The sequence below is a fragment of the Metopolophium dirhodum genome, chromosome 1, assembly GCF_019925205.1.
Source record: "Metopolophium dirhodum isolate CAU chromosome 1, ASM1992520v1, whole genome shotgun sequence".
Classification (NCBI taxonomy): domain Eukaryota; kingdom Metazoa; phylum Arthropoda; class Insecta; order Hemiptera; family Aphididae; genus Metopolophium; species Metopolophium dirhodum.
The window spans coordinates 29,986,994-30,045,083 of NC_083560.1; the positions used below are offsets into that span (position 1 = coordinate 29,986,994).

The 58,090-nt window shown below is 28.2% G+C and overlaps 5 protein-coding genes, 1 long non-coding RNA gene and 1 pseudogene across 6 annotated transcripts; 3 read left to right on the forward strand and 4 right to left on the reverse strand.

The window, feature by feature from the left end:
- Positions 1–4,508: 4,508 nt before the first annotated feature.
- LOC132936347 (transcription initiation factor TFIID subunit 9-like) lies at positions 4,509–6,394 on the reverse strand. The gene is made up of 4 exons (XM_061003061.1): positions 6,248–6,394; positions 6,040–6,176; positions 5,666–5,794; positions 4,509–5,096 (listed from the first exon to the last, which is right to left on the reverse strand). Exons 1-4 carry the CDS (start codon positions 6,369–6,371, stop codon positions 4,989–4,991), a joined length of 498 nt encoding a protein of 165 aa, XP_060859044.1. The 5' UTR covers positions 6,372–6,394; the 3' UTR covers positions 4,509–4,988.
- A 12,114-nt stretch (positions 6,395–18,508) lies between these two features.
- LOC132934383 (CIMIP2 protein GA14893) lies at positions 18,509–19,881 on the reverse strand. Its single transcript, XM_061000696.1, has 3 exons — positions 19,559–19,881; positions 19,218–19,395; positions 18,509–18,736 (listed from the first exon to the last, which is right to left on the reverse strand). The coding sequence occupies exons 1-3, from the start codon at positions 19,879–19,881 to the stop codon at positions 18,509–18,511; spliced, it is 729 nt and encodes a 242-aa protein (XP_060856679.1).
- Positions 19,882–24,414: 4,533 nt separating this feature from the next.
- Positions 24,415–28,360, forward strand: LOC132953616 (deformed epidermal autoregulatory factor 1 homolog). The gene is given in 8 exon segments (XM_061026022.1): positions 24,415–24,885; positions 26,291–26,404; positions 26,474–26,632; positions 26,710–26,955; positions 27,029–27,298; positions 27,864–27,997; positions 28,067–28,148; positions 28,208–28,360. Coding segments are annotated over 8 exon segments (1,629 nt in total).
- Positions 28,361–35,521: 7,161 nt separating this feature from the next.
- On the reverse strand, positions 35,522–39,148 carry LOC132937292 (lipoma-preferred partner homolog; annotated as a pseudogene).
- Positions 39,149–41,492: 2,344 nt separating this feature from the next.
- Positions 41,493–42,607, reverse strand: LOC132935426 (uncharacterized). The gene is made up of 3 exons (XR_009663248.1): positions 42,500–42,607; positions 42,076–42,418; positions 41,493–41,629 (listed from the first exon to the last, which is right to left on the reverse strand). It is a non-coding gene; the product is annotated as an uncharacterized LOC132935426 (long non-coding RNA).
- A 1,580-nt stretch (positions 42,608–44,187) lies between these two features.
- LOC132935425 (uncharacterized) lies at positions 44,188–51,436 on the forward strand. Its single transcript, XM_061001969.1, has 10 exons — positions 44,188–44,655; positions 44,728–44,858; positions 44,983–45,140; positions 45,653–45,805; positions 45,874–46,051; positions 50,363–50,491; positions 50,665–50,838; positions 50,929–51,009; positions 51,096–51,308; positions 51,366–51,436. Exons 5-9 carry the CDS (start codon positions 45,916–45,918, stop codon positions 51,293–51,295), a joined length of 720 nt encoding a protein of 239 aa, XP_060857952.1. The 5' UTR covers positions 44,188–44,655; positions 44,728–44,858; positions 44,983–45,140; positions 45,653–45,805; positions 45,874–45,915; the 3' UTR covers positions 51,296–51,308; positions 51,366–51,436.
- A 2,092-nt stretch (positions 51,437–53,528) lies between these two features.
- LOC132935424 (zinc finger MYM-type protein 1-like) lies at positions 53,529–57,140 on the forward strand. Its single transcript, XM_061001968.1, has 8 exons — positions 53,529–53,650; positions 54,069–54,312; positions 54,530–54,725; positions 54,784–55,111; positions 55,201–55,456; positions 55,535–55,795; positions 55,964–56,232; positions 56,985–57,140. Exons 3-8 carry the CDS (start codon positions 54,709–54,711, stop codon positions 57,000–57,002), a joined length of 1,149 nt encoding a protein of 382 aa, XP_060857951.1. The 5' UTR covers positions 53,529–53,650; positions 54,069–54,312; positions 54,530–54,708; the 3' UTR covers positions 57,003–57,140.
- Positions 57,141–58,090: the final 950 nt, after the last annotated feature.

Genomic DNA, 58,090 nt, shown 5'->3' on the forward strand with positions numbered 1-58,090 from the left:
TTTTTAAAAATTAATTCAATAAGTGACTGGTTGTTTTTACAAGACAAATTTATTAATGAACTGATGGTCGTGGGTTGGAGCTTAATATTTAAAGATGCCATTTGATATCTGTCTATTGAATTCATGAACATACTGATAATTTGTATTATTTTTTTTACAAATATTTATTACTACTCCACCTGTATCACTTTATTTATAAAGCAAAGAAATGAATATGATTCAAGCATATACAATGGTAATACATCTATTAGTATTCTAAGTGAAGAATCCAAATTTTTTGATCAATTAGTACCTTATAGCAAGTAATACAAATTAATTTATTGATTGGGCTTATAATGAATTTATTAAAAACAATGTCCAGACTGGACATCTGGAATTTTGAAACCTATAACTAGTAAAAAATGATATCTTTAAAGTTAGGTGTTTAATATTAAAAATTATAATAATCATTAAAGGGGGAAAAATTAACATATTATAATAGTGATAAGTACTTTAATTTCTAATGATTCTCTATTAAATAATAATTTATAATATATAGGTTAACAAAAAATATTCTTTTTGGCTTATATAATCCATGTACTAATGCAAAAAAATTGATCAATATTTTTAAACTTAGTTTATATTAGTATTTTTTTCCATACTAACTCTAAACTTCACTTGCAAATACTATAAATTAGCTCACTTTTGCAAATATTATAAATTATAGTTGGTGTTTTCAACTTCATATCATATAATAATATTTTGTTCTATAAAGCTATTGCTTAAATACTAGAACCAGCAGGAAAAGGAAAATTGATTTATAGTATAAACTATATGTAAATATATAACATTTATAAATAATAACTCTTGTCTCTCTAACAAACTTGGCTTTCTTGATATTCTTTAATAAGTCCTGATACTCTCCTATTCTAAAAGAATACATTATACTGGCTATACTATCGCTAGTTACTGAGTACCTATATACAGTATCATATTTATTAGTATATAAAATATATTGACAGTGTCAGCCTGGCTATAGCCCCTGGGCCAGGGTTGTGGCCGAGGCCTCTCTAAGGTTAGGTTAGTAACCGGTCGCTGTCACCGTTCGGTCGCTCCACGTTCTTTTACGACGAATGCAAGTACACGTCGTTGATACAGATTGGAAGAGTTCTGGATTTAAGTAATAAGAATTGACACAATTTAATAAAGTTATTAACTGTTTGTTACACTTATAAAAACAAATAAGAAAATGTATAATATTTAAGTTTGTTGACAGAATTTATGTATTCTGCCGGAGCGTATAGTATTCGCACTATTACTGGGATTGTACTTGATGACTGATGTGAACAGCGATGCGGCTGTTACAAATCCGCGACCCACACGAGTACTATAAACATGGGATAACTACTTCTGAAATTCTTTGGGAAAAGGGCCTCTATTTATATGGGACATGTAGAGGATGATTGACTTCATAGGATGTGTGTTAGTGCTGACGTGCTGTGTTCAACACTAATCCAATACGGTGGCAGCATCAGTGCCCTAGATGTACGGACAATTTACAGTTGCCTACATCAAACCCCTTAAACAGCGAGTGTGCGCGCCGACGACTTCCCGTCCGTTCTCGTTGGCCAAGTGGGTACGACGAAGTGGTAGTCGAGGTATAGCGGAGTGATTTTGATGGTACAGTGGAGCGGTAGTAGCGGTACAGTGGAGTGGAAGTGGCGCTACTAGAGAGGGCTTAGCCCCCTGACTACGATTTAGCCCTCCCAAAAATATTCCTTATTGAAATAGATGTGAGTCACCTATGGGTTATTTTAAATGAATAGTTTTGTTCGGTGGGCTGTAGTCCCCCCCTTTCCGAATTTTCACCTCAGTTTCACCTATGCGGAGAGGTGCTCGCGATACAACCGGGCGTTCGTTTGGGCGTCGTGGTGGAGAGGAAACGCGGTGTTGTACTTCGAATATTATAATGTTTGTAGAGAAGCGCTGTAAGTAAAATATAATTAAGTACGGAAATAATATTTTTCTATACATTTAGGAATTATAACCGTCGCCACTGCAAGAAGTCATTGGGTATCAATTACTAATAAATAGATAAACAAACAAACGTTCTTATCCATATTAAGTACACAATTATATTAATATTAATTAGGTGCAATATAGGCACCTAAATAATTTCAAAAATTTATGAGAGTTAAATTTATTATAATTGTATTCGACAATCAGTTTTTTCTCATCGGTCACGCCTTACAGAAAATAAAGTCAAGCCTCATGCTCTATAAAACAGGACCTAGGTACCTAATTACGATAATACCCTATGTATTTAACAGGGCTTGAAACCGATTGAAAAAAATGTTGATTTCGACTTCGGTTTTATGTACCGGTTTTTATGATTTTGGTTTCAATTTTCCAATACCGGTGTTAGGAAATTTCGATTTGGTTTCGATTTTGTATACCGGTTTCCTATTTTTTCGGTTTCGGTTTCAGATTTAATACTGGTATCCAATTTTTTTTGGTTTCGGTTTTGGTTATTAAACGGTTTATACCAGTTTTGAAACCATTTTCAAGCCCTGATATTTAATCGAGAAAAGGTCACTAAATAGTAAATATGTAACTAATTATAATAAAATTATACTTAGTTCAACTAAAATTATTCATCATAAAATTAGAATTGATTTTAACACAAAGTGAAATAAATGATAAGAATGAATCTTAATTTCTTGGGATTTTTTAATCCATCAACACAAACACTTGGATAGTTAAATCATTAAAAAATGATAACATACTATATAAATTATTTCAAAATGATTATTTATTCGGAAAATACTTGTTCGTGTTGGCTGAGCCAAATCATGTTGGAGGTTCATCAAGCAGTTTAAGGCCCATAGGACCCTATTCAGCGATTTGCGTCGTAATGATACAATGAACATACGCGACACCAAACTAGAAAGAAGCTTATTTTAAATAAAATATCAATTTTTGTTAATTTTCTATTTTGCATGTACCACACATATTCTCTTAATTCCAATAATTAACATTTTTATATTATGTCACTATTTTCAGCATCCTCGAAAACGTAATCAATGGTACTCATCGTTTACATACCAACATATCGTATTGTTATTTTATATTATTAATATTCTATGATCTTTCTGAAAAAATATGAAAAAACTAGAAGCCTTTTATAAGCATTATACTAATTAGTGTATATTAAATAAGCGGATTATGTAATCAATTATGTTGAACGTATGAATTTAGATCAATCTTTAAATAACATGTATTGGTGTTAATTGTTTTTTTTTTATAAATACAGTGAAATCTCCATTAACAGTCTCGTGAATACACTATTGAAAATATTTAAGAAAAAAATTGTGATATATTTACTTTAAATTTTAGAAATATTAATATAGAAGGTATTTTAATTTAAATATTATAATTAGTATAATGTATTTTAATAATTATAAACAAATGAAAAACAATTAATAATAATGTTGAAAGTCCATATAATATCTGAATATTTTTTTGGGTGTTTCTTGATTCTAATTTCTTAGCAGATATGATGTTCTGGCATACTCAAACACAAAATCATCAGTCATCACTGTCTGTGATATAATTAATATTAGTTCAGTTAGTCAGTTCATGACCCTTCAAACTGATTTTTTTGGTAGATACAATATTATGCACAGTCCTCATAATTTTATTGTTTAAGTCTTAAGTATTTTTTTGTGATAACTGTAACATTTGTATTAAATGTTGTCTATAAATAGAGATTTCAGATTTGTATAAAATATATTAAAGAAAACAATTTAAGTTATTTGTTATTATTGATTTAAATGTCATATTTTTTACATATTGTATAGGCCAGAGATGGATAACTTGCAATAATTACCTATCATTTAAGTGTTCTATTAAATAAAATAATGTATGTGAAATTATTTTTAATTTCTTAAACCAGATGGATCATTAATATAGAACCAAAATGGCAAAATAGATAAAAATTTTAAGTTCAATTATATCAATTAGATCTTGATTTATCAAGAAATTAAAATTTACGACAAAAAAGTCTACATAAATTATTGCATATAGTATTAAACAATTACAGATGTAATTACGATGAATTTAGAAAAAAAATATACTATATTCGGTTCCACAAGAGAAGATACACGTTTAACGCATCCCACTGATGCTAGCAATACCACAAATGCCAAATTTCTCCCACTCCTTATCGCCTGAGAGTGAGCGAGTAGTTGCCAACTGCTGAACATTTGATGATTGTAACCGGTCTTTTTGATGAGCATTATCGACAAAAAGAAACGTGTATTTTCTGTCCTAGAAAGGATTATATAATATTGTTGCTATTTAGAAACAGACATATTTAAAAATGTAAACTATAAAATTATCATTTTTAAAGTTATAAATTAATTTATTCGATTCACAGTAATAAAAATATAATGTAACTAGACAGATGAGTTTGCTCTTAATAGATAAAATAGATAAGAACATTTCTTTTAGATATATACAGGCAATTATTAAGATGCTATTTTAAATTGTTAAAGAAGATAATATAGTATGTTAGGGAATACAAATGTTATTATATACATTATTATTAAATGCATGAACAATATTGTAAATTACCTTTCTCATATCATTTTTATATGTGGTATGAAATGCACGCTTAGCAGATCATGTTTAGCTCCGTTACTTTATACATTAGAGTGAATTGACGTCTTATAAAAAATGAATTATGAGTATTTTAACATGTACAAACAATTTCCAATTTTAAAATACTTATAACTCGCTTTAAAATTAAATTATAATAAAATATATATATTATAATTTAATAAATTTATAGAACATAAAACCCCTATGGATGTTCCCTAAATAATAATCTGACCTTTAAATTTTATTAACGGAGCTAAACGTGATCTGCTAAGCGTAACATTTGCATGTAAGGCAGAGACAACAAATATCTGTGTAATTTCCTCTTAAATAAAATTAATTAGATAAATTTAATTACACTGCTGGAAAGGATTATCTTCGGTTTGTAATTTTCTAGACGCTTCCAACATTTCTGCAACTGTTGTTTTAGTGTCCTTACGCATATTTCCTCCAGAATACTAGACATAAAAACATTGAAAATATTAATTCAAGTATAAATAATATTGCACTAACCACTCATAGTGTACAAAAATCAGGTCTATTAGTATGACCATTGATTATAAATACCTACATTTTAATTAATGGTATTACCATAGGGCTTAGATCATATAGAATGATTAGAGCTACATGTGGGTTGCTCATATAACCGAGCTGGTTCCAACATAACCACCCATTCAATTTCCGGGAGCAACGAATTATTGCGCCAACAATCACTACAAAATAACTAATAAGTAAGGGATTATGTTGGACACAGAAATTATTAAAGTAGCTACTTCCATTGTATATTATGATGTAAGGATTTTACAAATGTATACTATCATCCTACAAATGAATAACTGATATCCTAATAAAAACACTCATTAAGATTGTATTAGAAATCGTTAGGTTAAATACACAACACTTTTTGCCAACTAGATTATGTGATGTAAAAGAAACTACTAGCAAATTACTAATGAATAAGATTGAAAAACGTATAGAATACACAATTAATAAAGGAATGTTTTAGGATATACTATTGAACTATTACCAAATCATTCCTAAGCCTGTAGTTTGTTTGTAAGAAAGTTGAACGATCCTGAGGAACTCGCAGTCCACTGGCAGGCCTTACTGGAGGAAATAGGATTTTTTTTACTTCACGACTTGCTGTCATTAACATCTAAAAAATAAAACAGTAGGTATAAACTCTTAGTTCTTATCTTTAGTTGTAATTATTAGGTACTAATAAATATATAACATTGAGTAAAGTTACACATTCATTTTTGTAAATAATGGTCAGTTCTTTTGTCATCATTCAACATCTTTTGTTGCATGATGTTAAAATCTAATATACCTACATAATAAAATAAAAAAAATAATTATGGCAATTGGTAGTGCAATTGATTTTAGCCAAAATAATCTTACATCGCGTGGTGGAGGTCGACGAAATGTTCCGTCTTGTGCCAATTGTATTGCTATTTTCACATCGTCAGCATCAACATTCTTCTTTTTCGCAAAGTTTGAAAATGTCTTAGCATCGTCTAACAGTAGCGTTGTGTATCCTAACAAATAAAACAAACACTTTTTATAACAGTGAAAAGCAACACATTAGTTTCATTGCATTAATAATTACTGTGGTTAAACTCCAAGAGATGATTTAAAACTTGTGGTTCGTATTCAACAATACCTAAATCTTTCATAATCGACACAATGATTTGAGTGTCTTTGGGCATATGTTTTCCTTGTGAAGACGCCATTTTACCAAGTCAGATTTCTAAAAATTTTTATAAATTATAACAACAGGAAGCTAATCACGGATGTCTGATAAATATATTAAAATGGCTAAAATCAATAATCATAATATAAATGGGCAGTTCCATATCATGGATCACAGTTACTTTCTCCATACGACACAAACACCAACTGGCAACGATGGCCACACGATCATAAATAATATTATAATATTATATAATATATTATCTATGCACACGATTGGTAACACAGAATTTTCCAAATGTACCTATGCATTGATTTTACAATAATATATTATAATTTATTACTACATTTTTAATAATATCAGATCAATTGTTACCGTTTTCTTTATGACAATATAATATTATGATTATATCGTTTTCGGAATTTAATTGACACATTATTAATGTTATTAGAGACACCAAGGTTGTTTCCGATTTGAAATGTCAAATGAGTAATGACTTTGGAAACATCACTTTTAATAACAGGTGCATTACGCATGCGCAGCACTGTTTTACACACAAACGTAAATATTTACATACCAGCTCCTGAGTGCGAATTAATCATTATTATTATATTTTGGGAGTCTAATGAGTCGTGAGGTGACTATTATGTCAACAGTCGTCAGTCGATATCGGATTCGACCGTTTCTAGAACCGACTCGCGATTTAATATATTTTAAATTTTAGATTCTGAGCGGAGCGAGGAAGCTAGTGGTTTTACAATGTTGTTTTTTTTTAAAATAGTAAATTTTCTTAAGAATATATTTCAATTTGTATGCGTTAATATATATACGAATTTGTTTCAATACAATTTAAATACAACAAGCGGTTACTAATGTAACAAATACATTAGCATGCAAAATACAACCAAAAAATATTTGCTAAAAATATTAAATATGCATTAAATTGTTCAAATATGAATGAAAATTACCAAAAAAGGCATTTATTATCTGAATATTTAAATAAAATTATTGAACAGTACTAAAAATACTTTTCTTTAAAATATTTGTGTTTTGTAGGTAGTTTTAACACTTTCAACTTAGGTATAAGAAAAAATCAGGAATCAATTTATATCAAAAATGTATCCTAATTCTTAAAAGCAACTTACTTAGGTATAATATAGGTACTTAAATTATTTGTGTTTTGTTGATACATAGATTTAATCTTTAAAAAAAAACGAATTCTCAAATATATTTGGGAAAACCTTTTGTATACGTAATGTATTATCAATCGAAACTAAAAAAATATTATATTTTTTTCCATATTACAAAAGTAGATAATAACTTCAAGAATTTAAAAAAAAAATACCTAAATCTGTTTAAAATAATGAAATATGCAAATAAAATCGTAGGATAAAAAAAAATTGAGTAAAAGTCAATATACGCAAAATATGCACTATAAGAATCGTCATATTGTATATGAGAAACAAATTCCGAGCCCATGTTAGCATACGACCAACGAGAATAAAATGTATGCAAATTCATACAAATCCACGCACCAGATTAATAACTGTAAGAGTAATTATATGTGCCTACTTACAATTTTTGTATGAGAATAAATTGAGAAGTCTAACTCTTTTTTCGATTAAACTATTACAGCTATGGTGAGTACATATATGTATAGATTGTTTGTATCACGCCTCTAAAACAGCTGTTAAGCACTGTTGCTACGCAGTGTCACGATTACAATTTTCACGTCTTAAAAATGTATTTCTAGTTAATATTGTAACTGTTCGTACCAAAATGATTAGGTACCGTCCGATGGAAATGAATCGCCCCAAATGGCCACATCGATAATATTCCCTACCGTTTGAGTTAGAGTAGTTTTCATAATCCAAAGCAGAATATTTTTCTAAGTATTTTGATTCATAAGAATCGAATTTAGGACGAGTAGCTTGTGAGTAATAAGTATTTAAAGTTTTGTGGGGCGGAGTGGAGTGGTACGAAGTTACCCCGCGTAATATACACGTTGTGTTATAGATTGTTATTATTTTTAGTTGCAAAATTAAAGCCAAATGTAACGAACCCAATAATAAACTTACTATATTATTGTGATCCGTTTCGTCTTAAGGTATATTAGATAAAGACTAGCATAGAATTTAAACTATATAAATCAATGTCATAAATCTTATTAAAATACGCTGTAGGTATACAACGAGAAATCAAGGCAACCTTGGGATCGCATTCCAATGGGGATGAACAACCTTACCTAAACAGGTTAAGAAAGTAATCAAGGATTGTCATATACGAGCAGGTTCACATACTATAAGAAAGGGGGCGGTGACCAGATGGCCGAGCACTCATAATTAATATTTAGAATACACTAATCCTCAGTCGCGGACTACGCGGATGATAAAGTGATTATCTCGATTAATGATGACCCATATTTGGCCTCCGCATATTTGCAAACCCATCTAGGTATGATGGAAAGATGGTATACCAAATGGAAATTTAAAGTAAATCAAAATAAATCAATACACACTACTTTTACACTCTAAATATTAATACTCACAAATATATCAACTATGTTCTATTATACTATGTAACTGTATCGTAGTCATACGGAATCCGGTAATCGTAGTGTGTATTGAGGTCTAAGGTGCACAGCGAAGTAACTTGCTAATACATTGTGTGTGTTGGCCATAGGCCTTACAATTATGTGTGTGTTTTAAATTCAGGGCTTGCAAACGATATAATAACGTTATGATTATAACGTTATATTTGACAAATAACGATTGAAATTTGTAAACGTAATTATAACGGAAAATGATAATCAAAAATAATTAAATACCGCAAAACAAAACATAACGATTAACGATTAACAATATATATAATATATCATTAAACAAAAAATATCGCAAAACGTAATTTATAGAATATCATTACGAAAAATAACGCAAAACAAAATTATTTGAAAATTTAAAATCCATTTATTTAAAGGTATTTAAGGTATATTGGTTTCGTAGAAATATATTTTATTTCATGCTATTTATTTTTGTCTTAGAAAAAAATCTAAGAATTGATTATATTATATTCCGTATCTGGGACATAACCTACCCGCATTTTTTTGGAGTTATTGATAACTTTTAAACTGAATTGTCAATAGCTAATACCTGGTATAATAATAATAATAATTATTATTATTATTATTAATAATGATTAATAATGCCCCGATAATTGCGCTGTAGATGTATAGAGTATAGACTTATTTTGTATTCACTATTCACTCTGTACTTTGTCTACTCTGTAGTGTGTACTACTGCGATCCTCTTAGTATACTGTTATTAAAACATCCGTTTTATTTATATTACCTAGCTAAATATTAAAACAAAAACGCTATCATGGGTAGTATCATATATATACTTGAATACATTACTATTTACTTACATATTGGTGTTAGTATTTATTCCATTATTTGTGTATATAGTAATAGGAATACAATAATATTATAGTCTATACTCAATATTTCTATAATTTATTAGGCAATTGTAGCAAGGTATAAATACATTTCAGGTAATGTATTTCATGTACATTTCAGTTATATGTCAAACTAATCAGTGCAAATGTGTAAAACATAAATTACTGTCTAATTTTAAATGATATTTACATAATATGAAATGTTGTAAAAATGACTATATAATTCTAACACTTATAAAACTATAAATAAATAATAATGATTGATGATCAACTAGGTATAAATGTATAATACATTTAAAACAATAATAATTAATGGTTTTATATTTGCTATTATAGGTAATATAATGTGTAGTGATTTTATATAATTCCTAGATAATTTATTAAATTAAAATATTAAATAATAATTGGTATAGTATAGGTACCAACGTAATTATATAAAATACCTAGGTGTTTGGTATATAGAATACCATTTATACCAATATTGAATATTAATAAAATAATAAATTATAATTTTCTGGTAACGATGTTGAAAAAAATTAAGTAGTAAATTATTTACTGGATTGTTGGAAAATGTTGGGTAAAATAACGTTTTTATTCTTAATAATGATAAATTCAAAACTTGGATAACGTTTTAATTCTGAATAACAATAAACGCAAAAATTGTGTAACGTTTTAATTCTGAATAACGATAAACGCAAAAATTGTGTAACGTTTTAATTCTGAATAACGATAAACGAAAAAATTGTGTAACGTTTTAATTGTAAATAACGTAAAACGGAATTTTTTTTCAAATGCAAGCCCTGGTTTTAATATTAATAATAAATCGGTCAGCAGTTAATCGTACATACGGTAGAGTTCGTATTATATACATATAGGTGTCATGTAACATATTTATATTTATAATTATTGCACTATATAAGGGAATATCGGAACCGGCCTATACAAGAAGATGAGAAAGCCATATAAACTAAAAACCAGCTAATTCAACCCAAAGATAAAATTAAAATCAATAATCAAAATATAAGCGTAGATTCAGATACGGAACGAAAACAAAGAGTGCTCTCCATTAAAATAAAACTAGACGGCAACAAAAAAAATGCAATTATAGACACAGGCTCAAATATATCATGTATAGATTATTCCCTAATAAAATATAAACAAGTATTAAACCCAAAGAACAAATAACTATAACAGGCGCTGGCAACAACGAACTGATACAAATAGGAACAACATAATTAATAATTACAATCAACACACGCCAATATCAAATCAAAGTATACGTCGACGAAGGACTAAATTGTAAATTACTATTCGGAAACAATTTTAATATTAGATACTACCTAATAGTCGATTTTAAAATTAAATGATGTGTGAAACGCCGATCGTAGTACGGGCTAGACGATCTGAATTTGCTAAGAGTTTTATTTATGTTTGTTTTAATATAATAAAAGTGTTTCCGACCGAAAACCCGGGTTAAACATTCTTTTAGTCATTCTTACGTTCTTACCTTTTATATAAGCAGCGTCGGGATATACGTACTATGTGTCAATGAAGTCTTATTAAACTGAATAGTGCCAAGGTATATGTAATCTTTGAGACATTTCAACTAGATAGGAACGAACTAAGAATTGACAAGCGCATACCATCGTACCTCAACGAGTTGACAGTGACATTCTAATTAACTTTAGAGAGTGTCATTAACTAGAGAATACGAGGATAAGGCATATAATTGGTTTACCGCGTATTGTCCAATACGGGATATACCACAAACTGACGAACTAAATTTCTCCAGCCCTCCCCCTAAAATTTCAACAATTTGCATCAAAACATAACTGAAAGTTTGTAAGCAGTGTGTAAAGGTTTTTAAAAATAAAATTTTTGTTTAGAAATATTAAAAAAAAATGAAATAAAATTATATTATATGAATAAAAAATCGACTATTGATAAAAATCTAAATTTGTAAAAATTTAAAATTAAAAAAAATCTAAAATTAAAAAATAAAAATTGATAAAGAAATGAAGTTTAAAAATCTAAATTGATAAAAAATTAACTATGAATAAAAATCTAAATCGATTTATACTGATTTATACACCATTGATAGATTTTAATATATTATTTTTATTTTTATTTTGTCCTGGTGAGTCACTTTTTTATATTTTACCTAGTTATAAACTTTTTGAAATATCCTTTTTAAATAATAATAAGCGTAATGGGGAAAAGTTACCCACTAATAGATTTTGAATTACAGTTATACAAATTTGAACTTTGTCTAAAAAAAATATGCTCAAACGATATTTGCGGACTCGTACACAAGTTTTTAGAATGAAAAAAATAAAAAATTTGTTTTTATGTTACAAATGGTTGCAATTGATTTAGAAAGAGAATATAGATAATATTATGATATTATCTATATTATAATATATGAAAATTTTAGGGTGCAAACTTTACGCACGTCAATTTTATATCGAAAAAAAAATTTATCAGGTAGTTAATCATTTTAAGAAGAATAATTATTATCATTTGTAGTCAGGGGCGTATATAGGATTTTCTTGAGGAGGGGGATATCAAAATTTTTTAGTGTTGATGCAACCTTTTGTTAGTTACTCCATGTAAGGCTAACAATAAAAACAATAATATTGATTTTAATTTTACTCTGTTTTATTAATTTATAAAATAAACTCTAGTTTTCTGTTTTTTAAGCACAACTCATCAATTACTTCATCTGTTGTAATTTCGACCTCTCTGTGACAAGAAAGCATAGCCAACCCATTAAGTCTAGTCTATAATCACAAAACACATACATTTTTTAATATTTATTTTAAAATTTACGAATTCCTTATCGTTTTCTGTTCGCTGTCGCAATTAGTTTCGTGTTCTACGTATATAACAGTATAATAGGTTAGGTACTAGCGGGTTTTACCCGACTTCTCTCGAATATAGTCCTATTTTAATTTTGTTGTTATTGTTGGGTAATATCACTCGCAGCCCACAGGATAACAAAATTATAAAATATAAATAGCAACAGTACCTACTGCAGCTTAAACTTTATACCTAAACTAAAAAAAAAAGGTCAAGGGAGGGGATCTATCCCCCATATCCCCCCCCATAAATACGTCACTGTTTGTAGTTAACATTTCTATTTGAGTAGTACTTACTATAGTTATACACTTATACGAACACATTCTGTATGGTGCTTTTTTACTTTACCTAATAAATGTATATAATACATTCAATCATTCAACTAAAAGTTTTTATTAAATGTCCTTATCTGGTATGACATTGGGTATAGAATATAATAATTATAAAAATATTTTATTGATATTGGATATAAGTACTTAAGTTTCATTGATTGAGTCTAAATAATTTTTTTAACGTTCGACAATCATGCACTTATAATAAAAACTATTTTCATATCGGTTTGATTTTCTAAAATACATAGAATGTATTCAAAGTACCACCTGCAGTATCATAATTATATCTTTAGTATTAGGTTGTAAGTCCATTTGTTGGGTCGCAAGTATTTTTTTCCGGAAATAGCACAAATTTAAAAAAAAAAAATTCTAATCCACAAGTGTATGGGTTTTTCTGGTAAACCAAATGTTTTACGTCTAAACACTATAGATGTAAAAATGATTATGTGGACAGTTTTGATCAGATTCTCAAGACAAATGGGAGTACCTGGGATTACACTTTAACCCCCAACTCTCAGAGTTGGATAACTTTGGAAGGGGTTGAGCACAAACGACGGGGTTAAAAGCACAAACTAGCACAAATGAATGGAGTCTATTTTGTTTTAAAATAATTTCAAAGTGGAAGGGCCGGGAACATGGAGCTTAATAGGTCTCTTAAGATCATTGATCTTTGTAAATAGTAATGCCCGCGAGTCGTGACCCCGTCAGGTGTTATGAAGCGGGACGTTGGCAATACTTACTAGATATGATCGTGAAGACAAAATGCAGCTAATAATTTATAATATAATAATTATTCTACAACTACTACTACTACCTTTATGCCGTAAACACGGCGAGTAATATAAGCGACGGGTCTATTATTGAGACGTGCTTTTTTCACATGCACTCATCGCATATTTATGCTAATAACTACGAATGGATCTTCGCAGGAAAGAATTTTTTAGATCCATATATAAAATTGCCTATATTAGTCCCTTATCTGCAATTGACTAAATATGATAATAATGATGACAATATTATTATTATCATTCATTTTAAGGGGATTTCAAACAGACAATATTTCAGGGGTTCAGTACAAGCAATATTATAGGTTTGTTTTGTGTGAATCGTACAAGTGTGTGCGTAATAAATTATCGTTAGTGTGTGTATACTTTCCAACCATCACACACAACAAAGTCCAGTTTATTATATAACCCAATAACAAAAACAATAACATTGACGAGGTTGTCAGCGACGCAAGCACACGCATGCACATGTCACTATATTAGATCAAAATATTCAATACCAATTTATGAACGTAAAATAGCTGTACACTTGACAAAAATTAAGGTACTTCTAGTTGTTTGATTCATAGGTGGACATCTGGGTGGGGTCTTAGCCCCTCAAAATCAAAACTTTACACTGGATCACTTCACACTGTTCCGCCTATGGTTTGATTATAAAAAAAGTAAAGATATTTGAATTAGTATACAAGGTTATTTTGCATCGGTCGAAGCATTTTTTCAATTGCAGCAATATTTTTATGAGAATAAATATTTTAAATTTTATAAATTTGTAAATATTTTTAGTATTAAATATATTGAAAAAAATATTAAAAATATGCTTCGGCCGATGCAAAGTAAACTTGTGTACCAATTCAAACATTTTAACATTTTTTGAATCAAACAATTAGAAGTACCTTAATTTTTGTCGTTTTGATGAAAAATGTATGGGATTTGCAATCCCCTTAATACATTCTATTTTGTTATACATGGTATTATGATAATGAGGAGTTAAGAATTTAACTAGGTCTTAAAGACTTGCGTGAACCGGAACAGGCTTTAAAAAAAAGGGCTAGATCGAGATTTTTTGGTAGAACTTTTCGGCCAACATGTGAAATAATAAAACAAAGGTTGGATCGGTCTTTATTGTTTCGACTTATAATTACTTAGTTAAGCATTTAATACAAAAGTTATTCTATGATTTTTATAAATGACTATTTTTTAAACCGAAGTGTGTATTGAAATTAAAAATGAACCAAAATAATTAGCTAATTATTATGAGTAGTATATATATACCATTCCTGACGCAGTGCATTTTATAACAGTAAAAGATCACAAAGAAAACAATGTGTAAAAAGATCAGAAAATCGAAATGTAATAATAATTAAAATATTTTTCGCAAAACTTATGAAATGCAAAATCCCCCAATATATTTTTCTCAAAACTTATGTTATTAATAATTAAAATCGAAATGCAAAAACCCCCCAAAATATTTTTCACAAAATTAATGTTATTGATAATTTAAAAATTGTAATGCAATATTTCTTAAAATATTTTTCAAAATACTTATGTACCATTTCTGGCGCAGTGCCTTATATAACAATAAAATATCACAAAAATGTTTATACAATTAGATAAGTCTGCAATGAATTCAATAAATAATAATTTGGAAACTAATCAAGTTAAAACATCATCTAGCCAAGATTTGTGTGATGGATTTGTGAGTAATTTTAACAATATATTTCCATATGACAATAATAATATAGAAGTAATAGGAACAGTAGATAAACCTTGGTTCAAGGCTAAAGATGTTCTAAAGATTTTAGGTTATAGTGATCAGAGAACAACAATTAATAAAACTATTCATTCGTAGATTCCAGGAAAATATAAGAAAAACAGAGGTGATGTAGTCAAACTACATCAACCCTTATCTCCTACTAAAAAAACAAAAAAAGATAAGGAAATATTTATTTCAGAAGGAGGTCTATACAGACTCATCACCTCTGTTTTTCTTATATTTTCCTATTTTTATTTTTTACGCAAAACTAGTTTTTGATTAAATTGATTTTGTTTTTTCGTGTAACTCTAAAAAAACACAAATATAATTGAATTTTTCACTGAATATATTAGCAATTTCTATGCACCATAACATCGTCGTAATATTGCGACTATTTTTGATTATTTAATTAGTTTTTTTTTAAGTATTGACGATATAACATTTTTTGGTTCGTCAAAAATCATGAAAATGTGATAGAACGTTAATTATAAGTATAGTTACTAGGGGATCTTCAAAAGAGTTGAGCATATATCCATGATGTTTTTTTATGAGTGTCTAAAGTTAAAATGTTGACAAAATTCATCAAAATCACGAAAATTGGCAAATTATATAAAAAATGTGCTATTTATATCTAAGCTTTGAAAATTTAATATATAATTCCCCTTTAGATATCCTACATGACAAAAAAAAAAAATTACCGAAAAGTCAAAATAGTTTAAAAAAGCTAGACATTGGAAATTCACTAGTAAATTAACCAATTCTCATACAACGATTTTTTTTATTTTGTTATTTGAAAAAACTAATAAGTTAACCGTAAGTACTTGAAATATCCCAAGAAGATTAATTTAATAATTTTCAATACAAGATAAAATTTATTGAAATCTCGAAAAATATTAATTATTGTGATTTAAAAACTATAACTGTTCAATTTATTATGCAGAACATTTACCAAGTTTCTTATTTGAGTACAGTCATATACTCAGATACTCTTGTCACAAAATATGCACTAAATATGTTTACAGGCTAGTATGTTAAACATAAATCCACACATTGGCGTTTTTATTGTTTTATTTTCTTACATTCACACTGATTTTGTAAAATACACAATATATTTATATAGTTATTCATTAATTTTCATTTATACATTCAAAAACAATACAAACGAACCTCACGATTCCACACAAAAAATGTTAGGCTGGTTAAGCAGGACATGTTCCAAGTTTTTTATTTGAGTTTGGACATTCATACTCCTACCACAATAAAGCACTAAGCAAATTTACAGACTTGCAGTGTGTTAAACTCAAATTTTAACACATTGACAGACACATACGACACTTTAAAAATTCCCATAACACTGTATGGGAACGCACTTTTTTTATTATTTATATTGAAATGTAGTAAAATATAGAACCGAAAGTTTCAGATCCTCTGGCGTGTGATTTCCAACCCCTCAATTTGTATAAAATATTTTGTATGATAGAAATAAACAAACAGCATAGTTCTATAACACAATAACAACAGCGTTAAAATTGTTGAGAAATTATTATCCTTTTTTCTGTTCACATTAATTAATTAAATATAATTGTGGACACAAAAATGCATTTTGTAATTTCCCAAAATTATTGATTCTCCAAATTTGCGTCCTCAGTATAAATCTAGTTCAATAATAGACATAATACATTTTTGGCATGATATTTATTTTTTATTAAAAAAAACAAATATTAGAAGGACTATTTTTAATGAATAGGCATTATTAATATTGGAAAACCATAAGAGCTTAAATTATTTAAAAATATGTATGTATATATGTTTCCACATAAGCAGATATATTTAGCTAGGTACATAATTATATAAGTATTAAGTAGTATACTTGCAACTTAAATTGACTTCACATCACTTATACACAGAGTACAAGTCGTATCTCATATACTTTAGTAAGGTATTAGTATTTGGTATTTGGTATTAGTACCTACTAGTACATATATATAATTAGTCATTATATCGTTTTTCATTGTATTGTCAAAAAATAAAACGTGAGTTAATTTTTCATAACTCTGACCACAGTAATTTTTGTAATCAGGAACAAATCCGTACAAATAATTTATTTTAAAATATTTATGTATAGGTACTTGTTTCTATATAAGAAGTTGCAATGAGGAAGGTACATTATATGTGGTATAAACCGGTACCTATTATATTATCAGTAGGTAGTACTGGTATTTCCAGATTCCATAAACTAGTACACAAAAATAATACCGTTAGTATTGTATTATCTATGTTGTTGCGGAAAATATTAAAAAATACTGAACGAAAAAGGTCGACATTCGGAATACTTTAAGAGATTAATGTACCGATTACGAGATGTAGCAACATGGCAACATGTTAGTGAAGTGCCCATATTATTTTGTGAATTGTAAATTTTTTTCGTTCAGTATTTTTCTAATATTTTCCGCAACAACATAGATAATACAATTTTATGTCCCGCCACCATGATGATCACAGTTTTCTGGGCAGTAACGGCATTATTGTTGTGAACGAGTTTATGGAATCTGGAAATACCAGTACTACCTACTGATAATATAATAGGTACCGGGTTATACCAGATATAATGTACCTTCCTCAATGCAACTTCTTATATAGAAACAAGTACCTATACATAAATATTTTAAAATACTCAAATTTGGGGAATCAATAATTTTGGGAAATTACAAAATGAATTTTTGTGTCCACAATTATATTTAATTAATTAATGTGAACAGAAAAAAGGATAATAATTTCTCAACAATTTTAACGCTGTTGTTATTGTGTTATAGAACTATGCTGTTTGTTTATTTTTATCATACAAAATATTTTATACAAATTGAGGGGTTGGAGATCACACGTCAGAAGATCCGAAACTTTCGGTTCTATATTTTACTACATTTCGATATAAATAATAAAAAAGTGCGTTCCCATACAGCGTTATGGGAATTTATAAAAAGTTACCGTCAATGTGTTAAAATTTGTGTTTAACATACCGGTCTGTGAATTTGTTCAGAGCGTCTATTGTTGCAGGAGTATTTGACTGGCCAAACTCAAATAATAAACCCGGTACATGTCCTGCATAACCAGCCATGCATTTTTTGTGTGGATTCCCGTTCTCTAAAAAATAAGTTTTTTTGGTAGGTGGAATCGGAGAAGTTGGTTTGTATTGTTGTTTGAATACTTTTTCAGCTTCCAAGTCCTATAAAATATTTTAATAGTCTTTTATTTAAAATTTTATATATTAACGAATAACCATATAAATGTATTGTGTATTTTATAAAAGAAGTATAAATGTTATAAAATAAACTAATACAAATGGAGGTACCTAAACATATAAAAACACCAAATATTTAAAAGAACTAAGCAATTCAGCAGAAAAATAAAACAATTTAATGAACATAGTTTTTGTTTTGATACTTGGTAACGACTTGGATTTACCTATATTAACCTACTAAAAATCGCCTTAAATATAATTTAGAAAGAAATATAAATGTTACCTACAATCTTATTTGTATTACAATAATAACTTCAAAATAAAAGTGATTTTACTTATTATAATTTGTTATTAGTTAGTGGTTATAGTGGTAATAATATCAATAATGTTTTTAAAAATCGACGATACGTTTAAAATAATCAAAATATTTCTATGTTTTAACATTTTATAACAGTTTATATTTAACCTTTTTGAATATTGGATGTGTATATTCATTGACGTTTCGTGGTACACCCGCCTCAACATCTAAAATGTTCTTATCAATTTTCACAGAACGTCCCAGTTTCTGTTCACATTCTGGACACGAACATGCCTTTTGTATTTTCACAAAATTATTGATTGCCCGAGTTGCGTCCGCAGTATATCTAGTTCAAAAATAGACGTATAACATTTTAAGTATAGCCGTAGAGGCATGGTATTTTTTTTTTATTAAAAAAAAACAATTATTAGGAGGACTCATTTTAATGAATAGGCTTTGTTAATATTGGGAAAAAATTGTTTATATTATTTTAAAATATGTATGTATACTTGTTTCCACATAAGAAGATATATTGAGGTACATATCCGGCATAACCTGGTATTATATCAGTAGTAAACTTGCAACTTAAATTATCTTCACATCGCTTATTTATGGAGTCCTCTTCTTGAAGAGTACAAATCGTATCGTCATATACGTTAGTAAGATCACTTAGTACTGGTACATTGGATCGTTTAACTGTCTTGTCGAAAAACAAATCGTGAGTTAACTTTCCATAGCTCTGACCACAGGAACTTTTGTAGCCCGGAACAAATCCAGTGTATCCGGACAAATAATGTGGTTGAGGTGGTAAAATCTTTTTGATAGAACCCATGATAAACTAGTTTTCGGTTAGGTTAAAGATTAATTAATTATTAAGACTATTAACTAAATAGATACTAAATTTATAAATTGATCGTAAAATAATAATTATGTATAATAATATGTTATAAACCATGGAAACTAAATATTACATGGAAAAAATTACAAATAAACAAAAGTGTGTCTTTTCATTTTCTACAAGGACCTAGGTACGATATTTTAAAGTGAAAATAATGTTACCCCCTAAAATTATTATTCCTTTTTTTTTTTTATTAAAACAAAACAATGTCCACAGCTTATGTTATACAGTATTATACATGATTAGAAATGTTTATATATAAATACAATAAAGATAAGAGAGAAAAGAAAGGACAGTGTGTTAATATAGATTAAATTTTGTTAAGTAGTACTGTGTTGTGAAGAAATTCTAGGGTCGTTGTGAGATTGCTCTGCTCGGGGTTGAATGATTCGGAGAGCTGGTCCGGAAGGTTCAATTCTCTCCTTTCATTTTCGTAGCATCGGCATTCCATGAGGATGTGTTTGACAGTAAGAGGAAAACCGCAGTAGGTACAGTCAGGGGGTGCATCTCTCTTTATGAGGTGTTGGTGGGTGATATGTGTGTGTCCTATCCTAAGGAGAATAATGGCTGTCTCCTGTTTCCTGGAGATGTTTGCAGGGAACGGCAAAGGGTATGTGGTTCTTTTGATCTCGTGTAACTTGGTTGTCTGTTCTGCCCATTTGTATTCCCATTGGTCGTGTGCAATCTTGTAAAGTATTCAAATATAAGTATTTGAATACTTTTTGTATTCGAATACTATTCTAAATACTTTTTTTTAAAGTATTCAAATACGTATTCTGAATACTTTCATTTGTATTTTTTATTCATTAAAAAATACTTTTTTCCGATCTAGAAAAATAGTTTTAAATTTATAACAAGACATATTATAAATCATATTTATTCTTTGAATGAAATATAATATTGGCCTATGATATGATTATTTTTATGATCACCAATGTGTTGTATTCCGTATGGTCCGTATCGGCCGTATCACATGATATATGTCAAAATGTATATATAACTTATGATTACAATGTATTTTTAATTATTAATTAATAAATGTTAATAACCAACCATTCAAAAACTGACAAAAACTAGTAGTGAAAAAAATTATTCTTATAGTATTTGAATACTTTTTAAAGTATTCGAATATGTATTCTGAATATATTTTTTAAGAATTATTCTAATACGTATTCCGAATACCTAAATTCTCATTTATTCGAATATGTATTCCAAATACCAAATAAAAGTATTCTTTACAAGACTGGTCATGTGCGTATTTAGCAATGATTCTCTTAACGTCCTGGTATGTAAAAACCAGGGACGTAAGAGGGTTATTGGCTAGGTGAGCACTAAAGGTTTGGCGGCCTTGTCAGCGAGTTCATTGCCTTCTATATTACAGTGGCCGGGAATCCACATGTAGGCTATTTGTTTACCGGCGAGGGTAACAAGTATGTGCGTTGTGAATTTTTATTGCTAAGTCAGTTGGTTTCCACTGGTTTTGGATGCTCACGAGGGTGGAAAGAGGTCGCTAAGGATAATGATCTGGTTGGCTTTAACTTTGTGTGTTGCAAACTCGATGGCTTTGAGGATGGCAAGTGCTTCAGTAGTGTAATTAGAGCATTTGTTTGATAATTTCCATTGAATTTGTGTGTCCCCGTGGATGATAGCAATTCTGACACAATTTACCATGACAGAGGCGTCCCAGTATATGAGTGCGTGTTGCTGATTAGATGACAGTATTTCCGTGAAGAAATGTCTGTAGTGAGTGGTGCTGGTAGATTTTTAAGGGAGTTGGTGAAGGTCTAGGTTGATGTTCATCGAGCCATGGTGAGGAGATACTGATTTTAGTTGTCAATATATTATCAAGATCATATTTTTTGTATTTGTCGAAAATGTGGTTGGGGGAGGAGTGAAGGCCTTGGGGGGCACGAGCCATTCTAGCTGCGATTTTGAATGTTAGTTCGGACCATCTTATGTCCAATGGTGGAGTGCCGGCAACGCTGAGTATGCTACTGATGGAGATTAATCGGAACGCGCCTATGGATAGTTGGACCCCTGAGTTATGTACAAATTCCAGAATTCTGAGGTGGGAGGGTTTGGCAGTGAATATTAGAGAGGCTCCAAAATCTATTTTGTGTGATTTGTGGATTTTCAGTAACATTTGTGTCTATGCTCCCCATGCTGAGTGAGAAAGTGTTTTAATTAAATTAATACTAGAAAGTTTTTTAATGTGTTGTATGTTAGGGGGCCATGTTGTTTTAGAATCGAAGATTATCCTGAGGATTTTGACTTGAGTTTGGTTATTGATAGTTTAGTTGCCCATTTTTATTGATATATTATCCTTTTTTTCTTTTTGATTGATGAGTATGAGACTAGTTTTATTCGGCGCGAATCGGAAACCAGACATTTTGGACCAAGATTCAAGTTTGTTGGTTGAATTTTGTAGCAATTGTTGAATAGTGTTGCTATTGGAGCTGCGGCAGATGATATTGAAATCATCAGCATATAACAGAGGGATATCGGCGCCTAAAATTATTCTGACATTATTTAAATAGGTACTTTAAAAAAATAAAATATTAAGCTAACGATATAGGGGCCCGATGCCGGTTTTTCAAATTTTCTGCAATTCTATCAAATTTTAAAATTATATTTTATATTTAAGTTGCCAGTTTAATAATAATACTTTTCCACTAATCTACTGCTCGATACCTATTTACTATTTAGGGGGATAGGTATGGTGTATTATATTGAAAAAAATTTCTTCATACTTTCAGAGGTATAATTCTCAAGGCTCGTAGAATTGTCAGATTTTGATAACTATTTTTTTTATTTGGAAGAAGAATACTCCGTCTTACACACGTAGGTACGGCTGCGACATCGGACATGGTAAATTTTCGTTCACCAGTTTTAAGAGAACGCCACACCTACACCCATGTCTTACAAACGCGTAAGCATACCAGAGCATCTAGTTTTATGCCGTTAGCTTAAAAATTAAAGTGAATCGACCTATCATGAAACTTGATGGTAAGAATATTATCTGTGTTTTGTTGGATGTTTTTTTATGATAATTCAGTTTTTAAGTGAGTTATGAGCATTTTTAATTTACATTTATTATACACGCATAACTTACTTAAAAACTAAATTATCGTAAAAAAAACTTCCATCAAAACACAGATAATGTTCTTACCGCCAAGTTACATTATAGGTCAGATCACTCAAATTTTTAAGCTAACAGCATAAATCTTGAATTTCTGAGCGTCAATTTTGTATGTTATACTCGTTTGTAAGATGGTGACAACACATGCGGGTGTGGCGTCTTCTTAATAGTGTCCCCCCCCCCCCACTCAAGATTTTTTAAAAATATTTAGTCGGCAAATTTGGCACTTAGTCAAAGTTTTCAAATATTGACAATAAAAATGAAAAATATTCCGGCATCCTAAGTGGATTAAATTTGACAACACTAAAATCATTCTTCTTCGTTTATATATCTAATTTCGTCCAAATTTGAACATAAAATAACTTTTTTTGGTTGCAGAATAACGTACTTACGTGGAACCATGTTTTAAATTTTCAATCCTTAGCTTTAAAAGGTAATCCTTACTATACATTTTTTAATTTTTAATTTGATATATTTTGTCAAAATTTGAACTTACATTACTTACAAAAAATGTTTGCCCATGTATTTTTAACATTTTTTAACTGCTGTTGAAACAATATATTAAGAACATTAAATTTTCACACTTTTTCACCCAACAAATACAATTTAATTGGTTGTTTATAGAAATAAAATGTAGCATAGAACAATATAGAAGCGAAACTCGATCAGGTGATTGGGGTCTTAGTTACCTATGATCTGAAGTCTGAACCTATGAAAAACATGAAAACGGTTCCACGCACCAATATGATGCTTGTAGTGTTATCCACCTTGGTTATTTAGAATTTTATAAAAGTTTACAAGCGTTTAGCGACAGATGATAGCACTTAATATTATTGATAAGTGATAATAAGCTAAAAAACACTAAAACACTTGTTGATAAGCCGATAACCATGTAAACCGGTCTAACGGCCAATCAAATCGCATTTCAGACAAGTGTGGCCGAACTATAGACCTATATAAGGTTTACGGGCCGAACTCGTATATGGTCCATAAATACGTGTCCTCTATTGTCGTTTACAGTATTTCATATTATCACAGAACAATAATATTATGTACTTATGTAGAAAGTGCGACGGATACAGGTCACAACGATAACGTGAACACGGGGCGTCGAGTGGAATCGTCGTCGTCGTCGCAGTTGTTTCTGCAGGTGGTTTTGCATGCTCTGCGATCGGACCGGAAGCTCTGTAGTACGTGGTACGTGTTATACGAATCGGACGCTAAAAAACGAACAACCATTCGTTACCGGATTGGCAGTAAAACGATAAATATTACGCGACTTTTGTCACGTTGTCACAGATCGAGAAAATATATTTTATTATAATATTATGTGCGTGACCGACGGCGGCGGTTACGCGGACGACCAACAACATCAGCAACAACTCCAGCCGCACCAATAGCAACAGCACCGTCGGCACCAACACCACCACCAGCAGCAGCAACAACAACAACAACAACAACAACTTCGACTGCAAGCGGCGATGGTGGACGACCGTGGCGGCGGTGGTTGCCGGCAAAGTCATTCGGAAAAGTTCGCTGAACAGACGGACATGGCCGAGACCGGTACGAGCGGCACCGAAGTCGTAGTCGTCACCGCCGCTGACGCGTCTAAAGAAAACCACAACGGGCCACCGCCGTCGTCGTCGTCGGACGTCTCCGTGTTGGCCGCCACATACGCTACGGCTGCAGCCGAATACGTCGCGTCGTCTCAAGTACAAGTATCCTCCATACCCGTCGGGCAGCTCATTAACGTGTCGGGCGCTGGCATGTTTAACGTTATTACCGCCGATTCGATGCAGGTATGTGATCGACAACGTTGACGGGGGTGGACTCTGACGTACCGCCGACAAAGTTTTGGATTTCGTATAATTTTTATTTAGTTCAAGGGCACCCACGGGAGGGTGGCCAATTGGGCTATTTCAAAACATAATAATACATAAATATATTTTGTCCATTGAATTCTATTATTGCTACAACAAACAATTGTTTGACCCACCCAACATTTATTGATATAAAAGACCCCTCTTTCATATTATAATAGGTATATTACATTTTTATTGTTAAATAGATTGAAGCTGATGCACCCAACTTCTTTAGCTAACACATTTAAGCAATAAAATCTACTTCAAATACCTACCTACTTTCTCTTCAACGTAGGTCACCCACGACTTACCCAACTACAAGTCTTTGGACTCACAGAACTATGCGCTGTCATGAAAATAATGTTTCACTTGGACCAAAATCTATCACTAAACAGTTTTTAGATATTTATTATTGCACGGGTTTTCAATTACATTAAGAGTATTCAGCATTCATGAGTTTTGAGAATATTTTGTAATATTATGAACTGTTGTGTACTAGTGTAGCTAGCAATACCGTTAAGACACCGACACACAGTATAATTTTTGGAACCTTTTTCTGGGGATAACATATTTTATTTGACAATGCAGTGAAAAACATTTTTTTAAATATAAAATTATTAATCTGTGGCTGATGTGTTTTCCATCGCAGATTAGTTTGAGTTGTTTGGTACTTGGGCAAACTATTTTAACCAAAAGTATCTAATAAAAGACAAACATAAAATATTGAAGTCTCATCCCGGCAAAATTGGCTGTCCCGAAATACATTATTGGAACACCGGGATGCCATACTGAAAACCAGTAGTGTCTCAGACAAATCGGGACGTATGGCAACCCTACAGTATTTTCTATCGACCAATTGATAAAATAAACATACTTTTTATAAAAAAATAATTACCATAAAATCACAGATTGTTATATGAATGTAATCTGTGATAAAATTACTTTTTTTATTATCACATTATTATAGATGAACTTAATAGGGGATTATTACCTTTAAAGTTTAGGCATCAGCAGTGTTGGATATGCTAAGTATCAAGCCACTAAGTTTTAAAACTTGTACTAGTCCAAAACCTGTTAAATTGGGTTAGAACAAGTAAGTTATATACAAGATCTACCAAAATATAGTTTGGCATAGTTGCGTAAACTCGGTAACTTGCTAGATCTATCTGAGCTTAACAACCTGTCAAAATTTAGGCAATTTATCATAATAATACACATGTACATGTTATAAACTTATAAATATGTTAAATATTTTTTTTTATCTTCACTTTTATAGTGATTGTTGTAGTATAAACTTGTATTAACCATGACTTAGTTATTGAACTTGTACTTTTGATTTCAGCTTTCGGAATCAAATGATTTCAAACCTCTCTTGTGCGTGAATAATAGATTTTTAAATTGTGATACACGCACTCAAGTTGATGGTGATACGTGGCGAACTGTAGTTCGATCCGAAGTAATTTAAATTTTAAAACTCCTTGGTATTCGCAACTGAACATTTACTAATACAATTTAATCTATTAAGGATGGCACTTTCAAACCTGCTCATATTGGACCAGATAACTCAACCACTAATAATGTTCACACAGAAGAGACTGATCAAGGTGTATCATCCCCAAATACAGCACCTTGTTGTTCATATACCGAAGCTGCCAAGTTCCCAGTATTACCAGTACGATGCAAAGTAAAGATATATTTTAATATACCTACATTAATACTAAAGTTGTTGTTATAACTTTTCATCATGTCTAACGCCTGTAGACCACCAACGCAGAGCTGCATAAAAAAAAATTTGGATCTGGCTGTCGAGGCAAGTGTATTAAGTTTGAAAACCAATGGTACACACCTAGTGAATTTGAAGCCCTTTGTGGGAGGGCTTCTAGTAAGGACTGGAAAAGAAGTATACGATTTGGTGGCCGTAGTTTGCAAACATTAGTATACGATGGAGTTTTATTACCACATGCTATGAGTTGTGTATGTGCAGCCTGTTGTGATGACGAATCTGCTGTAAGTACAATATTATTCTTGGTCATTGGTATTTCTAGTGCGATGTTTATGATGGTTGTATATGTTGTATTAGACTGACCCCGTACGACTGTTTACTCCATACAAACGAATACGTACCAAAAAACATTCGTCTAGTCGTTCAAAGAAGAAAAAAATTGAAGATGGTATAACTCTTAGTAATGGTGAAGATAGTTGTGATAGCAGTATAGGTATATCAATAGACAATGATGATATCGATATAAAAAATGATGAAGCCATACTTCTACAGACGGGTGATGTTTCTCAAGCTGAAATTGTTCAATCAAATGATTCAATAGGAGATATGTTTAAAAAATTAGAAAATGTAAGTTTCTTCAATAACATTTCAATTAACTCGTGATTAGAGGAACAGATTATTATTTAAATAAATATTCTTATAGAGTAAAAAAATATAAATATTTCTTTAAAATGTGTACAAAAAACATAATTGTATGGGGCTATTAAAATGTCACAGTTATTATTGTGTTATCATACTTATAATTTTATGGATTCATTTTATTAGTTGAAAATTAAAAATTACTAAAAACTAAAAATAAAAATACAAACATTATTCAAATGTAAAGAAAAATGTATATGTAAACGTTTTTATTTTTCGTTCATTCATTCTGATTATAGAGGTCAGGTTATCTTTCTCTTCTAGGCATTAAATCACCTAATAAATTAAGAAAAAATATCAATTAAAGTCTTAAAATTGTAAACCCTATGAAAATTATGGTTTTATAAATGTATGTATGTATATTTTTTTTAGTGCTTTTATTGAATTAGTAAAACATTTAAACTTTCCTTATAAAAATCTGTTCCTTACTAAATCAATTATATACTAATGTATAATTAGTATCATTAATATATATTTTTCATTTGGAATTCAGATGTCATCGAGAATGATTAAAATGGTTCACCATTTTCGTAACTCTATGCGTGTTGCTAAGTACAAATGGAGTATGGAAAAACAAGAGTTGTTAGCAAAACTTAAGAGGGCCAATGATAATTCTATAGAAAATAGGTAATTACTAATTTATGATGTTTGTCAAGTCGTTGATTTTATAAACTGGTGTTAATTTATTTCTCATAGGAATGTTTTTGACGTGGAGACAGTTTCAAGTGTGGCGGCAGAATTACAGCCAAGTAATGATGATAAACCAGATGTTAAAAAGGTAGAACACACATACTTGGTTGTAAATTATTCTTTGCATACAATTTTTTTTCTCTGTAGTGTGCCAATTGCAATAGAGATGCATTTGCAGAATGTTCATTGTGTCGACGTACATCATATTGCTCTACGTTTTGTCAAAGTAAAGACTGGAACAATCATCAAGTGGAATGCATCAAGGGAAGCATTATGGTCATTGTACAAACTCAACAATGAATCATATTATAGATTCTTCGAGTTATTTCTAATCAGTTTTTCAATTCCAAATATTTTTTTTTTTACGAGTAACATAGTTTAGCTTAGTAATTTTAACCAGTGGCGTCATTTGTGGGATGCAAAGGTGTACAAATGCATCCCATGAATTTTTTTAACAAACTTTTTGTGTAGATCATTTCATAAAATTATAGTGTAAAACAAATAAAATTAATTTTGTAATTTTTTTTTAAATGTCAATTTTTCATATTTGAAGTACTTAGTAAATTAATTTTTTGCATAAATATGGGTTACAACGCTAAAAAACTTGGCTATTTCATTGATTCCTTTGGTTGTTGAACAGTGAAGACTCTGATACACAAAGAAAAATATATGAACTTCTCCTATACCTTAGTCCTATAGTCTTATTTGTAAAGCAATTTTTCATAGAATGCAATCATTCAATAGAAGAGTAGTTCAGATTTAATATAATTAAAGTCAGTCAAGTTTGTCAATGGATGCCCAAGTGAAAAATATAATCAAATTGGCACTCAAAAACAAATTATTTAAACTATGTGCATATATATTATAAGATTTACACTTACAATTAAAAATTTTACATTATTATAATTTACAAGATAAAAGTATTTTGGGAAATTTCAACATTTTTGATATTATAAACATTAATATTAGGTAATTTATATGTATAGTGGCGCATATTTTTCTATACTTTAATAATATAATATTTTATATATATTTATTCTGAGTGCATAAATATAAAATATTTTAAAATAAGAAATATATAATTTCAATAGATGATTGAGTCCTAGAGCACATTTGCGTGTTCGACGTCTATGAACGCAAGGTACAAATCAAACCTAGTCCCCAAGTTTCAAACCAAAATAATTTTTTCTATCTGGTAAACTATTTATATTTTATTTCAAATAACAACAATAGGTAAATATTTCTATAACCTACCATATTATATTAAATTAAGTTTAATATTTAGACTGTAATTTATGCCAAATTGTTTTCTTATATTTTTCAGTTTTAAATAAACAAATAAAAATTTAGCATGAAAAACTATATAATTGAATTTATATAAAATAAATATGGTTAGCTATTTCATTTTTAAGGTTTATTAATTTAGGTTTTTCATTAGAAATAATACTGGACGTTAAGTAATAAGTCTATACCAGCCATCCATAACTATGTACTTTCATGGTTGTGTAGCAAACATATTTTGTTAAAGGATAAAAATTAATTTATTATTTTTTAACACTTAATAATTTATTGTATAATATTTAATAAGATACGGAAGTTGTGTATAGTTGATATTTTTGTATAGGCTTTCAATTTATCAAAGACTGAAAAGTAAATCCATTATATTATATCAATGAGATAAGACAATTTTAAATATTTTCTTAAAGTATTTATTTTAATACCTTATGTATTTGATGCTCAATGAGGCAAGGGTAGGTACCTATTTTATTTTTCTAATCATTTGTGAAAAGTAGCAAACAACAAATGTTCTGCTGTAAGAAAACTTTTTGCAATGCCTTGGTTATGGATATGTGAACCCCATGATGAGGTATTATTATTTTTGTCCAACCAATTTCATTAATGTATTTATTTCAATTATAAAAAGATGGGCGGGTGGCCGAGTGGGTGTTTAATGAATTCTCAATTCAAAATAATTTGCTAATTTTTGTGATTTTTCCGTATTTTGTAAAGATTTGAACATTAAATGCTTATACAAAAAAAACTGTGACAAAAGATTTTTAATATTTACAAATATCATTGTAACAATATTGTATTAAATTGTCAAGCTTATTTACCCAAAAAATAAAGTTTTGTTGACATACATAGAAAAAAAGGTGTGAAATGGGCGTTGCTCTGCTGCACAGTAGGTTACAAGTGGATCACTGTACTGGATGGTGTTAAATTTTAATTCAATCATTTAATACCATTATATAAGAAAAACGATTCTGAGCGAATACGGTCAATCGGCCTATGATATTACTAAGTATATTTGATGATATTATTATGTACTGTGAAAAAAGTAATTATTTATATATAACCTATGTACGTGGAACCTTGTTTTAAATTCTCAATCCTTAGATATAAAAATTGAACATTTTTTTTAAAAAAAACTGACTAAAGATTTTTAATATTTTCAAATATCATTGTAACAATATATCAGAAGCCTTGTTTTAAATTTTTAAGCTTTTTTACCCAACAAATAAAGTTTTGTTGACATACACAGAAAAAAAAATGGGCAAGTGGGTGTCGCTCTGCTGTACAGTACGTTACAAGTGGTTCACTGTAATGGATAGTGTTATATTTGAATTCAATGATATACTATCATTGTATAAGAAAAACGATTCTGAGCGAAAACGATCAGTCAGCCTATGATATTACTAAGCACGAACTACTGTGTATTAGTTTGTGTATTGTGTTACTAAGTATATTTGATGATATTATTGTAAATAAAGTAATAAATTTATATATTTACCTATTTACCTATTTACATGATTTAAATTTTCAATCCTTAGCTATAAAAGTTGAGCATTTTATACATTTTTAAATGCAAAATAATTATTAAATTTAAAATTGTATAAATACTATCAAAATTCGAACTTTAAATGCTTATAAAAAAAAATTGTGCGTATGTGTTTTAAATATTTTTCTACTGCTATTGTAACATACCAGGAGCCTTGCATCAATTTTTCACACTTTTTTACCCAACAAATAAAATTATTAAAATATTTTGTAAATTTTATGGTGTATAGAAAATGCTAATATAAACATTCAGTCAAAATTTCATGTCCCTACGGTCATTTGTTTTAGAGTTACACCAAAAACCAAGATCGATTTTCTCAAAAACAGATTTTGCGTAAAAAATCCCATTTTTCCTTAATTTTTCTTTTGTTTTTCACGTCGCTTGTGAAAACTACTGGGAAATTTTTACTTTTGACCCCCCAAAGTACCAACTAGATTCACTTTCCTATCAGAAAAGTTACTATTGAAGAAAATCCAAGCACTTTTATTGTCCTAAAAGGTGATGACAGACACAAAAATAAAAAAAAAACACACATCATTGTAAAATCAATACATTCATCGCTTCGCTCAGAATCTAAAATGGAAACTGAAAATGTCCGTAAACAGCTCAAATAAGTCAAGATATTTGGAAATTGTTATGGTGTATACAAAATGCTAATATAAACATTCAGTCAAGTAATACAAGATTCCTCATTAATTTGTCTACCTTTTATCAAAAAAAAATGTCTACAAGCAAATCAAATTAAAATTTATGAGCGTTTGAAGTTTATATTTTTACAAGATTGGATATTCACTCGATTTCTCATGTAGCGATTTTGTTATTATTCAAAAATGAATAACTGTAAATACATGAAAATTGCACTGAATGTTCAAATTTTCAGTTTCTTTACAAATTTTAAATTATTTTGACTATTTTAGCTGTGTAACGGACATAGTTAGTTTTCAATTTTTTTTGTTTTTTTTTCTAACAGCTAATGGCCTTAGTTGCCGGGCTCAATGATCAATTTAAAAAAAAAAATAAATATATTTTATATAAACATATGGAGAAATAGGTACACGCATTGTATACCCAAATTGTATATGCAATTATGGTTTTTTGTGTAGTATTAAAATACGTTTTCGAACCGGGAATTTAGCACACTTGCAGACCGAGCAGTCCTTCGCACTTTTTTTAAATTTGAAACTAATTTATCTAATAATATATTTAATAAAATAATATATTTTATTTCATGTATTTCCAGGCTTCCAGCCGATACAAAACCAACAAAAACCTTGTTACTATTACAATAGTATTTGTAATATTATATTTATATGCACATAGTTCAATATTATGAATGAGCTTGTACCCTTAAATTTAAGTATCATTCTTAATTTCTTCCGAATTTCAAAAAACCTTAAAATACTTAACAAATAAAAAATAATTAAAATAAAAAAATTATATGTAATTATTACACGTAGAACAATATAATAACTATATAAAAAAATAATAATTTTTATTGTTTTAAGTGAAAACTTAAATGATATAAAAATGTAGATATAAAAGTTTGAAAATATTAATCAAATAATATATATATTTTTTATACATACAGCTCTATAAGTCGGGAGTGTATATTAATTAATTCTTTTGAAATTCTATTTTTAGCGTCAGAATATTGTAAAGATAAATTATTCATAAAAGAACCAATAATTTTTTAGTTTTAAAAATAGAACTTTTGGCACCCTACAATAATAATTGTCTTTTATCCCACTGTGTGCCATAGTCTTCGCTAGTCCGTGCCAGTATTTTTTTTCTACAAATTCATCATCGCTTCTAAGTTCAAAAGTCGTTAACAATTATTTGAGTTACATCTCTGCAAAGCACAACCGACTCCCGAGTACCTCACTTTTCAAGTTTCTAAAAAACTACCACTGTGTGATTTATGTTATTAATTTATTATAATATACTTATTGTTGATTTGTTTTATTTTAAGTTTAAATAAAACCAATGCAGGTCACATGATATTGTTGGTGAATTATTAATATTTATAAATCCCTTGGAATTGGTATACTCGAATTTTCATTGAAAATATTCGAAAGAATAATGTATAATAGTATAATCTTTGTGTGTACAAAGCACGCGTGAAAATATATTTCAAAATTATTTTTATCGTGAACATTGCGGTACTAATTTATGGATATTATATTTAATATAATATACAACAGTTTGCACTTCTATAGTTCTATTTTAATACAGCGAACCACGTATCTACCACTTGGTGGAGAATTACAAATTATAATAAAAACTTTTGTTACCTAATACCATACTTATATAATAATATATATACACACTATTACTCTTATTATTGTTATAACATTATGACATCAAAGGTACATTATTTTTAGACAGTGCTCTCCAAAATTTTGAACGTGAAATCGTGGGTGAAAAGAATGCAATTATTTTTAGGCGAAAAGAGGAAAATATTTTATCATATTATTTGGTCAAAGAGAGGACGTGGGCGAAAAGAGGAAGGTTTAATTTTTGGGTGAAATTGCGAAAGGAATACCGCCGAATTTTATATTTTACTTATATATATTAGTTTATATACTTTGTATATCGTTTTAGATTATCATCAAAAATGCAGGTTATCATTATTTTTACGTTTTGTGATCATTATATTCCTCTGAGGCTTATTCGAGTACAATGATATTATTATGTATAACGGAGAACAGATTTCATAGGCAAGACTACGGCAGTTTTAAAAACTTTTGATGCAAAACAATTTGTCAATAATAATATAACAATTGATAATATAATATCATTATAATATTATATTTTAATAACGGAAAACAAGTACATATACAGGTAGTTAAAAATAAAAAAAAAACGGGTAAGGATGTCGCTCTGCTGTACAGTATGTTACAAGTGGGTCAATGTATAATGGATTGTATGAAACTTGAATTCAATGATAATATAATATCATTGTATAAGAAAAACGATTCCGAGCGAAGATGGTTTGTCAGGGTCATAGACATATAAATTATATGTTATTACATAATATTATTTATATGTCTATGGTCTGGATATTTTATATTGTTATTTTTTTAAATAACCCGTAAGTTGAATTAATATTACAATATTATTTTTAGATTCTGAGCGGAGCTAGGAAGCTAATGGTTTTAAAATGGTGTTTTTTTTTTATCCTGTATACAACATTTCTACCAGAAGGAGTGCTTCGATTTCAACATAATATATAGTACCTTATCTTTTAGCAAATTGGATCAAGATAGTACTTTAGAGAGGTCATTTTTCAATTTTCTCTATAGTTATTAAATGTCACCGACAAATTACGAAAAACCGCTGAAAATGGGATCTTCATTTCTAACGTTTTGTCGATTACCATAGGAACGAATAAAAAATAATAATATAAATCAACTTGCATGCTATAATAATTAATAATAAGTAAAAACAATATAAATTAATATCCACACTGACAAACCGTCTACGCTCACTGCTCAGAATCGTTTTTCTTATACAATGATATTATATCATTGAATTCAAGTTTAATAAAATTTATACATTATATACAATATCATATATTTTATACATTGACCCACTTTAAGTATTTATTTAAGTAGTCACAGTTGATTTTCTGTAGGGTAAATTATTAAATGTATCACTTTTTATTTTTAAATAATGATAATTATTGTTTTCTACAATTTCAACAAAATATATTTTGTGATCTGTAAAATGAGAGTAAAAATGTGATTCATTTATTATTTCATTCACTAATTACTAAGCAATAGTAATTTTGAACGGAAATAAAGATAGGTACCCCAAATCATCCCCTAAAATTCCAGTCAATCAAATTCATATTCTCAATACAATAATTTTAATTTATATTCATAAAACAAATGTGAAAAGTAGCATAACCATTCAGTCATAAATATGTACTTATGATATAAAAGTAAAAATAAAATTTTCTAATTTTTACATCGTAAATGAAGTCGTTTAGAGTCTCATATAAAATATTTCCTATTTTTTTAAAATATATAATCATAAAGACAGTTTTATTAAAATATTGTTAATTATTCAAAAGTTCATACTTACCATTTAGAACTTAGAATAATATAGAATCAATCTACTGAGTGTTATGAATAGTTAAATTTCTGCTACACTGCTACTATTGTAACCATGTTAGTATGTTATGTTAAAATTAATTAAATTATTTATCTGAAGAATCACTGTAGTTCTTGTAATTCAAAAACAAATAATTGTAAATACATGACAATTTCGCTGAATGTTTATATTCTCATTTCCTTTACACCATTAAATTTTGAAAATATTTCGACTTTTTTTGAGCTATTTATGGGCATTGTCAGTTTTCAATTGTTTTGGTTTTATTTTCTACAATTGTCAATAAAATATTATTTGTTTGGTAAAAAAGCGTGAAAATGTAATATAAAACTCTGATATATTGTTATAAAAGTAGTTGAAAAATATTAAAAATACAATTTTTGTTTATAAGCATTCAAAGTTCAAATTTTGACAAAATGTATCAAATTTAAAATTTAATAATTATAAAATGTTCAATTTTTATATCTAAGAATTGAACATTTAAAACAAGGTTCCACGTAAATAGGTTATATATAAATAACTTTGTTCACAATTATATCATCAAATATACTTAGATATATCATACAAATGAGCTGCGGAACAACGTCCAAGATTGTCTAATCGTTTTGAGTCGGCTACTGTTAACGCCATTGTGCATACAGTCGCAGAAACTGTCTAGAGTGGGGTATGTATGCGTGAATTTGACTGACTTTTGTACACCCCCCAGTACGCTCTTATTTGGAATACAGTATAGCGTTACTTAAAGCTCGGTAACCATGGTTGATGTTAAAGCTTGAACTCTTCTAGCATTACAACTTTTGCACAATACATGGACACATGGTCATCTAATAAATAACATCCTCTACCTTCTGCTTCTGATCCTAATAAAGTACCACAATCCTAGAAAAATAAGTTGACAAATTTATGGAAAATAAAATAAAATTGAATCAAAAATAATTTAAGATATTTTTTTAACTGACTTCACATTTGTAACATTGCACATGGAAGCTTCGGTCCAATGCAACAAATCTGAAATCTAACTGTTTCATCTTGACCACGCTCTGGCTTAATAGGGAATTGGCACACACTGCATTTTGGAGCAAATTTCCTAAAGACAAAAATTGTGTTTATAGTAACATCAAATATTTTTTAATGGTTATATTATGTACTTTAAAGTAATGGTAATACATATTTAACATCTTCACAATTAGGTACTATTTAACTATTTTATTTTCATACAGAATTTGATGACAATATGAAAAATATTCATACTATTAAATGTTTTAATCTAGTAGTAACATTTTGTTATAAACATTACATATTGATTAGCTATATTTTATACAACTAGTTTATACGAACATATCTATGTTTTTTGATCTTAATAATATTAATAGTAAATGATATTGATTTTTCAAATCATAATCAATAATTATTATATACCTAATACAACACTTTTACTTTTATTTTATTGGTCGAACAATATCAACAATCCAATGATCAGCCCACTTATTAAATATTCAGTTATACTTATAATTTTGATTATTTATTATTAATGTGTGCATAGCATACAAAATGCCTTACTTGTGAAAGTCATCAATTCAATAAATTTGATTGGCTGAATCGATGGTGAAGGGTATACCATCCAATACATCGGAAACAGTGAGGATGATATGGGCAACTTGTGGCTCTCAGGATTCTATTCAAAATTGGTATTTACAAACTGAACATTTTTCTAGTGTATCCTGAATATAATACAAAGTAAATGTGAACATATTTATTTTAATTGCTATCAAATACAATTATTATATTTTAATAGCATTAATACATTTTACTTAGATATAATAATAATAATACATTAACACCAGTAAATAAAAAATATTATTTTTTATGAAACTAAAGAATGTAAAATTTTAAACATTAAGGAAAATAATAATGATGATAAAAATGCAGAAAATCTTGTTAATTACATTATAAATATTAATTTGTTTCAATACATACATTTGATGATAATTAACGGTTTATTTAGGTAAAAAAACATAGGTGCCTTGTGTGTAATACCTACCTAATTATTATAATAATATTAAAAATAGTGTGAACGCTGAATGGCTGAATTGACTCATAAAAATAGTTTGAAATCATTGTCTAACAGAATTTTTTTGTTAAAAAATATCCGCATCATTTATTTATACACAAGTGTATTTATGTATAATTTATACTAGGAGACAGTAAAAAAAAAATGCAAATACAGTTGTTTATCATACTTAACAAGTCGAAAATGATTCTTACAACAATTTGTTGAAAATAATTAACTTTTAAGTACCTATTTAAAGATTTTGTGATCACTCAATGTTAATTTAATATAAAATATTACAAGACTACATAGTAAAGTATTATATTAAAAACAGTAATAACTAATATAATGGTAACTGTAGGTACATGTTATAATATAGACTTATAAAAATCTTTTTGTCACGCCTGCACCGTAAGTTTGGGTTTTAATAGCGGTTGAAGATAGCGATTGAAGCATTGGAAAGCGTTATTTTCCCGTCCAGCAGGCGGTAAAGTGAAAATCCCAAAAATTGCTGAGTGCACATTTCACGCTCGTATACCCTGCACAAACAGACACTGAAATGTATACCACGGTCGTCAGTTTTTAAAAAACATAAACTTTTTGTTACATCTTATAATTATATTATGATGTTATGTGATGCTTAAAATAAATAAAACCAAATCGTTTCTTTCGTGAAATATTGTATAATTATTGTCTAGTTGTTGCATAGATCCCTGAATTACCTTTGCCGTGACCGATGAATGCAGAGGCGTAACAAAAAATAGTATGTGTGGCTCGTGCGGGAAGGCAATTTTAGTCTTGGGCAAAATGGTCTGAAGATAGCTAATTTCCCGCCCTTGCCACACAATATACTATTATAAGTCTATGGTTATAATCAAATTAATACTTACCAAATAACCCTCTTCGCAGTATGGTTTATTATCAATGTGATGAAATGGTTTTTCTTCCAATTGATCTCCACAATGGGTACAGGTTAACATTTTATATGATTAATATTACCCATTGCTGTACACCCAAGAACTTCTTCCATTACTTTTTCATTGCATTTAGAGCAATTCCCTAAATATATATGATAAAATGATTATTTTTATTATTAATTGAAATTATTAACTCTTAAATGTAAATAATAATATTATAGATTATAAAAAAATACTTATAATATAAAGAACTTGCATTACTGTCCAAACTTTTTTTACCATCATTGACGGACATTGAATTTACGAGGAGATCAGTTAAAGAATCAACTTTGATTTCTTGTTAACTTGAAATAATGGACTGTGAAAGACTGCTCATTGAGTATTTAGGTGGTGGACGGACAGCACTAATAGGCTCATAGATTAATTCATACATTTTTAAAAGAAGTAATAATAATAATTAAAATACAAATAATTAATTAAGTGATACCTATCTTATTGTTTATTCACCTGAGAAGAAGAATTATCAAAATCTTTTGCATCATCTTCGTAACTAACTGCCTTTTGAAGTTCAGAGTAACTAGAACTTACTGGAAACGGAGGGCTGTGTATGTTATCTTTACCTATTTTAAATAAATATAATAAATAATCATAATTAAATTTAAAAAATGTATAAATAATTACAAACATAATGCTTTTAGATTGTAATATAATGGATAAAGTCGGTTTGCCTGTTTCAGCAATGTTAGAATATATGTTGTTAGATTTCTCATAGTAGTTCACATTGCTATAAATGCCTTGGGAAAGTTGTGGCATTTTATTTGTTACTGTATTGTAGTAAGTGGGTTCATTCTGTATAGTCAACTCTTCACTCTTGTACTTTACTCCAGAAACATTGGCATATAATGGACTCCACGGTTTTTTGGACATATTTCTAAAATTATAATTGTATAAACTAAAAATATTATTTGTGGAATTCGATGACAATGGAACGAATGATAAATTAATAATGAAATTGTTTTGTTGTTGATCGTTATTCTTACCTGGAAGATGCCCTGATTACGGTCTCCTGCTTAAAATTATTAAATTTTGAACACATTGACGGATCGAGTAATCGAGTATCGATCGATTGCAACCAATTATTTTTTGAATGTATATAGTATGGAAATGTAATATTGGTATTAGGTAGGTACTTAAAATTTAATAATGTAAGATTGGATTACGATATAATATTATAATATTAATATTTATTAACAATAATAATATTTGATAACAGAATGATATCCCTAGACCTATAAACATATAATGATAGACCTATATCCATATTATTATCATATTATTATCCGTGGATATTTGGTATGGAGTGGTATCGTCGTTATCACGGCTAAGTCCTCGTAATAACGGTTTTCCAGTACTAATTTTTCATTTACCAAGTACGAATTTAAATTCTCGCAAACACAATTTAATAACGATATTTTTTGTTCATTGAATATATAAATGTGTGCAAAAAAAGTAGATAAAAAACGTGTTACAAAATATAATATTTCGGCAAATAAATTTACATGTATGACAAAAGTTTAAAAATGTACTATAGTAATACTATGGTTGTCGGCGAATAAGCGTCGTTGCAATTTGGCGGCGTTGATGCGAATTTGACGACGTTCGTCGGAAAATTAAAGAAGGAGCGTGAGTGCAGCAAAAGCTACATCGGTTGGAGGTAACGTCGTGGAGGTGATCCAAGGTTTTTAGATTATAGCCGTGTTGTGGGATGCAATTAACGTGCCAACTCACACATTTTTATATAATAGTATAGAAGTCTGTGTGCCAACCATAGACAGACATAGTGCCAACTTTTAGGTTTTGAAAAAAAGTGTACACTAATAATTAATGTAATGTCTGGGGAAAGTGTAAGCCGTAAGGAGTGTGAACCGGATCTGTTTTCAAAGGGATGACACTAGTGCTACCTACGACTATATACTACCACGACATTGTATTACTCAGAAAAATTATTTTCATTGTCAACCATAATACTGATCCGATATCAATTACTTCGAACATAAACTATACCGATATTATATTTAATTACTCCGAATAATGAGTAAAATACATATACCTATAAGCTAATGGACAGCGCTTAGAGAGAGATGTCAGGGGTACGATATAGAGTAAAAGAGAAAAGAGAACATGAGGGAAATATAGTATTAGTTTCATACGCCAATGATTACCAACATATAATACAAACATATAATATTATTGGTCTTTATTTTGTCTGTAGACCATTTAGTTTCAAAAACATAACAATCAATAGGAAAAAAAATGTTGTTGTATAGATACTGATTATTATTATTATATTTGAAGCTTTGCTCAGAATCATTTTTCTGAAGAAATAATTTATCATTTCTTTAAAATTCAATACATCAACCATTCAACCATGCCTATCCTATCCGAGGAGCAAAGAAGACTCTGAATACCAAGACATATCTTAAAAATCTTGAATTACGTCCGAAATTTTAATCCTTCAATTACTTAAGTTCACTATAATAAAGTACTGAGCTTTGCTCAGGCCTAACAATTATTTACTGAATGCAATGAATTATCTTTCTTCTACCACAAATATCTTACGGGTTTTATTTTCATCAGAAGTACAAAATCATCAATGAGTCTGCTCTAAAATTCAATAATAATCATTTTATTGATTAGGTATACAAAAATAGCAAACAAATCAACATGTTTGTTTTAATCTTAAAAAAATACTGACCATATTACTATTAATAAGTTATTACTTATAATAACTAAAAGTAAGTATAATTAATGTTATGGGGCAAGGATAGGCAACTGGCGGCCCGCGTACCATTTTTCGCTGGCCCGTGATATATTTAAGGATAATTTAGTTTATAAAATTATAAAATGTTAAGATTTTTCTGTATTTTATTTTATTATATTTATAAAATTATTAAAATCGATATAATGTTTATTGTAAAACGTAGATATAAACTTATCTAGTCTTGAACTATTAAATGTAAATAATATTATCTTAGATCATATACTGTATATGATCTAAGAATATTATATTATTTATAGGGGTATAGTTAACATTAAGTTTTTTTTTTTTGCTTCTATGTTCTTTGGCCCACTATATTTTTGCACATTCAAAATTGGCACTCTAGTAGAATTGAGTTGTCCATCCCTGTTATAGGGTAATAGCAGGTTCTTAGTTACCTATTATTTTTAATAAATACTTTGGCGAGTTTATTCAATATCAAGATTGTACAGAATTACTTTTATTTAAGAATTTTATACAATACTATAATTTGTTCAGTTGTAAGTATAGTTATAAAAATCTAATACTCATTACACATTTACTGAGTAAATAAGTTTATTATACTATACATAAATTGTATACCTATTTTATATTTAATATATAAAAAAAGGAATATAAAGAAAATAGTACATACAGTTTATTGTATGCTGATAAAATAAACAATAAATATACAATGCAGTAAAATAAAACAGTATTTATTTATGATTAGCATAAATTATAATAATTAGATTCAATAGTTGCCGTTTATAAATATGTCTTAATACATAATCTTCGATACAACTATGGGCACAATGTTTTGAATCAGAGTTTCGAAAATTCCTTCTTCTAGATTCTATAATAACACATAAAATAAAACTCATTGTAAACGGGTGTAAACTCTTAAATTAAATATAATACAGCATCTTAATTGAAAAAAATAATATTAATAAATACATTAAATCTAGAAAATAAATATATATAAATAGCAGTGGCGGCTCGTGGGTGCTGGTCAACTGGGTGTGACTTTAAGTATAATAGCAGTAGCCGGTAGTCATAGGTATAACAAATTATTTAAATATACGAAAATATACATCTTACTAGTCGCAGGGCACAGCAGAAAATGGAAATTAAATTTTAAATAATAATAATAGCGATTAGCAACCGACAATGCAGTTAATTTTAAAAATAAATTACCCAATATAGTAATATCATGGTAATATATAAATATTTTACTGTATGGACGACGCTGCCGGTCGTGCAAACCCGTACATAACATTAAAGCTTAAACAATAAACGTACCCGCACGCACACGATTGCAGCACCTCGTTTATACATGTGTATTCAGAATATTGGTCGGACGACGCTGCCAGTTGTCCAAACACAGCTCGTGTGAACATGCGTACCCATATGCTCCTGGTATCTGGGAGAAACAAATATAATAGACAAATGTATTATAATTTATAACTATTTTATTATTTAAAAATTTGCATTTTTAATAAAAAATGAAAAACTAAGAATATGATACAATTAATTTTTTTTCGTTTAATTAATTTTATTAGAAGGTGCGATCGTCCCATCGTCCAAACCATGAGCTGCCGTGTCGTTTGTGTCGTGATAATCAAATGTTTTGAAGGCTACAGTACTGAAATATTCACAAAAAAAGCAAAATAGTATGTATAAATGCTTATACATTGAAATAACCAAAATACATTTTTGTATTTACCTTCTTGGTTTTTTGAAACAAATCTAAAGCTCACATAGGCATCTCTAAGACCTCTAAACAAAATGAAATATGTGTTTCTTGTTAGTTGAACTATAAGATTTGACCACCTACAGTTTATAAATAAAACAAAATTTAGATTTGGCAAATATATTTATACAATGATTATTTGTTATACTATATCAAGCATGTTATGTTTAATTATATCATACTTAAGTAGCTACTCTTTTATTATTTTAACATTTGAGTTGTTCTTTACCATTATTTCAGATTTTGTTTGCAAAAGTAATGGAATTAGTTCAAGTGATACATGATAGGTAGTTGTTATAATTATAATTCCATCAAACAACTCTTAAAATAAATAAGTAAGAATTTTACAATAAGTATTTTTATTACATAAAAATGTTATTTTTCTTACCAGTATATAATATGTTTGTAATATTTGAATGCATTAATTCATACAAATAGGTAATAAATCATCAATTTGATTTTTTTTTTGCTAGTGAATAACCTGAAAAAAAATAATTCAGAAAAATTTAGATTAAACTAGAATAACAGTAGGTAATTGTCGCAATATTGTAAACATTTTTAAAATGTTAACAATTTAAATACATACATGTAAGTCAAGAATTTAATCTAAGAATTAAGTAATTAAGTGTAAAATATGCAGAGTGCAGATAAGTTATACATTTTTTTTTTGTGTCATTAATATAATAATTTTTAACATACAAAAATATTTTTTACTATTTCCTATCCCAATAGCAACATAATGAAGGAACGGCATACATTTAGCTAGCACGATGGAAACATATTAAGTAAATTTAACATTTTGCTGTCTACTCTAATAAAATGTACTAATATTGATTATTGATCATTAGTTTCTTGAAATAAAATGATTCAACGAGTATAAAAAAACTATAAAAGATTATAAAAAATCAAATTACAGCAATGAATGAAAGATTTAATACAAATTTAACAATCCAATACATTATATAAATATCTATATAATCAATGATTCCAGTGTAATACAATTTATAATTATTATTATAATATAAGCGCATTATAAATTTTGTAATAACCATCATCAGTGAAATATTTGCACATGCTATCAGTACCTAATTTAGTATTGACATTTCAACTATAATATGGAATATGCAACTTACATATTTTCTTAAAACAATAAATTAATCCAACCAAAATTATTCCAGGACACTTACTATAAATTTTCCACAGTTAAAAATGATTTATTTCGTTACGCACCAAAGTAAATTTATGACGGTAACTCGGAACATCTGAATTGTGAATATATTCAGGAATTAGCACATCGTAATTCATATTAAATAGGTACTTCGTTTACTAAATCGCAAACAAAATTAAAACACCAAACACGCCAGTCAGTCACCACAGGCCACGGCCAAACTCCAAGATTTTCAGTTTTATACACGGACCAAGATATAATGGACTGGAAACGACAAGGCAGGCGGGTGATGGGGGACGGCCCGCAAAAGGTTCCGTTTTATTTAGCGTCACATTTTATATCTTAGTCCGTGTTTTATACAGACGGCGCTGTAAACTCTCAATTATGAATGCAACCCGCGCATTTGCCTCCTGAACATACTTTCGAGGCCACTGATAATCTGCTCGTTCCCAGTCCATTATATCTTAGTCCTTGGTTTTATATTTTAATATTATCATCTATAATAATATACTAATATCACAGTACAAGATTTTACAGTTTTCAATGATATTAAGAATATCGGAGTAGTTTGATCAACAATCGTAGTTGTAACCCATAGACCTATATAATCGGAGAACTTGTATTCGTAGCATTCGACATTCGGAACAATATTATGTTCGAAACATTATTTTATCGTAGCAGTTGTAGTAGCCCGTTTTCAAAACAAACGTTTTTGGTGTAGATTAATCAGCTGCAGAATCGCAACTATTCGCTGATAAGAAATGATAACAATCACCTACACCGTCTACACCTGCACTTTAGTAAGTTGGTGTGAAAAGTATACACGCTTAACTCACACTATTTCAAAACAAGCGGTATGTATGCTGACACTTTTCTAAAACAAACGCTTCAGTGTACACTTTATGTCAAAACGAACAGAGTCAATGCCGAAATCCAGATGAAACCTAACCTCAAGTACAGTGTAATGTTCAAGTATTTAATATAAAAGTTCTAAACCAACAATCAGTTTAATAATTTTATTAATATTTTATAGAAACTGCAGGAAGTACAACATAATTTTAAACGCCTAGATCATGTTTTAACGAATCTCGGAATTCTTCAATGGATCATTTTCATCAAAATGATGATAATGTAAGAGCGGTGGTACCTGCAGTATCTTCAATGGTTAGTATAGCATACAATATTTATTATTTATTTGCCCATCCATACAAAGTTAAAATAATATGTGTATTGATATTTTATGTTTACATATAATTATTTTATTAATTGTATGTATTTATGTATGTAGATATTAAAATACAATCGTAAGATAAAATTAATAATAAAATTGTGACGTTACATCAAGTATCAATTCAAAATTATGTAACATTTTCGCGTCCTAGGCCATTAATGAATGCTATTCATATGATGGGAAATGTAAACTTTTCTCCAAATGCATTGTCAATGGTAATAGTTGTGTATTATTTTTTTAGTATTGTACACCACTCATCAGTTAATGTTTTTAAAATTACTTATGATATATTATACTATATAGCGATGTAACTGTTTATTTTGTACTTATATATTTTAATGATATATTTTAGCTAATTGGAAAACATTTAAATTGAATTATGGGGTTTTTGATTTGGTTAAATATTCAAATTTACTATTATTTTTATATTTTATTAATTATATTATATTTAGTAGAGTAATATTCAATTAATTTTAATTCTGATATGCATAATTAAATTACCGATAGGTATGCATTTATCAATATACTTTTGAGCTATGAGTCTTTAAAATACTTTTGGTTGAGTAACGAAAAAAGTAATAATTCATTAAGTAATTAATTTTAATTTGGGTTTGTTAAAATTAGAATTGATTCAATTCAATCCACTTTTATTAAATGTTTTTTAATTTAAAATAAATACATAAAATAATTATTGTTAGTAAGTAAGTATTTGTGTGACATTTTTCAGAGTTCATTAATGCCTGTTTCAACGCCACCAAACTATACTTTTTCAAAATCTAATGAACAATTAACTGAAGAAGTTATACATCCATATGTTAATAAAACCTTTATGGATTTGGATAATTCCAATGCATAGATTCATAATCAAAATCCAACATCGGTATGTCTTATCCCAACAAATATATTATAATACAGACTAAAGGTTTAAATAAATAAATTTAATTGTAGGTTTCATCACTAACAGGCACTTCTTTTGAAGAGACTCAACCTATGTCTACAATACAAAATATAATTGCTGAAAATTCATATGATGAAGTATCAAATTTAAATAGTACCCTACTTACTGCTTCTAAAATATCAGGATTAAATCAAAAGACCAGTCTTGAAGAATGTGATACAGTTCAAAGTAATTATGTAAACATTTTAAGTTAAATTAAGTTAGGTTTTATTTAATAAAACAGTACCTTTTAAGATTTTGAATGATCCTACCTATTGAACATACCTAAATACATTTTTATTAAATAGGTACTTAGTCTTATTTAGGTTTGTAAAGTTAAATTATTGAATCTGTAGTTACACTTGTAGTGTAAAACAAAAACTAAAAACATTTTCCAAGTTTGCAACTTTTTGTTTTTCCTTAAACATTTTTAATTTGTTTTTCAATATTATTCACGTCATATTATTTACATTGCTTATATTTGTATTTAATTAATATACTTACTATTTAATTAGATGTTTTAAAAAAACCACATAAATACTTTGATGCAGAATTTGAAATGATTGTTCAAGGATGGTTTCGTTCTGCAAAAACCTGTTTTTATAGGGAAAATCAATCCAATTCATAAAATTAATGTAATTGATTTTACCAAAAATATGTAGATATCTGCTACACTTTAATGTATATGTTACAGTAAAAGTACAAATAGCGGTAAAACCTAGGATTTATCAGTAAATCCTAGATTTTGCCGACTGCTGAAGTCCGAATCTCGGACATTTACCGATTGATTTCGGTAAAACCTATGTTACACAAAATAGTTTAGTCAGAGAATGATTTTTGTAGTTTGGACTTTTACAAACGTATGTGTCTTATATAATTAAAGGGCCACATTTGAATGTTGAACATAAATAAATATTAAATTAAGAACCATAAAGATAGGTATTTCAAGAAGGAGGAACCTATATTACACCCTATTATCTACCCTATTAATAAAGATTCGAATCTACCCCATGCCAAAATAGTCAATAATAATCGTAATATCAATTTTAATAATTATAAATAATGTATGTACATTAGATATATTATTAGGCAACATTATTTTGAATAGGTATATTTAATTCTAAACTTAAGATTTTTTTCAAATTTTCGAATTTTCCCTGCATTCAAATTTGCCCCACTCTCCCCTACATTTTATACATATTTTATAATTAATACATTTTTAGGGATTAAACAATTTCTATATGAAGCAATGTTTAGTATTAAAATTAAAATGGGATTAGCTAATTAAATTATTCCAAAAAATGTATTGCCAGGACTGCAAACAGAAGTACGTTTGAACTCATAGAACAAAAAGGTATTTTATAATATTTTATCTGGTAAATCAGTCTAATCAGAGAACATTCCGGTAAACATAATACATAACATAAAATATATTAGACAATATAGACTTTATTCTGTACCACAGAAGTCAACAAACGCAAATCCAATTTTTTAAATTTTGAGTTAGTTATATAATCAGAATATGCTTTTTGTGATCTTTTTAAAGATATTAAAACGTAAGTCCTATATACAATAAATACATAGATAGCAAGAAGTATACTAACTTAAGTCCTAAATTATGATAGGAGTATAGAAACTTATGTCCAGCGCGATACATAAGAAAAGTAATACAAAATAATATTTTTGATATAATTGTAAGTCCATTGCAACAAACATTTTTGTTTTGTCTCTCAAGCTTTCTACATACTACAGGTTCATTCATAAACGCTGAATCAGTTAAATATTTGATACATTTTTTAATCAATGTTACAATAAAACATATTAAATCAAACCATATCAAAATCAACAAATTATTCCTTTAATATATAAAAATTAATGAGATAAATGGAAATATTTTTATTAAAGTTTATATGTTTTTAATACATTGTAAGTTGAATATAGCATAAAGAAATATATTATCTTATAATAATTATTATATAAAAGATTTAACAATACATCAATATTCAATATAAATTATTACAGTACAAACAAAATTTTAAATCAAAATAATATTAAATTGTCAAAAATTAATACATTTTAATGACATGCATTTTGTAAACACAAAATAAATTTAGAGTAAGGAAATATATCTTATACTAAAAATTATTATACTAATGATTTAATGATACATCAATATAAATTATTATAGTACAAGTAAAATTTTAAATCAAGATAATATTAAATGAATTTGCCTGTATTAATAATATGCATTTTGCATACAAAAAATTAATTTTAAAAAGGATGGATAATATTGAATATTTACCTATAAATCAATACTTATTCATTAATTATGTCATCATTACCAACTTGGCAGTTAAAAAATAAACGAAATAATCGCAACCTCCACTGGTCTATTATATTGACGAGTATCATAGAATCTGACATTCCACTGTGTTTGATAGCAGCATTCAGAAAGTTATTCATGCTATGCAGTTTTTTATCTTCTTGGTATAAGTCAAATACAAAAATAACATGTTCTAATAATTGAACAACACTGGACAATACTTTCTTTGGATTTTCTTGTACAAACCTGAACAAAATTGTATTTAAGATTAATACTTTAAGCATTGATACTACTTTATGATACATTTTATATTTGCACTGTGTAATCATATACTGTTGCAATAATTTGGTATTTACTATAATACAAATTAATTATTAATTCAATTGTTTATTATTTTTCATAACTCATAATATTTAGTTATCACCGTGTTTCATCTTTCGTACTCGTGTTTTCTACTGTGTGTCCGTATAGTGTACTTAAGTGTAATACTATTATATAGTCGGTGTTTTTTGTAATATTGACAATTGTCTATTTTAAATCTTTACCATATTTTGTCAAATTAAAGGTAAATTCCTAGCTATTTTGATACAAGTTGCTCTACTTCTAAACGCTGGTTCTTACATTAATAGTACCTTGACCGATGCTGATAGATATTTGGAAAGAATTACAACTTTTGATATGCATTAATTAATGTTTAGATTAGTATCATGTGTAATTATAGTTCATTATTACAATTAATACAACTAAAATTGAATCAGATTCTTAAAGATGTATGGATACCACCAGCTACATTTCCATTTCCATTAATTAATTGTAATGCCAAAAGAGGCTTGATATTCAAACACCATTGGTTGAATGCTTATAAATGGCTGGCCTATTCTGAAAAATACCAAGAGGCATTTTAAAAAAACTGTGTTGTTTTCTCAAAAAATGGTGGTATTGGTGGTCAAAAATTATGAACCCTTGTGTTGGAGGCTTTTATTAACCACAAAAAATCTATTATGTATATTTATAAACATATTTATTGAAAATGTTATTTACAATTTTTCAATATTTTGATAGGTGTTTAAGAAACATGCAAATTTGGAATACCATAAACTGCATTATTGAAATCTGATAACTTTTAGATTCTGAGGGAAGCGATAAATGTATTGATTTTACAATGATGTGTGTTTTTTTTTATTTTTCTTTTGTGTCTGTCATCATCTTTTAGGACAGTAAAAGTGCTTGAAATTTTCTTCAACAGTAACTTTTCTGATAGAAAAGTGAATCAAGTTGGTACTATGGGGGTCAAAAGTAAAAAACTCTCAGTAGTTTTCAAACGCGATGTGAAAAACAAAAGAAAAATTAAGGGAAAACGGGAATTTTACGCAAAATCTGTTTTCGAGAAAATCGATTTTGGTTTTTGGTGCAACTCTAAAACAAATGACCGTAAGTACATGAAATGTTGACTGAATGTTTATATTAGAATTTTCTATACACCATAACATTTCCAAATATTTTGACTTATTTTGAGCTGTTTACGGACATTTTCAGTTTCCATTTTTTTTTCTATAAATATCAATAACATTTTATCTGTTGTGTAAAAAAGCTTAAAAATTTAATAGAAGGCTCCTAGGTGATTGTTTCAAAGGCAGATGAAAAAAAATAAAAATCCTTCGTTACAGTTTTTATTTATAAGCATTTAAAGTTCAAATCTTGACAAAATACGGGAAAATCACGAAAATTAGCAAATTATTTTGAGTTGATAATTCATAAAAAATTTTCTTTTTATATCTAAGATTTGAAAATGTAATACAAATGTCTACAAGAAAGTCAAATTAAATTTTTATGAGCGTTTGAAATTCATATTTTTACAATATTTGATATTCACTCGATATCTTATGAAACGATTTTCTTATTTTGTTGTAATTAAAAAACGTATGACTGTAGTACTTGAAATTTTCACTGAATGTTTGGTATTCACAAAAAAAAAACACTTGTGCATGGCCAAAAAAACCACATAATCCAAAAAAATTAATTGAGCAATGTAGTATACCAAACAAAATGGAATACGTATATTTAGAGGCAAGAGAAATGAGCTCAGGAATAGGTAACCATTGAAAAATAATAATTGTATATTTAGAAATATTATGTACAATATAATATCCAATCATACGATTTTTACATTTGTTTAGAATCTTTATTAATTGCAAGACAAAAGGCTAAGAAAGCTATGTTCATATCTGATCTTGATGACGATGATAATGTTAAACCTAATAAAATAAAAAAACTTAAATCATCAATTGAATGCCCCGTTTTTTCAGGTAATATATTAATTTATAATAAACTATAATATTATTTATTTATATAATATAGTGTATCAACTAGGTATACTAGTAGAATATATTTAATTTGCAAGCAATAATGTATACAATTTGCATTTAAATTATTACCTAAAATAAATTGTAGTACAATATGTGTGATTTATTATTTACAGAAAATTATATTGACCCTGATCAAATATCTGAAACAGTTGATTATATTCCTGAACGTGATAATAAGAATGACAATTATAGACAATCAACTTCATATGTGAAGTCTGTTTTTGATAAATCACCTGTGAAAATGAATAATGGTTGGTCACCATCTCCTCTCAAATCTGCTGCTAAAGGTAACTTATATTAACTAAAATTAATACTAATAAGCATTGAAAAATAAATTGTCTAAATTGTAAACTTTGTCTTTGATTAACATTTAATAGATCAGCTAAGAAGTGCATCCAAGGAGCAGATATCATTCAAAGAAATAGATTCATGTACTAAAAAAGTTATATCTACTACAGGTACCTATTTTCCAAAATATTTAAAACATATATGTACCCAAACTGTACAAATAATTTTATAATATTACAGTTGATTTTCTTTTCAGTTTCAAGGAAACTTAAATTTGGTGATAAAGAAAAACCATGTAAATATATTATTGTGATATTATATTTCTATGATATAATACCTCTGGGTACCTTGTACAGCTTTTTAAATTTTAAATTTACTGATTACAATAATAATATTGTTAATTTTAACATTCTGTCGGACGAAGAAACTTTTGATACATCAGTTATAAAAAATTAAGTGTCTCCTGATAGTAAGTGTATTAGAATTATAGCTAGTAATAAAGATTATTTTTGTTATTTCGTTTTAGTTACAAAAAAAGTTACGCATGATCATACAATACAAACATCATCAGAATTAAACACTAGCAATAGAGAAAAAGTAATGACATGCAAGAATCATATATTCATTAAATTAGTTTAATCAACTATAAGGTACCTGGATATATTTTTATATTTGATTTACAGAAAAACCAAGTTGATTTTAACATCCTGTCTGAAGAAGATACTTTGAAAATGCCAATAAGTATAAAAAAAAAAGAGTTGTCTCATCCTGGTAGGCTTATGAGTATGATTTGATATCAACGAGGTTTTAATAATATTAATTTTGTTTACTCTTGTTTCTAGTTATAAGTAATCTGCAGGTTACACGTCATCAGATACTACAATCATCTACAGAATCAAATACTGCTGGCGATCAAGAAAAAAGTAAAAACCCAAGAATGTAGTTATATAACCACGGCTTTAGACAATCTATACTAAAACCATGGTTATATATTATTAGTTAAATATTTTTTATATGCAAAAATATTTTATATAATGAATTTAAAATTTTTTTAGGTAGTACACCATTAAAAATCACTAGTAGCGGTTCTCAAATCAGTCATTCGAGTGTTGAAAATAGTAAGTATATAGCGTATATAATACTATACAATTGTTACTTTTACTGGGATAAAAGAGTATTAATATATTATACAGTTAAAATAAGTACCTATATCATCATAAATAATTTAGCTTAAGCAAAATATGTATATAGGTACTCTGTTGTTAATACTCTAAGTATCATATTATATAACAAACAGTTGTGCATATTATTATATATATTTAAATGTTATATGTATAATACTGTATAGTTATTCATAGGCGCACATAGGGGGGTGCTTGGGGGTGCTTAGCACCCCCAGGTTTAAAATTAGCACCCCCAGTTTCCTGTAAAATTTATTTCAGTAATCCACCAATAATTTGTAAATTATTATGGTTTATTGAGTTGGATATTTTTTTTTTCCATTATAATTATAAATATCTATTTAAATAGACAATAATATTATAGTTCATGAATTCACAGTATTGTATGATTGCACATATTTTTTGTCTAAACATTAAACAATAAACAGCAATCATAATATTATAGGAAATCATATTATCATTTATCTAATCTTACTTTATATTCTTATTATTATCTACTGTTCACGGTTGGCTAGACAGTCGTGGCTACGAAATTATGTTCTATTTATAACTTTGGTTATCACTTGGTTTTTACTAATATTTAAACAGTGGATTACACTGAACCGTTTGCGGAATAACAAATATTATTACCAATCATATATCCGATATGATTCATTGGCCATAGTTGTTTACATTTTATATGCTTGATTTTTTATTCAAAGTCTATTTTGTATTGTTATTTGTTAATTACCCAACATAATATTATAATCATTTTGGTATTTTTAATAAAAGAACGAAGCCGAATCCAAAAGTTTTGGACGAACCGGCACAATTAAGTAAACAGAGTAACAACGAAGAACTTGTTGATGATCCTCTGTTAAGTACAAATATTACAGTAAGTAAAAATTATAAATATTTCTTATATCAATTAAATATTATAAACTTATATATTATTATTTAAATAATGATAGGCACAGAATAGATTTAATCTATTCTGTGGTATACCTATATTAGTATATTACATTAGGTACTAGGAGTCTAGGCACCTTTTTTTGTAGGTACCTATACCTATGTGTATTATATTTTTGGTTCATTACCTACTTAATTAGTTACAAAGTGATCAGTCTGCACAATGTACGAGTACTACACTTATTTCAATTCCCATTGATGTCACAAATTACTTGGGTGATTTACAAACCGGACCTGTACGTCCCAAATTACAGGTAAGAATTATAATTGTATTTAATAAATATTAAATAATTAGCTAATTAAAAATTAAATTTAAAAATATTTAAAACTTTTACCTACCTACTGAAAATATAATTTGTTGTAAAAATACACTTATATTAAATAATTAAAGTATATTTATTTGATTGTAATACATTGTTGTGTTACTTTTTCTGTTATTTAATATAACCAAATAACCAATTGTATCTAATTACCTAAATTATTTTATTTAAAATAGGCATATCCCATGACAAAATTTGGAAAACAAAAACGGTCATTTGGTTGTTCATACTTCCAACAGTATGAGTGGTTGGAATATAGCCTTAAAATAGATGCCGTATTTTGTTTTTGTTGCAGAGTATTTGGCAAATCTGAAGATACTTTAGATACTTGGGTGACAATTGGTTTTTCTAACTGGCAAAAAGTAAGATTTTTGTACTTTTATAGTTTATTCCTTTATGATGTGTTTGTTTGTCATTACTTGACTAATAACTATAAAAAAAAATATAATAACTATACTAAAAACTATATAATATTATTGTGATTTACAGTTTTTTAAAAAAAACAATCTACTTATAATTATTTATATTTCAATGAATTGATGAAATAAGTACTAATACTATATTTATCTAATACAATATTATGTAAGTTAAGTTAGGTATTACTTATGAATAATTAATCATTCATCTTTAATAATAAATATAGACTATAGACTATAGTATTAACTATTAGTACATAATATGTTTATATTAGTTTTAATTAATATTACCAATATTGATTAGTATTTAAATAGAAATATTTGAATATTTTTCATGTTTATAACCTAATACTTTGTTTTATAGCTATATGAAAAACTAAAAAAACACAACACATCCCTGTGTCAACTGACGTGCGTTGCTAAATTAGCATCATATAATTTAAGTCTTAAATCTGGATCAGTTTTGTCGAATTTATCTTCTGGACATCAAGAACAGATTAAAAAAAATCGTACATACATATTACATTTGATTGATATAGTATTATACTTGGGAAAACAGGGTAGTGCCTTTAGAGGCCATTTAGAAGACACTGAATCTTTAAATCAAGGTATGTATAAAACAGTCATACTGCAGATATAATATAGATAAACTGTACCTATTATATTTTCTTATATGATACACATATCTTATTCATTCGCGTAAGAAAAAATCTTTGATAAATACAATTTTCACTTTTAATAATTATAAAACAAATTATGCATATATATTATGTATACTATAATATTTTTGTATGTATAAAACTATAAACATTTGTTATTGTTTAGGGAATTTTAAGGAATTATGCAACCTTTATGAAAAATCAGTACCAGATTTCCATTTGATTTATAAACAACCTATAAGCTACACTAGTTGGAGAATTCAAGAACAGTTAATTGAACTATGTGCTAATCATATTAATGAAACTATTTTAAATGAAATTTCTATAACTGGTTTTTTTGCTATTATGTGTGATGAAGCTAGGTGAGTATTAAGTAAAAATGTTAAATATTTAATGTCAATATAATTATAACTATTTTAGAATCCACAAAGAAGAACAGCTTTCAATATGTGTTCGCTATGCAGTTGAAATGGAAGTGTATGAGCGATTTTTAGGCTTTGTGGACGTGTCAAAAGGACAAAATGCAAACAATATTGTTGAAGCTATATACGCATATTTTGAGGGACAAAAAATATCCATACAAAATGTCAACATTGTAGCACAGTCCTATGACGGTGCTAGCGTTATGTCGGGGAACATGAATGGCGTTCAAGCTAAAATAAAAGAGCAACATCCTGCTGCAGTATACACTCACTGTATGGCTCACCGCCTAAATTTAGTGGTTGTTGACACATGCAAAAGCATTAAGGTTTGTTATTTGTAATAAATAATTATAACTATAATATATGTCTTCAATTTGAGACTTAATTTTAAATGTTTGTTTGTTTATGTGGACAGAGTGCTCAGGCTGCATTTAATATATTGGAAGCAGTGTATGTACACTTGTCAAGACCATCAAAAAATACTAAATTAATAGAAATTCAAAAAAAAATGGGTCTATCTAAGAGTACAACTGTTATATGGGTATGTGATACTCGATGGGTATGCCGGTACAAAAACTGTGAATCTATTATAAATAATTTTGAAAGTATTGTTAAAGCACTTAAAGAGGAAGTTGAAGATCAGGCAGACAAAGATGTTGCTCAAGCAATAGGTTAATATTTTTAATTTTATAAGAATAATATTTTCTAACAAATTGACAATGACATGCTTAACGATTATTACTTTCCAGGCATTTTAAGTTCAATAACAAAAAAAAACTTTATTGTTATAATTTTCATTCTATATGATGTACTTTGCATCATTAATATCTTGAGCAATCAGCTTCAAAATAAAAAAGCTACACTGGGAAATTCTGGGAAAATTATTAAAGGTGTTATTGCTTCATTTAAACATCTGCGTTCTGATGAGGCTTTTGATAAATTTTGGCAAAAGGTTCAAGATTTTGCAAATAAAAATAATATACTATTGACAATTCTATCCACAAACGAAGGTTAGTTCTTTATTATTTATTTGGATTATATATTATTGCTTTATTTAATAATACTGTATGTTTATAAAATAAAATAAAATAAAACATACATTTAAAATGTCAGTACCTAAGTCTTTATAATGAAATAGGTATTATTAAAAAAATATTTATGTATGTATCTGACTATAGTGTCCAAAGAAAAACAAACTCGCAAACGTCGTGAACCAGCCAAACTTCAAGATTATGCCCTGAGTCATCGAACAGGAGCAGAGTCTGAAAATAACACTTCAAACACTATTGAATATTGGCGTACAACAGTTTATTTAAGAATAATTGATGCAATAATTATAAATTTAGAAAAACGTTTTTCGGAAGAAAGCTTAGAGCTGGCCGAATCTGTGGACAACTTTTTTAACTTGGATGAACAAAATAGTTTGTGTTTTATAAACACTTATAAGGTATATTTGATAAAAAATAACTAACTATTTAAAATATTTATTGCATGGTCAAATCTTTTGAAATAATATTAGTATATAAATCTGTTTATGTATATCAGGATATTTTGAAAATATCAACAACTAGTTTATCAGCAGAAATACTGGTCTTAAAGAATAGCCTACCAGCCAACTTTGTATTTGAAGACTTGAAAAATCAATGTCATAAAAGTTCGTTTCCAAATGTCTATAAACTAGTTCAAGTGGGAATGACAATTCCAATTTCTTCTTCAACGTGTGAACGCTCCTTCTCAGCCATGCGTAGATTGAAAAACTGGTTACGCACCAGTATGGGCCAAGAAAGATTTACTAAACTATCTACGCTTAGCATTGAGAGAGATCTTACCAATAAAATAGATGGGGAAATTATATTGCAAAAATTTGCATTATCAAACAAGAAATTAAATCTTGTTTAACATTAATAATTAATGATTACATATTATCATATTATAACTTATAATATAATTACATTTAAATATTTGTTTTTATTTTAAATACAAATTTATAATCATTGCAATGTAGTTATTATAGTATTAGGGGTGGGGGGGGGTGTGGGGGCAAAGCCCCCCACGGACCTGTGTACCATAAATTATTCCAGCACCCCCTAAATTCACACCCTATGTGCGCCTATGTAGTTATTTATTACCTACCTTCTATTATAATATTTTATGATTGATTATACTTATGACTTATCCAATTGATAATTTTTTATATAGGTACTCAAAAAATGTTAAAATCTTTATTGAGGAATATGGTATATCTTCAAACTGATATTAAACATATAAGTATGATACAAATTGAAATTCTCTCTAATCTAGAGTATACAACAAATAACATAAAAGACAGCATTAATAAGACATGTTCATCAAATGATGAATTCCTAGCAGATGATTTCAACTGGCCAATAAATGACATGCTATATCTTGAAGTTATTGAAGAAAAAATAAATGACAAAAATATACGTAACTATTTGGTAAGGCAAATAATTAATTTACATTTTTTATACATACTTAAATAATCTTAATACAATTATATATTTTAGGTAAATGATTTGTCAAATTTAGGAGGCAACAGTGTAAAATCAATTATTAAAAGGATATTATATAAACTGTTTACTGACAACTTATTATCTAATTTTTCAATGACTGGTAAAAAAAGAAAAAAAAAAATTTCCAAACTGAATTTATGTTCAGTTATTTTTGGTAAAAATAATATTTAAATTGTAGTTTTTAGTTCATAGGATCACCTTTATTTATAACTCCAGTTACATATTTTTATTTGTTTATAGATGCAGTAAAAAATCAAAAAAAGGGAAAGCATGTTGACCAAAATGAGATGGAAGAAAGGATTAAATACCATTTGGCTCAAGCACCATTTAGTGTTAAAAGAGTTAACAATAAACTAGTGAAAATCAATAAAAAAATTAATTTGTTTTTATTACTTTTAATATTGTCTTTAAAGTATCCAGAGTCTGGACCATTATATGTACAGTATACAATAATTAATGCATTTATTGATGTGTTATTCCTAATTTATAATAATTTATAATTATAATAAATGGTTCATATAATAAACATATAATTAACTATAATTGTGTGTATTCCTATATTTAAATTTTAAGTAAAATGTAAAGATATGTATACAATGTAGTATAGTGTATTGTTATATTGATAATACTATATTCTATATTTCCAATATAATATTCAAATACATATAGTAAAAAATACATTATCTGAGTTTTATACAATATTTAAAATATAATATTGTTTGGGTATGGGTATTGAAAAGCAATTAAATAATTAATTTAACAAAACAGATTGTT

Bases quoted from the DNA above. Each gene is read 5' to 3' on its own strand.
- LOC132936347 (XM_061003061.1), bottom strand. From the start codon at position 6,371: ATGGCGTCTTCACAAGGAAAACATATGCCCAAAGACACTCAAATCATT. The intron at 5,795-6,039 runs GTAAGATTATTT...TTTATTTTTTAG, and splicing joins GTCGACCTCCACCACGCGAT to ATGTTAATGACAGCAAGTCG. The intron at 5,097-5,665 runs GTAATAGTTCAA...TTTTATGTCTAG, and splicing joins ACAGGCTTAGGAATGATTTG to TATTCTGGAGGAAATATGCG.
- LOC132934383 (XM_061000696.1), bottom strand. From the start codon at position 19,881: ATGGGTTCTATCAAAAAGATTTTACCACCTCAACCACATTATTTGTCC. The intron at 19,396-19,558 runs GTATACATACAT...TTTTTGAACTAG, and splicing joins ATCTTCTTATGTGGAAACAA to ATATACTGCGGACGCAACTC. The intron at 18,737-19,217 runs GTTAAATATAAA...AATATTTTATAG, and splicing joins CACATCCAATATTCAAAAAG to GACTTGGAAGCTGAAAAAGT.
- LOC132935425 (XM_061001969.1), top strand. From the start codon at position 45,916: ATGTCTACAATACAAAATATAATTGCTGAAAATTCATATGATGAAGTA. The intron at 46,052-50,362 runs GTAATTATGTAA...ACATTTGTTTAG, and splicing joins AGAATGTGATACAGTTCAAA to AATCTTTATTAATTGCAAGA. The intron at 50,839-50,928 runs GTAACTTATATT...AACATTTAATAG, and splicing joins TCTCAAATCTGCTGCTAAAG to ATCAGCTAAGAAGTGCATCC.
- LOC132935424 (XM_061001968.1), top strand. The intron at 55,112-55,200 runs GTTTGTTATTTG...TTATGTGGACAG, and splicing joins ACACATGCAAAAGCATTAAG to AGTGCTCAGGCTGCATTTAA. The intron at 55,457-55,534 runs GTTAATATTTTT...ATTACTTTCCAG, and splicing joins AGATGTTGCTCAAGCAATAG to GCATTTTAAGTTCAATAACA.